The sequence below is a fragment of the Sycon ciliatum genome, chromosome 6 (genome assembly GCF_964019385.1).
Source record: "Sycon ciliatum chromosome 6, ocSycCili1.1, whole genome shotgun sequence".
Taxonomy (NCBI): domain Eukaryota; kingdom Metazoa; phylum Porifera; class Calcarea; order Leucosolenida; family Sycettidae; genus Sycon; species Sycon ciliatum.
The window spans coordinates 4000913-4073001 of NC_088648.1; the positions used below are offsets into that span (position 1 = coordinate 4000913).

General features: G+C 47.0%; 3 protein-coding genes across 3 annotated transcripts; 2 read left to right on the top strand and 1 right to left on the bottom strand.

The window, feature by feature from the left end:
- The first annotated feature begins 26980 nt into the window (after positions 1-26980).
- Positions 26981-29239, top strand: LOC135819075 (uncharacterized). The gene has a single exon (XM_065332227.1). The coding sequence runs from the start codon at positions 26981-26983 to the stop codon at positions 29237-29239; it is 2259 nt and encodes a 752-aa protein (XP_065188299.1).
- A 470-nt stretch (positions 29240-29709) lies between these two features.
- Positions 29710-30639, top strand: LOC135819076 (uncharacterized). Its single transcript, XM_065332228.1, has one exon. It carries the CDS (start codon positions 29710-29712, stop codon positions 30637-30639), a length of 930 nt encoding a protein of 309 aa, XP_065188300.1.
- A 12517-nt stretch (positions 30640-43156) lies between these two features.
- Positions 43157-43678, bottom strand: LOC135819077 (uncharacterized). Its single transcript, XM_065332229.1, has one exon. It carries the CDS (start codon positions 43676-43678, stop codon positions 43157-43159), a length of 522 nt encoding a protein of 173 aa, XP_065188301.1.
- Positions 43679-72089: the final 28411 nt, after the last annotated feature.

Genomic DNA, 72089 nt, shown 5'->3' on the forward strand with positions numbered 1-72089 from the left:
CTAGGATGGGCATTAGCTATTTTGCCCATCTTAGAATGGGTAAAATCCTTGGACGGGACGGAACACATCCAATAGGGAAGCACCTTTGCAAACGATAATGGGGAGAATGTGAGATGGAGATAGGAGGTAACAATAGTAAAAGCAGTGCACCATGGAAATAGGGGGATGGAGAGAACTGATCATAACTAAAGGTGCGATGACTGGGAGAGACAAGGTCTAAAGTTGAGCGAAGGGGATCAGAGAGGGGTAGAAGGGAGGTGGAACGCAGTCAGTCTATTAGGCTGGCGTGTTGGCTGCGATGGAGACGTCATGACCTGTCTGTGGTACGCACGGGCTGATTATGCCGGCATAATTATTGGCATAATTTGGTGGTTGAAAATTTGGAACATAATTTGGCATGCTTCCGGAGGTAGGAGCATAAGTACATGATTGTCACCACAGTTCTAGTATTTAGAAAAGCGATCCTGTCAGCTTTTCTATTATTGTGTTCACATGGCAGAAAAAACGACATCGCTATGCTACGTAAGTTTCTACGTAAGGTACTCGGTATTTCACTTAGGCTACGTAAGATTCTACGTCAGGTGCTCGGTATTAGATCTACCAACGCGTGGTAGCCGCGTGCTGTGCACGTGCACGGCAGACATTGTGTTGCAGTGCAGTCCGTTTTCGGATGTGCATGCGCGAGGCCCTACCTTCTTTGGAACTGTTTCTTGCATGAGCTGTTTCGGATATTTCGTGTCCTGGCTTATTTCGCTTCGGCTCCGCTGAGACCTCCTTTCACGGAATATTACTCAACGACAGGTGAGTTCACCAGTTCCCTTTGATTCATTTGCTTGTTTTAACTCTTTCATCCAGCCGTGCTGCGACCCACAGTTAATTGGGAACTCGTGGCCTGGCACGAGGAAAACATGGATGCAGTGAATGGGATTTTCGGTCTTTGACCACTTGCTGGTGAGCTGATCTACTCACCTCCCACCGCTTTAGGAGCTGCATCTGCGCCTTGATCCTTGAAGGGTGGTGGCGTTCCTACGGATGCGGAAAACCCGGCTTCCAGCCGAGTCTCACGCGAACCGTGAAATTAATAATTAATTTACGAAAAGTGTGCTGATTTTAGGTGGAATACAATAAATAATGGAAAAGCTGACAGGATCTCTTTTCTAAATTTAGCTTTTCTGCTGTCGAGGTCTCCTTTTACGGAATACTCAATGACAGGTGATCTCTGAGTTGACCAGTTTCCTTCGATTCATTTGCTTATGCTCACCCTTTCATTTACGGAAACGTGTGCTGATTTTATTCGGATTTAGATCCATTCGTATCTCTTTGCCCTTGCCAACAGTGCGAAGAACGCGAGTTCACCTTCTTGGCGGTAAGGCTTATGTTGCTGCTGAGGCTTAGATGTGTTGTCGAAATACTCATGTTCATTGTACATTGGTGCGTTACAAGTAAGGCACTGGTCATGACTGCTTCCGGCATTCCGTGCTCCGATAATAGGGTAGAATCTGAATTTTGCAGTGGCATAGCATCGTTGGCAGTTCCCAATCTGGAGGGAAAGGTTCAAGGACGCATTGGCCGAGTATGCAAAATAAATTCGCATATCCGGGAAAATCTCCATTATGGTCCGGTTCATGCATTCAGTGACTTGTTTGCTTCATACGAAACAAGCCAATGGGTACAGTCTCGTCTCGTGAAAATCTCGTACGATTGGATTTGTTTACTCGAGTCTGGGCTGTTTGATTTATGAGTAGCGCCGAGGTTGCACTGCCCTAAATAAAGTTGCGTGCCGGCAGAGCAAGAATTACGATCTGCGATCTGTTTGTAGTACCTGCAAGAATGTGCTGTACATGTATCGTATTTTCTCTGTTGTTGTTTCAGTTGCCGTCATGTTGCTAAAGAAAGGTTCAGTGACTCATTTGTTTCATACAAGACGAGTCAATGGTTTGGTCTGGCTTAGAATCTTTCGCTGTAGAAGAAGTCTATTCGTGTCTCTATTGGAGAAATAATTGTATTCACTCGTTATAAAATAGAGTTAATTAAGACAAACTCACAGAACAAATACCATCGGTCCCTTGATGTTCGTCCTAAAGAGGTTTGACTGGATATCATTCATACTCCCCCAAAGTCGTGTAACATTATATTATTATGGAGTGCCTTGTTTATCTCTCAGTACCTCAAACCATTATATCCTTGCACCTTACATGTATATACTCAGGATCAGTGTAGTTGTTGGAACGAGGTGTCGGACTCAACAATGTATTTGTTTACATTTTAATACATGAAAAGGCGACGAGGAGACAATAACTTTATCAATGCGATTAATAGTATTAGTGAAGCGGACATTACAAAATGATGAATGAGAATACATGTATTCTCATTCATCATTTTGTAATGTCCGCTTCACTAATACTATTAATGGCATTGATTTTAATACATGTTTATTGTTCCTACTTTGCTGTGTTGTTTTAGACAATCGTGGACTTGTAACACTTTGAAGTCATTGAACTACTTCCAAAAGTTGTATCGACATCAACAGGATTACGATTTCAGTACAATATGATGCCGGATGACCTTATCACGACAACCCATGACTACAATTATAAACACAGAATCAACAAAAACATCTGCGGCACGCACCTGGTTATAATTCTCAAGTAAATGTGATTTAGGGTGTGGACATCTGAATTTTCTGAAAGACCATGACAATTATTATTTTTATGACATGAAATTCTGCAACAGCAACATCCACAGAATGACCTGCGTATAAAAAAGTATCACCGCCACTGCACTACCCATATGATTCCCCTGCAGAAGAACATGAATATGCAGGACTAGTGCCATTTTCTGCAAGAAAAGGCTTGCACATAAATGCGTATAATACGGTATTGAATTTGATATGATGCACGTGTAGAGGCGCTACATGTAGGCCATCGTTTAGGGCATTCCATTGGTGACACAATTATTATTATATGTAATAATATCCTTTAGCTAAAAAACAAAAGAAATTATAGCAATAAAAACTGCTTTATGGCAGTTTTCTAAAAAAAGTTATTGTGTTCTAGTCCATGGACCCCGTCTAAAAGTAAGAAATTAACGAAATAGGATAGCCGAAAATTAAAATTTCACACAAAACCTCACAATAATCACAACACTTGAGGATCTTAGTTAAAAAAATACTGCTTTCAACACTTGTTTAGTCTGACCAAGAGTCCATCTTGGTCTGACACTTCAAGGGTGACTTGTACGAGTACTGCGCCAACATGCATGAATAGGAAAGAGGACCACGAGGGGAAAAGGTCTTCTCGCTTTTCATCCTGTGTGTGATTATTGTGAGGTTTTGTGTGAAATTTTAATTTTCGGCTATCCCATTTCGTTAATTAATTTCTTACTTTTTAGACGGGGTCCATGGACTAGAACACAATAACTTTTTTTAGAAAACTGCCATAAAGCAGTTTTTATTGCTATAATGTACTATGTAGGCTACACAATTGCGTACAATGCACCTGATCAGTGCTGCAGTGCTGGTGGTCTGCATTGCAAAGGGTTCGGAGGTCATGCAGATACCGGTATGTACAATGCAGTGGTTTCAATAAAAAGCAGCAGGGTAGAAATCGTGGAAACACATTATAGTATGCTTGAACTCATCTTCTTCAAAGTTCTTTCTCACACTGATACAGTACGTCATGTAGCAGAAGATGCGAGTGAATCAGCCTTTACCAAGTATTCCGGGGCGGACGAGATAGTAGGGACCATTAGCATGCCGTGAAACGTCAACGGGAACGAGTTCATGGGAACGCACGTGAAACACGGCGTGATTTAGAATTAGCTTCTTGCGTTCACAACCGGTCAATGCGAGTCGGCTGCTTTGCAGTTTCAAACAGTTTTCTTCTATTTTTACTGGCAATGATTTTTGCGAGCTTTTCCTTGAGAACAATTCTCAGCCTGACTGACTTTTACCCGAATGAAAGTGAAAGAAACCCCATGATAGCCACATCGCCGATGGATGGGTGCAGCAAAGGGTTGTGTTTACGAGGTCCATGCCAAAACATTCTCCGAAAGACTTTACAATGGAGCCCGGGCAGTCAGTTGAGAATATTTGAAGAAAAAAACGTTTCGGAGCAGTAGACAAAAAATAAGCGAGCAAGCTGAAGCCTTGAACAAGCCTAATTTTTGGCACTTTGGTTACCCTCGATCCTGTTCTGTATCATGTTAGTAACTGTTATGCCAAAATCAATGGTCCTGCTGATTGTTTGGTGCGTTTCTCCATCATGTTTAGTCCAACAAGAATGGGTGAAACATTTCGAAATTAGAGAAAAATCGCAAACACTAAAGGAGGCGCGATTTATGGTGCTATTCTCCATAATCATGGTTGAAATCGCACGTACTTGACTAAACCCACTCGTTGTGGTCATGAAGAGTAGACCACTCCGAACTCGTTAATTAGACACGAGTACATGTATGTTTTTTTTTGTTTTTTTTTGTAACCACAGTTCTAGTGTGTGTATATTTAGCAATGGATATGTCTACTTCAATATCGCTACATCTTGTGGAGACCGGCGCTATCGTCAGCGCCTGAGGCACAACGAGAAAACTCCTCTTCGTCTGTTTCCGCCATGATCCATGGCTCTCCTTGATTTCTAACAAAAACATATGCTCCATGTAAATTATCGATTCGGATTTGTGGAGCAGCTTTGTTTGACCCACGAGTCAAAATTCAGACCAAAAAAATGCCACGTTTCCAATTCAAATTCCAAAAATCCATACATCTTGCACCGTCCAAAACCCATCCGAGCGCCGAATTGGGTGCTCCCTTTGGCATACTAGTATAATAATTATACTAGTATGGGTCGGATTTCTTTGGCTACGACTGTACATGTAACTGCAATTTTTACTGCATTGCTACATACAGCGGACAAAGTGCTAAAAGTGTTACGTGTCCACAAAGTCATGTACCCGTACAATGCAATGCGTTCCACTTCCAAGCTGCACACTTTTCAGACCAGATGAGGGTCGGATCTCATGAGCCATGTCTTCATGTAGCCGATTGTTGCGAAAAATCGGGGATTTCCCAATATTATCCACTATGCAACTCGTAATGCCACTCAAACCTCACATAGTGCTCGTTTTGTTCCAATCTAATGCTCCATAATGCTCGGATAGTGTAACAGGTTAAATCGAACTTGAAAAGTAAGAGGCCTGGTTGAGCGTGCCTCAACCAGTTATATGCAAAAGGTGATACTTATTAATATTATTAGTATACATGTCGACAATGAAGGTGCTAATGGACAGGCGTAAGATGCATGAGGTGCGAGGGAGTGTAAAGTTATAACGAACAGGGGAAAACTGTTACATCATCCCCCTCCTATGGAGAGGAAGGAGCTTATAACCCAAATGCTCAAGTGGAATAGAGTACAATAAGCACAAACACGTGCGAGACGAAAAAAGGCTTCGCACTGAAGTACCACAATAAGACGACTGAAACTCCATGCAAATAAAAGTGTAATAAGCTCAAAAAATGTGTAAGGTGAAAACTAGAAGTTCAACTGCAAAACTCAGTGGGCAGAAACCAAGATTTTGTACTTCTGAAGTGGAACAATGTCATTACCAGATTCATCCAACAAATAATGTTCAGGCTCCCAAGTAGCATCAGAGTAGCCTTGCCACTTTTTTTTATTTATTTTTTTTATTTCACCTTCCGGTGGCCAGAGAATATAGGCCAATATGGAGGGAAGGGGGGCGGTAGCCAGCCATGGCAGTAAACAAAAACAAAGCAAAAATAAATAGATATTACCCATTACTGGAGGCAAAGAGAAACAAATGTGGATGAAGAACTAGCAGTTATTAGAACACGAGCTTCGTGTTGGCCTTGAAATCCTTTAGCGTACAAGACGATTTTACTGATAGAGGCAGGGCCAGCCAGAGAGAATAGGCAGCAAAAAACGGAGATCTGGTATAAGCTGAGGTTCGGGCTTTAGGTAAAGTGCAGGGATTGCGCGTAGGACGAGTGGGAAGAAACCAGTTATATTTACGCAAGCGTGGCGGGGCTTTGTCAAGACGAATAGAATGAACAACAATACACAGTTTTCGATCCGCTTGACTAGAGATAGGGAAGCACTTGACTAGGTACTGAAGCTGATTCTGCCGGCGGCGGTGACTGAGAATGTTCTCCACCACGTAGCGGGTATGACCATCAAGGTCCGTGATAGGCGGAGGCGTAGGCTGTCTCCTATTAGGAATAGCGTATTTCTCGTAGGCACGGAATGCGGACACATTAAATACCGGGTGACAGCGGCTGGTATGAGGCAACTTGAGCTTGTAGGCATTCGGGCCGACCACCTGGGTTATAGGAAAGGGGCCAAACCACTTGGGGCGTAATTTATGGGATAGTCGATCCCGAGCTTCAGGAGTCAGGAGGAAATCCCGGTAGACCATTACCAAATCTCCAACCTTCAGCTTTCCCTCAACCCTTGTCCGATCTGCATAGAAGGCCTGACGAGCTTGAGCTGCCACTAGCGCATCTTGTGAGATCTTGACCGCGTCTTGTCTTGCTTGCAACCAATCAGCTGAATCTCTGCCTCCCTGAATAGGGTTGAGGAAGTCGGGTGGCGCTCTGGGATTTAGACCATAATTTTAAGAAGAACGGTGTGTTTCCTGTAGATGATTGAGTAGCGCTGTTGATAGAAAACTCACAGAGAGGTAGGAGCATATCCCAGTTATCTTGCTTATGATTTACAAAAGCCCTCAGCACATCCTCTACTATTCTGTTTACTCGTTCAGTTAGGCCATCTGTCTGAGGGTGATTGGCAGTACTAAATGCTAGTTTCGTTCATAAGCAATCAAACAGTTCCTGAAAAAATGCTGCAGTAAATCTTAGATCACGATCACATACAATACTAGAACTCAAACCATGCAGTCGAAATACATGTTGAATATACAGATCAGCACTTCCTTTAGCGTCAATAGTAGAGGAAGAAGGTGCTAAATGTACACATTTTGTCAAGCGGTCTACAAATACATATATAGCATCATGACCTGTATCAGTCCTGGGCAAACCCATGATAAAATCCATCGAGATATCCGCCCACGGCTGACTGGGCACTGGTAAATTCTGCAAGACACCAGTTTTTAGCTGGCCGCCTTTTACTCGTTGGCAGACATCGCATGACTTGACAAACGCCTTTACATCCAGTCCCATTCTGGGCCAATAGAAATATCTAGCGAGTCTGAAATAGGTGCGATCTCGACCGGGATACCCCGCAGTCACACAGTCATGGTAGGTATTCTTGAAGCAGGGCGAGTCGGAGTTTGCTACTCTTTGGAATGCATAACCGGTTCTGTGGTGAAGGTCAACGTATGTAAGGATCTAATCCGAAAGAGATGGCTGTGGTCCACACAGTACCTGTGACGATGATATTGAGATTTGAGACCCATTTAGTATTTACCTCTCTACTACTACTTGCTTGTTATGATTATTGTTCTCTCTCTTCATTTTCCCTTCTGGTTTAGTCATTACACGTATTTATATTATTTGGTGCAATACTAGCGCCCCTTTCTCGCACCAAATTATTATTTTTGCTACCTGAACATGCAACCCCCCCCTTTTTTTCGATGCCAGGTTGCAACGCTAACGCCGAGACCCCTGGTCGGTCGAGTTGCTCCCTGTACATCGGCACGTCGTCCCTACATCCCCTGTGTCCTGTCTTGTGTTTGTCTCCACATGTCTCTTTGTAGGGCTGTGTTCCCAATAAAAAATAAATAAAAAAAATCTGAGATAAAGATAACCGGATGTTTCATTTAGAAGGTAATGGTCGTGCAGATTGTCATGACTTGAATTTTTCAGTCTCCTGATAATGGGAGCAAGATCCTTGTTGCACTTGTAACCGCTGACAATTAACTGCGCTATGTCTGGATTAATCTCTAGGGTATGCTCTATGGCATTCAACTGAATGTTAGGAGGATAGGATGACCCGCCTATTTCAGAATCACTGGACAGATCTGGACGGCGTGAAAGCGGATCGGCAATGTTTTTCTTTCCTGGTTTGTGAAAGACCGTAAAGTCATAGTCAGCTAAAAACCCTACCCATCCTGCCTCACGCTTGGTGAGAGTCGGTTTGGTTCGTAAATAGACAACACCCATATTATCAGTCATCAGATCAAAGTCACTTGCGTCAGTTTCTACCGTGAAGCTTTTCTCAACATCGGCCAGTTGCAACACTGGCGCCTCGAGTAATGCTGATTTTAGAGACTCGAATGCCTTCTCTCTAGCAGCGCTCCATTCAAAGTGTGAATTTTGCCGGTGACTTCTTCTAATGGACGAGAGATGGTCGAGTGTCCATCTATGAACCTTCGGAAATAGTTTGCAAAGCCAAGAAACTTCCTCACATCAGTTACTGACGATGGAGTTGGCCATGTTTCCACAGCACTTATCTTCTAGGGATCGGGGGAAATTGATGTGCCGTTGATTTTATGCCCCAAGAAGAGAACTTCTCTCACGCCGAATTTGCCTTTAGACTGTTTGCAATACAGCTCACTATTTCTAAGTGTTTCTAGAACTGTTTGAAGATGATGCTGATGATCTTCCCAGGTCTTGCTGAAAACTAGAATGTCATCCAAGATTACTACAACAAATTTTCGGAGATGCGGTTGCAGAATAGAGTTCATGAGTGACTGAAAGGTGGCCGGGGCATTAGTCAGCCCGAATCCCATGACTCTGAATTGGAAGTGGCCGAATGGCGTATTAATGGCCGTCTTAGAAACATCCGAGTCTTGATTTCTGATTTGATTGTACCCCGACCGCAAGTCCAACTTGGAGAAATATGCACTGCCCTGGATCGTGTCGAATAAGTCATCAATATTAGGAAGACAAGCTTTGTTTTTGATCATAATTCTATTCAATTCTCGCCAATCGCACACCATTCTCAGAGTACCATCCGACTTCTTCACAAAAAACACAGGTGCACCGTATGGCGACTTACTTGGCTCAATGAATGCCTTCTCAAGTATTCTGACAGCTGTGACTGGAGCTCGTCCATCTCTGGTTTCGGCAAGCAGTAGGCGGGTCGAGACGGTGGTCTGGCTCCATCTTCTATCTGGATTTCATGGTCGACTGGTCTCTTCGGTGGAAGCTCATTCGGCAGCTCGTCTGGAAACGAGAGAGCTTGGAAGCTCAGGGCCCTACGCTATGCTTTTTTGCCTTGATGACCTAGAGAAAAAAAGCATAGGGATGTTAAAAATTCTTTAAAAAAATCCTTTTTTTTAAGACATAACCTGGGATTCGAACCCGCACTATCGCGCGACCTGCATGCATCCCCCGATACACTTCGCATACATACTAATTCTTCCAAGTTGTTTCACATTGTGATCTTGCATTCGAAAGCCCTATTTGAATATGCATTGTGGCCAGCCGTCTTTGATGGCACGGTACGGTAGGGGATAGGTACGGGACAGGTACGATCGAGGGTAATACGACACCGTCTCCCTACCGTACCGTACCATCAAACACAGCTGGCCACATACAGCTGCCCGCAATAATTCAAATAGGGCTTTCAAACGCAAGATAATAACGTGAAGCAACTTGAAAGAATGGGTATGAATGCGAAGTGTATGGGGGAATGCATGTAGGGCGATAGTGCGGGTTCGAATCCCAGGATATGCCTGAAAAGATATGGGAGAATTGAAAAATTTATAACATCCTATGCTTTTTTGCCGTGAGATACGGATAGCGCCAGGCGTGACACAAACAAACAAACACACAAACAAACACCAAATTAAAGCTGTGTGGACCCTGGCTAGCGCCAGACGTTACTGAAGTAACGTCTTCTGCATAGCTACGGGAATAAATCCTGGTACCTCTCGAGCAGGTTCTGGATGTCCTGTTGCTCTGATTCCTGGAGTTGTGGCCCGGAACGATTCTCCTCGTTTGCAGCAGTGACCCATGCAAGAAACCCCTCTGCTCCACTCCTCAGGGCATGACGAGCTTGTCGGCCACTGATAAACATGCTTTCCACAGTTGGCCGGTCGGCTGTTGGCGGGTTAGCTGAAGGCAATTTGGCAACAAAGGGCTCACCGTCCAACTGAACTTCGTTCGTACGGAAGTTGATGCTGGGGTTGTTCCTTGTAAGCCACGGCTTGCCAAGATAAGCGTCGTAGCGAGGCAGGGGATACACAGTAAAGTGCTGTTCCTCACTGAAGCCCCCGACTGTCACCTTTAGCGTGCGTGTGGAAATCTGCGGGACCTCGCTGGTCGAGCCGTCCGCCAATGTTACGCTCAGCATTTCCGAGCTTGCATCCGTGTCAAGATGATGCTTTCGAACAAAACCGTCTGCAATGAAGTCATGCGTCGAACCGGAGTCTATCAGCATCACTGCACGGCGACCGCCGATCTTTCCCTGTACGCGCAGTAGGTCGTGTTCAGGTTCATTACCGACGCTGATGTTGCTGACATGACACCTTTCTGCAACGGGACAATTTCCTACAGCTATGGGTGTCTCCGGCTCAGTAGGTTCCTGGACAGCAACGTCTTCAACCTCCAGAGCTCCGAACCGGTTAGCGACTGGTAACGGCGTGGGTGCTTGGGTCGTCGCCAGTAAGCGCACCCCCTTTCTTACTGGCGACCAGCGTTTGGGTAGCGCTGTCCACCCTCAGTACAGTCTTTAGCGAGGTGGCCTGGCTTCCTGCAAGCAAAGCAGTGTCCCATTGCTCGCAGTCGGACACGCTCTTGGTCCGTCAGCTTGCGGAGGCCCTGGCCACGGAAGCTGGGCACGGAACGCGACTCTCTACTGGCTGGTGGCCCCGACGCCGGTGGCCCTGACGACTGCTCCACGGTGTTTGCTGCCATGACAGCTTGCTCCAGGGTACGTGGATGCTCACGCATGACCTGTCGCTGGATGTGCGGCACTAGACCCCTGACGAATAGCTGCGCTCTGGTGTGGTGGTCGATTTCCGGCACTTGCAGGATGAGGCGAGTGAAAGCAGCAATGTACGCGTCCAGCGACCCGTGCTGCGCTGCGGAAATTCGTCCCATACGCGATGTTTCCTGGTTGTGCCGTGGTCCGTACACATCGCCAAGTGCCGCTTTCAGAGCAGGCCAGTCGGAAAACACTTGGTTAGCTTCCAATGCCGCTATCAACCAAAGACGAGCGTTTCCAGTCAAAATCCTACCGCGTAGTCGACCCTCTGTGCCGCATTTGGGAGTGCCAACGACCGTAGGGCCATGTCCATTGCAAACGTCCATTCTTTGAATGATTCCATCCCGCGACAGCGCGTCCACTACAGCGCGAGGCATTTCAGCGCGACCACTTCAGCGCAAGGCATTTCAGCGTGAGGTAGTGTCAGCGCGAGGCACTTCAGCGCGAGGTAATGTCAGCGCAAGGCACTTCAGCGCGCGGTACTGTCAGCGTGAAGTACCTATACCGTCAGTGCCAGGCACTTCAGCGCATAATTATAATGTCAGCGCGAAGCACTTTCGCGCGTACTATAGTACGCAGTATCGTGCGCATTATCGTAGATCTACGCACGGAATTAGTGGTCTCGTCTGCACTCTCGCTAGCGGGATTTGGTGATTTGGTGATTCTTTGACAAACTTGTTTTCACATAGTTTATTGAAATTATTTAGTAGGCATGTAGCGATATGACAAGAGAATCCGTAGATTAGAAATGAAGAAGTCGACCAACATTCGAAAGAAATTCAAATTATTAGTGATTTCCCCATTTGCACGTCTGACTTCCAGGACGCGAACTCGATCGTTAAGCCGAGTGTATGAAGCTTTCCCGACTGGGATGCGCTGGCCAGCTTGCATCTGGCATCTGGCGGCAAGAAGCTCCGTAGACATGGGTGCTCGAATGAGAGACAGGGTACCAAAACAGAAACAGCCTGAAATTGTACCTAAACTTATTCCGATTTCGTTTAGTTTTCACATCATACATACGGCCCGCTAACGGTATGCCAAATTTCAGCTCTACCCGGTAAACGGTTTTTGAAATACTCGCGACCCACTTTTTGTTGGGTCCTTGATTCGAGGATGTGGGTCCACGGCTAACATGGACGCGCTGTCGCGGGAGGTTACCCTTTGAATGTAGCGGAATCTCCTCCAAACACAGGCGGCTCTTTCATAAGGCGGGGTGTTTGCTCCCACGGTTCCGAGTTCGGATGTATCGTTCGGTTTCCTTGGCTAACGCACTGAGCGGTCTTGATATCGTTTTTCATCCGAACGACGAGTACGAGGAGCGTAAGCAGAGCGACCAAAACACCTGCCAATAGCAGAGTAGTAACCATTCTCTGATGCATGAGGTGCGAGGGAGTGTAAAGTTATAGCGAACAGGGGAAAACTGTGTCAGATAGTCTCATAATGCCGAATATAATGCCGGCATTATCCGCTGAACCCTAATCCGGGTCACAAGTGACCCGATGTTCGCTTTCCAAGCGGGTCCAAGTAACTACCAACCCGGCTCGTGAGTCTGGAGCAGACACTGACGGATCTACATTGTACATGATTAGCCCTCCGCTGAAGTCCGTTCACACAGCTGGAGCTCGTGGTTGAGCTGCAGCTTCAGCTTGAGTTGCAACAAAGCATTACCCCATACTTGTACTACCTACTAGCATCCACATGACGATCCTACAGACTACAGGTGAGTACAACGATTGTGGTTGATACACATCTACTCTGGATTTGCTCTCCTCGCGATCTGGTAAGCCATTTCGACGTCCAGAAACGAGTTACGTATGAGGGTACTGCGTGGGGGTACGGGGTGGCTCGCCCTCCATGCACTAGCTTCATTGAGAAGAGGTCAAGTACATGTACAGTACTTGCAAGCACCTACTGAACTAACACTACTTGAAGTAAAAAGACAAAGAAAGAAAAGCACATGACTGCACAGTCGCGGCGAAAGAAATCCGACCCGTGAGCCGAAAGGAGCGACAACTAACTACTTCGGACAAGGTTCATGCGGTCTCTGTGACTCTCGGATAGGTTTTGCATCGTGTACGAAAATTAATGGAACGGCGGCGCTACTTTGGACTCGTTGGTTGGATTTCTTTGGCCACGACAGTAGCAGGACTTGTCCGTAGCAGCTTTCCACGAGGTGAAAGACAGCGAGCCACGTCGGTCAGTAAACGCTTCCGGCGCAGTAATGTCACGAGTCATGATCAGACAGAGTTGTTTGTGTGACGGCCGCATATCTCAACCTAGTGGAAGATGGCGCAACACCCGAGGTGAGCGTAGGACCTAGGGCCAGGTCACCCTGCTCGCTACCACAGCACCAGTCTACCCGTGCTGTACTACGTGCACGATCGACTAAAGCACTTCCATGACTCTCGCTCAGTTTTTTTCTATCTCTCTCCCTCTGATGATTTTTCTTCTTGTCTCAGAGACTACGATAAAGGACCAATGGCGGCAATCATGGCAGACGACCAGGTCCAGTTTAGTCAACGATTTCATAAGGCTAAGCCATTTGTCTGGGGCTTCATACTGGGAATAGTCGGAATACTGACCGTTTACTTACTGATCGTCTGGATTGTCTTCAGTGATTTGCTCAGCTTCTATCTCTGTATTGCCGTTGGCACTGGTTTCATTGTACCGTACGTGGTGTTGATTTTCAAATGGAGGAATCCGCCTTGGCTGGAGCAACTCCAAGGCAAGCAAGGTGATGTCGAACGTCGACTTGAAGTGCACGTCAACGACAGCGATGCCGATGAGATACCACTGGCACTGAAGACCTTGCCACGCTCCTCCATGTACATGTATATCGGAGGTGTGAGCGACAGCAACACTGCAAGTATACCCGAATACTACCTAGGGGATCACGCTATTCCGCTATGACGTCAGACACTGTGACACTGTTCCGCTGTGACGTCATGTAATGCACATTATAATACAGTACATTCTCCACACTCTGCATATTCTTGATAATTTAAAATGATCATGTCAGTTGAGCATGATTCATGATACAATGATACAATTTCCTTCGTAGTGTTTGTCCTTTTCATCAGGAAACTAGACAATCATGTGTAATGTGTTGAAAGGAATTAAAAACACAAATTCTAAATGACAGAAAAGGAGTTATTAGAATAAAAATTCAATCAGTGTTTGCATTCTATATGCTATAGTAGTAGTAAGCATGTCTTTGAAAGACAGTTCAAGAGTGCGGATGATGACGACAGCCATGTATCCACACATTCCTATTAGATAAGGTATAAAGCATCATACTGTTAAAAAAAGTAAAAAGGACCAAGGAATTACAAGTTACATTATAACGTCCACTAACACCATCAGTTACTAAACAATCAGCATCGCACGGCACTGACCGACGGTACTGACATTCTACAACTAACTGGGTAACAGTAATAAATAGTCCTTGGCTCTCCATCCGAGTTCAACCTGCTGTAAATCAATAATTATGTATGGTAGGCTGCTAACGTGCTGCAACGCACTGTAATACACTGCACTGCACTACGCCGTGCATGCACATGTAAGCTAGGTTGCTAGTGTACGATGCTGCACTGCACTGAACATGTATGACGGACTGTTATTGTGTGATGCTGTTATGTGTCTTTAGAAAGAGAACTAGGGCTATTGTAGGTGTAAGAAAGTGGAATGGACAACAATGGGTACAACTTATTAGCCTGTTTGACCTTTTTTGGGTGTAGTCCTGTCACTCGAGTTGAACTCGAGTTGAACTTTGGTGTGAAAGTTGTCGCCTGCTAGCGTGGTGACCAGGTGATTTGGGCACCCAGGAGCACGTGACCACTTGTTCAACCATGTTCGATTGGGAATAAAGGAGGAACGCTGCATCGCAGCCTTTTCGGATCAAAACCAGTCGACTCAGCGTCCAAAAGACTACAACATATGGGCCAATCGCGGTCATCCGTGCTTTTATTCCCAATCGAACATGGTTGAACAAGTGGTCACGTGCTCCTGGGTGCCCAAATCACCTGGTCACCACGCCAGCAGGCGACAACTTTCACACCAAGGTTCAACTCGAGTTCAACTCGAGTGACAGGACTGCACCCAAAAAAGGTCAAACAGGCTAGTAACTTGTACCCTGCAGGCACGGTGACCAGCTGACTGGTGTACGCAGGAGCACGTGACCACTTGTTCAAGCATGTTCGATTGGGAATAAAGGAGGAACGCTGCATCGCAGCCTTTTCGGACCAAAACCAATCGACTCAGCGTCCAAAAGACTACAACATATGGGCCAATCGCGGTCATCCGTGCTTTATTAATAAGAACGAAATGGCGCTTTTAGTGACATTTTGCATACAAATCCCCATCTAGTAGGGCGCAGTCACCCAGTTTCGGTGGAAGTGCGCGAGTTCGATTGGGATTCAAGTAGGAAGGGAGCGTCTCAGCTTCCTCGGACCAAGACCAATCGACTCAGCACCCCGAAGACTACAACTGGTGAAATTTTAATTTTTGCCTTAACTTCCCCTTTAACTTGCCCTTTAAAACTAAAAAAATAAGCAATGGAATAAATAATATTAACTGGTTTTGAGGAAAAGAGACAAACGGGAAAAGTCTGAAGAAAAAATTGACTGTCACCACCAGGACTCGAACCAGGGACCCTCGCTTGTAGCCAGCGATGCTCTAACCACTGAGCTATGGTGTAGTCGTCATCCAAGCAGAGACCGTTCAACGTTTTCTTCAGACTTCGTAACTCACACTTCCTGTGAATCCACACAGGTGGGTGGGACGCAGCCCTCACTGTACCCACACACTTCACGTACAACCTAGCACGCGGGGAGCCCCAAGTCATAAAATATTAACTGGTTTTGAGGGAAAGAGACAAACGGGAAAAGTCTGAAGAAAAAATTGACTGTCGCCACCAGGACTCGAACCAGGGGCCCTCGCTTGTAGCCAGCGATGCTCTAACCACTGAGCTATGGTGTAGTCGTCATCCCAGCAGAGACCGTTCAACGTTTTCTTCAGACTTCGTAACTCACACTTCCTGTGAATCCACACAGGCGGCAAGGGACGCAGCCCTCACTGTACCCACACACTTCACGTACAAACTAGCACGCGGGGAGCCCCAAGTTCTAAAATATTAACTGGTTTTGAGGGAAAGAGACAAACGGGAAAAGTCTGAAGAAAAAATTGACTGTCGCCACCAGGACTCGAACCAGGGACCCTCGCTTGTAGCCAGCGATGCTCTAACCACTGAGCTATGGTGTAGTCGTCATCCAAGCAGAGACCGTTCAACGTTTTCTTCAGATTTCGTAACTCACACTTCCTGTGAATCCACACAGGCGGGTGGGACGCAGCCCTCACTGTACCCACACACTTCACGTACAAACTAGCACGCGGGGAGCCCCAAGTCATAAAATATTAACTGAGACTAACTATATCTTGACTGCAGGGTTGGCGTCTAACGCTATAATCCGAGCAGCAGATCACATCCTTCCTCAGACAATGGCAGGTTTCCTGGTCCAGGAGAAGTCATAATTATTTGTTGCCATCTTCCAAAAGTCCGTCAAATAGTAGTAATATGTTTTTCATTTGACCCGACGAGACCATGCGACGCTTGCAGACACCAGCACGAACAGTTCACCAGCCACACTCCACGAAAGCAAGTAGTATTACTCCTGACAAATCTTGTTTCGTTCCATAAAGATGACGGGGAACTCATCAGAGGAGAAGCAGTAGTTGAATGATGGAGTTCAGCTGAATAAAGTTATTTCATAGAGAAGATACCAGCGCAAGGTGTAAACACTCAGTCAAGATCTAGATGGATACGTCGCCTCAGCAGCACAGTTCTATGTCACACCCAGCAGGCTTCCTTTCACCTACCGTTGGCTGAATTTCAATCATCGAGGTTCGTGAAGTATTTGTCTTGTGCAGTTAGCAATCTTCAGATGTGACGTTTGACGTCCGTGATGATTTTTTGGCTTTCACTTGGCGTCTACTTTCCACTTTTCACCTATCTTTGTCACCACCTCAGTACTCTTTGTGACGTGTAAATTAGCGCAACCTATGCCTGTGTACCTCTCCTTCTCATTGTGATCGATTGAGCACTTGTGATAGTTATGTCTGGTGGGGTTCATAACACCTCCATTCTGCACTATTCCTTTTTGTGTTGATTTGTCACATATGTGAGATAGTTGAGTGTTTACACCTTGCGCTGGTATCTATTCCATAAAAAAAACATTATTCAGCTTAACTCCATCATTCAACAACTGCTTCTCCTCTGATGAGTTCACCATCATCTTTATGGAACGAAACAAGACTTGTCAGGAGAAATACTACTTGCTTTCGTGGAGTGTGGCTGGTGAACTGTTCGTGCTGTTTTCTGCAAGCGTCGTGTGGTCTCGTCGGTTCAAATGAAAAACATACTATTTGACGGACCTATGGAAGATGACAACAAATAATTAGATTACACTGTCTTGTCATCTGCGAACATCAGTAATTTTTAACCCCTTGTCTCCGCAAGCCGGGGAAGGTCCCTCAGGTAGACAATAAAATGGGTAGGGCCTAAAATACTTCCCTGAGGAACTCCTCGAGACACTGCAAGACTTGAGGACTGGCTGGCTAGCGTGACGACACGCTGAGATCTCCCGGCGAGGTACGACGCAAACCAACGCAGGCGCTTGCATGAACACCCATGCCATGGAGCGCAACGAGTAACTGTTGATGCTGGACGCGATCAAACGCCTTGCTGAGGTCCACAAAGGCTACACTGGTAGTCTCTCCGCGGTCCTGGGCCAGTTTCCAATCATTTACAGCAAGTGTGAGCAGTTGTGTCGTGGAACGAGCTGGTCGGAACCCAAATTGGTGATTGTGGAGGTGATTTTCGATGGTCAAACTGTCACATAACTGATTTAGAACCAGGCGCTCCTTCCCCTCTCTCACTCTTTCCCCCTCTTTCCCTCGCCGTACCCTGTTCCCCTTTCCTTTTCATGATACCTCTCTCTCTCTCTCTCTCTTTCTCTTTCTCGCTCTCTTCCTCACATAACTTCAAGAAAACGAGTCCTCCAGCGTATGTTTTAAAATTGTTTTTACAAGATAGCCACAAACCATCATGGGGCAAACGCCGTACGCTATATTTCACGAACAATCATTAATTTTTTAAATTTTTTTTATGAAAACAGATTCACCGATTAGCTGGAAAGAAGTATGGTAGAACAAATACGGCGAATTGACAGAACAGCGAAAATGCATCCAGCTAGATTAGCGCGACAAAGGTCTGGAACTTTCATTATAGAGCAAAGCTGAGCAAAGCGACGAAAGGAAAAGTTGAAAGTGAGAAACGGCACATGGCGACAAAATGTATGTGAGTAAATTAGGAAAGCACTATGCCAGTGCAGGATATCACCAACATGAACATACACTGTATAACAATATGCATAGTAAATCTAGACACAGCTACTCTAAATCACGGAATGAAACCATAAATTAGCAAGCCTGCACACACTACTTGGGATAAATATTCACCTGACGAAGTTTAGAATCGCTTTAAACACTAAAAACAGGTCGTTGGTGGATCTGTGCTACGTTCGCTTGGTCTGGTCCTGATGTGCCTACTGTGTCAATTGAAATATTTAATGCTTTAGATCGCTAAATTCCAGGAGAGAGAGAGCGGTATGATGCAGCACTAACCGACATAATACAAAGTCATCAGCAATTTGAGGCGAAAGTTGCAGACATCTTGTCACAAACCAAAATTCAAAGTATAACTGGTTTAAAAACCCACCTCCTCAAATCCCTTATGTGCACAGTCTCGATAATCTTTAGTCAAACTACGTTTCACACGCAACCTGCTGTTAGGACGAATTTCACTCAGGCGTTGGATTAGCTCCTCTAGTCCTATCGCCGTCCCAACGCAGACGATGTGGACGAAATTAAGCGGAGATGAACTGGACTCAAAGAAATGGATAAGCGTGAGATTGGAGATGGTTTTTTCCGTTCGGAAGCTGAAATGCTCCAACTGAGTAAGTTTCCCACAACATTCAAAAAAGCTATGTTGCTCAACATAGGGGTGGTCAATAGTCAGCGTCTTCAGGTTTGGGAGCTTTCCGATGACAGCGTCAAAGTCTAAGATTTTCGGGCAATGTTCATTGTTGATGGCACTGAGATGCAAGCACTCCAGTTGTGGACAAAGTGATGCAAGTGAATCGAGGTCTGTGGCGGACTTCAACGACATACCACGTAGTGACAGCGATTGCAGCTTTGAAAGCTTTCCCAGCGTGGCCAACTCACCAAAGTTCTCAGGAAGCACAATCCAGCCACTCTGGGAGTCCGTACACGAAAGGTCAGCAGTTAGGCCTGGTACACCAATGGCACCACCAATAGTTAGGCTTGACAAATTGGGACAGGCAGAAACCAGCATCTGAGCACTATGCTCATTCCCATCTCTGACATATCCTGCGTCAAGGAGTGCTTGCTGAGTCCGAAACCGGTAGGAGAATTGTCGCAGCGACTTGAAGCTTGCTGCCATTTTCACTAACACATCGCATGGTGCTGCTGTTTGCCAGCCAGATATGTCCAGATCCGTGAACTTGTTCTTGAGTCGAGAGAACTTCTCAATGAACTCCGCATTGTACATATCGTCTGGTGACCTCATTTTGTCTAATTCTACACAAACAATCAGCTGCGTGATCTGTGGATTGTTTTTCAGGATTTCTAGAAATCGCTCTGCTTTGACATAGAGATCTTTCAGGACTAAGCGTTGAAGATATGGTAAACTGGCTGACATTAGTTCGCACTCTATTGAAGATTTCAATGGAAAACGTGAACAGTGGTCCGCCATCACGCCTGCGTTAGCTAGAGTTGTACTGCACAGCGCTGTGGCGAAGACAACAGGACGCCTGGCAATCTTCAGGCTTTTCAAATTTACCGACCTGGCTTGAAGTCGGTGCAGTATCTCGTTTAAACCAGTATCTCTCCAATACCATCCGACGATTGTCAGATGCAGGGACATCTTGGCTCCTAATGCCTCCAGTGTATTCATGCCCGCCTCAGTAAAATGAGATGAGTAATCGTGCTCATAATGTATATTCCTCGCGGCAACAGTGACTCGAACATCTCGCAAATTCTCAAATTTAAGAACTGCGTCCAGGATTGTAAGATCGCTTCCCATGACACACATGCTTAAGTCAAGCACCGCAAGGTTAGGCATGAATTTCAAACCTTTAACTACAGCCTTTGTTGAGATTCTTGGCCTTGATGTCGTGAAGTTCTCTCCCATCAGTACCAACTCTTTCACGTGATTTCCATATTTGCGAGCCATATCCATGAATCTCTTTTTCATGATTTTCCTAGATCCATAGCGGAAATCGAAAGACGTTGTTTCACATATCCTACCTTTCCAGTCAGCAGCGACCCTCGCGAATTGCTGACAGACGGTTGCTAGGCGATGACTGTGATACCATCCATCCGGTAACTCCCTGAATATCAGTGCCCATATTTCATCCGGTAACTTGGGCAGCGCTGGCGGGGATACCAACAGTTGCAATCCGTCTCCTCCATTGTCGGGCTGTGGACGTTCTCTATATGCTTTCTTCCTCCTGCCTGCACAACTTGCCGAGTCCTCGCGAGCGTTCTCAATGGGACCAGTCGCCGACATTCTGCAAACCTAACCGACTGCACTATCGCTGTGAACACATTAATCTGAAACACAACCTACTCTTGTTCTTGTTGGGCTCCTATTTCAAACGCAATGGAACTTGGGTAAACTCACACCTTGCCCCTACCATGTATTCTCTCGAATGACTGAGAAATGTTCGACTGTTAGTAGTATAGACGCTACGAACACGTAGATCAAGCTACAACCCGCTGGCTGTACATACAGACCTTCATGCACAATTTTCCAGTGACATAATTATGCTGCCGATAAAAAGTAATCGCCTGCTGAGTTCCGATTGGCAATAAAAATGGCTAGCGAAGACCGCTCCCTTGTTCAATCATCACACAGAGAAGAACGTAGGTCATAGCACTGTATCAAAGACCAGAATGATTACAAGTACGGTACAAGTACTAACTAGCTACTTCTACCATGTCTACGCAGATCGAAAGCAGCCAGAAGTGCCTTCTCTAATCGATTGCGGGGGCACGAAACGTCACCACACTGTTAATAAAGTAGTCAAAATATTATTACTTCACACCAGCGGCCGGGGTCCCCTCCCTGGCCAATCATAGACTTCAATGTACAGTACAGTAAGCTATGTACGTATATTGTTAGATTGACAGCATGAAACAAGGTGGAGGACACTGTGTTCGGAAACAAGAAGAGGTTGGTGCGACTTCGGCGATAGAAGGGGAAGAGTGTGTTGCTCCCTGCATGGTAGTTCGGGGTTTTCCTGCCAGCAAAACCGCGAGCTCCCATGTAGGGAGCAACACACTCTTCCATTAACGTGATTTGGCAATAACAATGGACATGAGCGTAGTCTGTTCCCTACTTTTGCTGCTCCTTTTCCTTTGGCACATTATAACTGTCTTCAGAGTATTTGAACGAATTCCAAAGAGAATTGGCTGAGAATGATGTTTGCTTTTTACGGTGGACTATCCGCGCCGCGGAGGTAGAGTGCCGCTTAATGCTGACGTCATCGGTAATAGCTACGTCATAAGGGACCATGGTTACCCTTGAAAACGTCTGTCTTCGCATTGCAGTGCAGTGTCGACCAAGACGCCCTGGAAAGTAGTATTTTGCTAGCAAGAGGAAGAACATGATGCCCAGTGGTAGCCCTTTCACAAAGATGCTCGCCACTTTTTCCCAACTTCTGCTTGTTTTGGAAGAAATCGCAACCGCTTTCTCACCAACTACTTCGCTTTTCCGCAACCGTGAGAAGAAAAGCGCCTTGGAGGAGACCATTGAAGTGTCCGTGATGCTCCGCTTCAACAAGAAGCCCTGAAACATGGCATCAAATCATCATGACAAGTGTACTTCTTGAACAACATCTACATGCCATTGTACATGTTATGTGGCAGCACTTCGCAATGCTGCTTATTATAATGAACGAATGGTGCAGTTTGGGAGGCGCCAATAAAACTCATTCTAAGTCTGTTTATTTTCCATAGCTAACATGTTTTACTCTCAGTCTATGAACTTTATTATTTCTTTAAGCTGACAACAGTCAACAGTCGCTGCCACCACCATGACACTGTCGTGAGAAGTTGTTCTCTGTAGACGAGGTTGGTGATGTCCCGACGCGGCCATGGGTAGGCAGGCCTTCAACACGTGGGAAACCCCGGCTGGACGTTGGTTACCTCCACTAGTACCGCTGGGAACTAACTTGTTTTTTTGTTGATGTTGTCACGTAAACTAGTACTGGTCAAAAAACTTGAATTTCATCTACAAACCTGAACAACTACCAAACCGTGGATGTTTCAGATGGACCTGAGCTTTTGAATTGTGAAAATCTGTTGAATTTGGGCAAGAAGCCGAACAAGAATGTGAAATTGAGTTGTTGTGCCCTTCCGAGGCACGGTGGAGTAGTTCGGAGAGGACCTGGATGTGGCCCTGATGTGTCTATGGAGCTGAGAGCTGCCAGGATGGATTCGCTTGGTCCTGATCTTTCCAACGAGCCCAGGACGATGAAAATCCATCAAGGTTGAGTAAAATCAGAATAAATTTCGTTCGGAGCTGTGAGTGCATACTCCACCAAGAGAGTCAGTGCGCTGGACGGCCAGTGGATTGGAGAAAAGGGGCTCAGCATGCAAAGGGTTAAGGATTTCCCAAAGGCTTTGGGCCTGTCGAGGGGATCTCCTGCAAGAAGAATGAAATGACAACTTTATGTAGAGGGGGCAGTTAATCGAGGATAGGCTAAGGAAATAGATCGAGGTTCCGGGGTACGATTTTCCGTGCCAAAATCCGTATGGGCGCTACGGATTTTTTCCAGGCGTGCTCCATACGATTTTTCGGCACGGAGAATCCGTGTGGACTGGCTTTCATACGAACCATGTTTCGTATGGAGATTTTGCGTCATCGGGTGCAAAAAGATTTTTCGCGTACAAATTTGGTACGAGAAACATCGATTTTTCGCGGGAAGTTTTGATTTCGGTACAAATTTTCAAAATAAAAAGACATAGCGCGGGAATGTGACATGTTTGCGATCGTAACCTAGGCAATGACGGCAAACACATAAGTATTAGTTCCGTACCCCGGAACTTTTCACTGCTCGAAAACGACGTATAAAAAATCCGTAGAGCCTCCACGGATTTTGGCACGAGAAATCGTACTCCGGAACCTCCCTATTATCGGCTTTGCAAAGTTCGTGGGTGCTGAATACCATGGTATGACCAACTCTCTCACTCTCTCCCCCTGTCTAACTCGCCGTCCCTGTTCCCCTTTCCTTCTCAATATACCTCTCTCTCTTTCTCGCTCTCTCGCTCACATAACTTCAAGAAATCGGGTCCTCCTTCGTATTTTTTATTTTTTTACAAGATAGCCACAAACCATCATGGGGCAAACGCCGTATACGCGTACGCTATAATTATTAACCCTTTGAGGTGCCACTGAACGCGTGAAAATGCGCAATTGCAGTTCACTCCACCATTTCCATCATAACTTACGTTCTGTTTGCTTGATTTTGACAGTCTAGGGCTCTTTGAAACGCTCTTTCCGCTGCCAAGAGAATGACGCCACGCTCAACTCCGTGGGTGCCACAAAGCCTGCTCCAGAGCGCAGGGAATCGCCATAGGTCGGGCCTCGTGTTGAAAGAAATACTTCTAAATTTCATCCCAATGCCATTTCGCTGTCGTTTCTTGCACAGCTCTGGATTTTTTTGCATCTCAATCAGTAGTTTCGACGTCATTACACCCGCACGTCATCAGCTGGCTGCACACCACGTGATCCACGGGAAATCCCCGAAGCACGAGGCAAAAAAATGATTTTATTAATTTTCAAGAACAATTTTGATCAGTAAGACTAGTGCGACTTCATGAATAATAGCAGTCTAGGCTTGTTGGTTTGGCACGAAGGTAGTAAAGTAGTAGTTCCATACATCCGCACATTTGCATGTTGTGTTTTGCGGAACTGTACGCTATGCCTTAGGTAATCACTAGTGTAGGGTTTCATTTTATCACCTACATTTCCCGCTTGTTAGGTTTCTCACGCTCGGTGCACCTCACACTTGCTTTACTTGCGAAACCTTTCAGTTGTTGTAGAATAAGAGTGTGTGTAGCAGTGAGTTTTCCGCTCTCGCTGTAGCATTTTAGATTCGTGGCGAAGAAGTGAAGATTTGTGTTTACTATTACTACAAGACTTGTTGCGTGTTGTGCGTGCGGGTAGAGACCACCGAGGGTTCTCACCATTTGCTGGTAGCAGAGGATGGTTTTGAGTCTAGTAGTGGTAGTGCAGTACTAGTATCAGAGCACAACAATGAGTGTGTCTGATCATGAGAGATCTCGTAGTAGCGGCGACTTGCCGGAGCATCCCGCGCATGCGGCGGGAGCGACGACCACGGTGGAAACCAGCTGCAGCGGATCGACGTCCGAGCCACTGGAGACGAGAGTACACTCCGGGTCGGGTGAAGACGTTGATAGCGCAGACCACCATTCCGCCGAGGAAGAAGATGTGGAGATCGAAGACGACATCCAGGATGTCACAGTTCTGAAAGCCATGAAGATAGGGCAGAAGAGTGAATTTACCAAGCTTCGCAGACGAGCGCTAGTAGTACTGACGAAGGACATGGACAGTAGGGAGCTTGAGGAGGAGACAAGTCGGCTTAGCGAATCGTACGACCGGGCAATGAGCACCATGGGCGACTTGCTCGGATATTACAGTAGTCGTAATGACACTAAGAACCGTTAGAAGACGGTTAGCGAATGGAGGTGTTGGAAGAACAATTCTCTAACGCGATGGCCCAGCTGATTGAAGTCACACGAGACGCGGTGCATCGGGAAGGTGGCGCTGCTGCAGAGCGGGACAGGCGCTATGGAAGTGCGTTTGAGGCGTATGAAGACGAATTATTTGGTTCAGCAACTCTACAGCAAGCGGCGAGCGCTGATCCAGAAGGCGAGCAGCAAGTGTTACAACGAGACACCCACAGCCCGGACGCTTGGCAAGGATCAACAATGAACCGTTTTGGCGGAGCGTTCCCTAGTTCGGCAGTGCGTGCAGACAGGGACTGCAACAATTCTCCTGTACCTGTGGCGGTGGAAACAAGCGTGACTATGACATCTGAAGCGCCCTTGTTCAGCAGTCAGAGTGTGACGACTGCCAATGCCATGCAGAGATCAGGTGTCATTTCAAGTGCTGCTATGACTGGGTCTAGAGCACCACCAGTGCAGGCAGGGCTGTCACATCACGCTGAGCCTTTCCCTTGGCCCTCACAGAGTACAGCGCCACCTGCACCCCACAGTCAACCAGCACCCACTACTGTCATGCAAGGACAAGGGCTATCACAGTTGACTCATCGTGCACCTGCGCTTGCTTCCACAGCCAGCAGGGGATCCAGGAGTGGAATACCAACTCACACTAGTAGTAGTAGACCTGCACAGACGGCACAGACAACCAGAGTGGGCACTGCTGGAGTTAGGCCATCTACTCCCAGGTATCAACCTTCATCATTACCAACGTATCCTGTTTCCAGTAGCAACACGACTTACCGCAATACTGGACAGTTGGCATCCGCTTATCCAACTGGTAATCCTCATCCTCAGTTCCGAGCACAGCACCACCAGTCAACAGGACAGGCCAGTGTGAGTCTGCCACCATTTTACCCAGCGACCGGCAGTGCTGTCAATGCACCTACATCGGCTGGACCGTGGACGCATCTCCAAAAGATCAGCATCCCAGTGTTCGATGGGAAGAAGCACAAATACGAGGCCTGGAACGCCGCGTTTGCTGCATGCGTGGATGCCGCATCGCTAGCACCGGAGACCAAAATGCTCCAACTCCGCCAGTACCTAGGCGGCGAGGCGTTGGAGGCAATCGAGCGTTTCGGCTATTCCGCAGCAGCGTACAGTGGAGCGAAGGCCATGCTCGAGAGAAAGTATGGAGGCGAACGGCGCCGCATTGCTCTTCATGTCGAAGAACTGGATCACACTCAGTCGGTGAGAGCGAATCGCCCAAAAGAGCTGGAGAAGTTTGTCGATCTACTCTCGGTAGCAGTGATCAACCTCAAGGATGCTGGGCGGAGTGCAGAACTACAGCCTGGCACTTTCTACAGCAAGCTCTTGAAGAAGTTCGACCAGTAGCTCCTCATCCAATTCCACCGATGGCGATACGACCGAGCCAAGCCAGACTCCGTAGAGGTCCTTCTTGAATGGTGCAGTCTGGAGGCTGAATTCCAGACCACGGCAGCAGAAACCATTGAAGGCCTCAACGCGAGGAGTCAGGCAAGTGCAAGTAGCACTGTTTCCGCATCACGACGGTCGACACCATTCGCTGGTCCGAAGAAGAGCACATTCGTCAGCACACCAGACAAGAAGCCACGGTCGTGTTCCCTTTGTAAAGGCCCGCATTCCATCACGCAATGCATGCCCTTCAAGGCAGCAACACCGGCGAAGCGATGGAAGGTCGCGAAGGAGACAGGCCTGTGCTTCCGTTGCCTGAACTCTGGCCACTCAGGGCGTGAGTGTTTGAGGGCACAGACATGTGGCATAGACGGTTGCCAGAAAAGCCATCATCGTCTGCTTCACGAAAACCGGCAGATTGGATTGCATAAGCAGCCAACGGAGAAGGCGGGAGACAGCAAAGCAGCAGTGTCGAGCAACGAGGCTACCGGTGTGATCGAGCGAACACAGTTGGCAGTGCTACCTCCCACGGAGGGGAGCTCATCAGCGGCTCAAACCACCAACCTCGGCGTGCGCGGCAAGATAGCGCTCCGAACCGTCTCCGTTGTGGCACGGAGCGGGGACCGCCGGATTGCGCTCAATGCGCTACTGGATGACGGCAGCACTCAGAGCTATGTGAATGCCTCGGTTGCAGCTCAGCTTGGAGCAGAAGGGCAGACGCAGCGGGTGTCTGTCAGCGTGCTGAATGGTGAGATCGAGTTGTTTGAGACAATGCCGGTAGACTTCCAGTTGGAGAGTAGCGACGAAAGTTTATCGCCCCAATGACCGCCATAACCACGACGAATGTGACCGGCAGCTTGAGGCCGATCGATTGGAACGATGCAGCCGCCAGATACACCCATCTGCAAGACATCAAGTTCCCCAAGCCTGCTGACCCGAGGGTGGTCGACATTCTCATTGGTCTCGATCATGCGGAGTTCCATACAGCCCTGGAAGAAGTGCAAGGAGAACAACGTGAACCCATAGCTCGCCGAACAGCTCTCGGAAGGACCTGTGTCGGGATCGTCGACAAGTCGGCCAGGGCCACGCTGTTCTGCCATCACAGTGACGTGTTCGTGGCGGAAACCAGCCATGACAGTCTAGAGGGCTTGGTCCGACAGATGTGGGAGATGGATAGCCCCCGAGAGGCGATGCAGTCCACGGAGGATTGCGAAATCATCTGTAGTGCACGGGCGACCTTGTCTGGAGTCGGCACCGGAAGGTATACCGCGGGACTTTCATGGAAAAGGAAGCCAGCGATGCGTAACAGCAGCTATGACATGGCGCTGAAGCGATTGCGCTCAACAGAACGGAGGCTCAGGAAGGAACCAGACGTTGCTAAGGAGTACCAGCGGGTGTTGCAGCGGCACCTCGAGTGTGGCTATGTCAGCGAGGTCGAAAACATCGACGGGAGACCTGAAGGGTGGATTCTGCCGCACCATCCGATCACCCGGCCCGACGCGACGACAACAAAGGTCAGAGTAGTGTTCGACGCCTCGGCAACAGCAGGAGAACTATGCCTTAATGATTGCCTTCATGCCGGCCCAAAGCTCCAGCGAAGCCTTCAGCAGATTCTGCTGCGATTCCGTCGCAAGGCTGTCGCCCTCGTCGCCGATGTCGCTGAGATGTACTTGCAGATCGAGCTGCGGCCGGAAGATAAACCATACCATCGGTTTCTGTGGCGAGACTTGGACACCGACAAGGAGCCCAGCGTGTACCAGTACAATCGTGTGGTATTTGGAGTGAATGCGTCTCCTTTCCTGGCGCAGTTCGTCTCGCAGGAGCACGCCCGTCAACATGCTGTCGAGTACCCGATGGCGGCCGAGACGATTCTCGAATCCACCTACATGGACGACTCCATGGACTCGGTAGAAGATGAAGATCAAGCGGTGGAGCTGTACCACCAACTGTCCAAGTTGTGGAAACTCGCTGGAATGCACGCGCGTAAGTGGGTCTCCAACAGCAGCAAGCTACTAGCCGTGATTCCTGCCGAGGATCGAGCGAAGCAAGTCGACCTGTCCAGTGGGACCCTGCCGACGACCAAGACCCTAGGCGTCCTGTGGCGAGCAGACGACGATGCCTTCACGTTCAAGTGTAAACCTCCGCCGTCGGCAGCCTGTGTCACGAAGCGGCAGTTCCTGCGCAACATGGCTACGCTATTCGACCCACTTGGATTCGTCACCCCATTCATCATGTCGGCAAGGGTGCTGTTCCAGGACGTGTGGATCGCCGGAACTGACTGGGATGAGCATCTGGCAGAAGACGTCCAGCTAAGGGCTCAGCAATGGTACAGCGGTCTGGCAGCCCTAGAAGCGGTGGAGGTGCCTCAGTGTCTTGTGCTGCAGAAGGCAGAGGCTGTCACCAGCACGGAGCTCCATGTTTTTGGCGATGCATCTCAAGTGGCGTACGGAGCGGTGGCCTACCTGCGGGTTACTTATCAATGTGGAGAAGTGTCCAGCCGTCTGGTATGGTCTAAAGGCAAAGTGGCCCCACTTGGCAGTGTGAGTATTCCGCGACTGGAGTTATCTGCAGGTGCTATGGCGTGTCGACTCGGAATGTCGATTGCTAAGGTTCTCTCTATTCCTCGCGAGAAGGTGGTACTGTGGACGGACAGTATGAATGTGCTGTGCTGGGTTCGCAACCGCAGCCGCTTGTTCAAGCCATACGTCGCTAATCGAGTGAGTGAGATCCAGCAGCAAACCGAGCCGTCCCAGTGGCGCTATGTGCCGACTGCCGTTAATCCAGCCGACCTGATATCGCGAGGAACGTCTGCGGAGTCCTTAGTGTCTAGCGTCCTGTGGTGGGACGGACCAGAGTTTCTGAGCAAATCGTCAGAAGAGTGGCCTAGTCAACCTACGTCCGTCAAGTCGGCAGCTGCTACTATGGAGATTCGGTCAGCAGCCCGTCAGCTCACCGGCGGCGACTCACTCGGTGGCGTCGACTCGTTCTTCATATTCCATAAAAAGACCGCGATTGGAGACTCAATCCGACGCGTTTCTCGTCCTGGCAACGCCTTATCCGCATCACAGCGTTGGTGGTGAGGTTCGTCAACAACTGCCAGATTCGTGCGGAGGAACGCCAGCTGGGTGCAACGACTCCAGAGGAGCTTGAGGCAGCTCGACAATGTGTCATTCGTTCAGCCCAGCGACAGTCATTCACTGAGTACGTACGGTTGGAACGGAGCAAACCTCTTCCGAGTTCAAGTAAGCTGTCGAGTCTGCTGCCAATAATCGACAGCCAAGGTTTGATTTGTGTGCAAGGGCGAGTTCAACATGCGGCGCTTTTATCGCTCGACGCTAGGTACCCAGTCATTCTGCCACGGCACAACTGGGTAACGCAGCTCATCATCCGCCAAGAGCACGAGGACACACATCACGAAGCTGGTACGAGTCACCTGCTGACCAGGTTGATGCAGCGGTACTGGATTCAATCCGGGAGAGAAGCTATTCGCGAGGTTCAACGCAACTGTTCGGAATGTCGCCGACGAAAGGCGAAGCCCGCGACGCAGGTGATGGCACCGTTGCGGAAGATCCGGTTGAAGCCACCCCATCGAGCGTTCGGTCGTGTTGCTGTTGACTACGCCGGTCCTTTACAGACCATACAAGGCAGGGGTCACAGGCGTGCCAAGAGATACCTGTGCCTCTTTACTTGTCTGACGTGTCGCGCGGTACACTTGGAGATGTCATACAGTCTCGACACCAACAGCTTCATCAACGCGTTTGAACGGATGGCCAATCGACGTGGGCTACCCGAGGAAGTTCTATCGGATAATGGAACAAACTTCGTTGGTGGCCAGAGAGAGATTCAAGAGATCTTTACTGGAGATGACCAGGAAAGAATTGGTCAACACTTCGACAAGGTGAAGTGGAATTTCATTCCACCCGGGGCACCTCACTTTGGAGGCGTTCATGAAACGATGATCAAGTCCGCAAAGCGGGCCATCTTTGCCATTCTGTCCTCGGCTGATATCACGGATGAGGAGCTTCAGACGGCATTATGTGGCGCAGAGAACCTGCTGAATTCGCGCCCACTGACTACGCCATCAGCTGACTTGAAAGATGACTTACCGATCACCCCGAACCATTTCCTGGTGGGCCGAGTGGAAGAGTTCGCCGTCGACGGTACCGACCAACCAAGCAGCCCGCAGCAGAGGTGGCGACGTGTACAGGAACTTGTGACGCATATCTGGCGCCGCTGGATGACAGAGTGGTTACCGGCTCTCAACCGACGATCGAAGTGGACCACCGAAGAGCGGAACATGGCAGTTGGTGATGTGGTGTTAGTCATTACACCGCACGCTCCACGCGGCAAGTGCCCACTCGGACGCGTACAGCAAGTGATGCCTGGCACAGATGGGCATGTGCGTGTCGTGAAGGTTCTAGTAGGCGGTAAGCTTGTCACACGCCCTATCGTCAAGCTTTGTCCCATCCTCCAGGGATGAAGATGTTCCCAAGATTAACGGGTCATATCATACGCATCAAATCCTACCTAAGATGACATGTTTTGGCTCTGTTGTGTGAGGAGTTCCGTTATACTCTTGTAGCTGAGTGCTATGAACTTTATACTATTTTAGAAGGTGGTTTATAGGATTGCTCATTCTATCGGCAATAATAGACGGAGATGTACTTCAAGTATATTGATATTTGCTCTTGTGTTTAACGTGAGCATATCAAGGAGGGGAGTATGATCAGTAGCACTAGTGCGACTTCATGAATAATAGCAGTCTAGGCTTGTTGGTTTGGCACGAAGGTAGTAAAGTAGTAGTTCCATACATCCGCACATTTGCATGTTGTGTTTTGCGGAACTGTACGCTATGCCTTAGGTAATCACTAGTGTAGGGTTTCATTTTATCACCTACATTTCCCGCTTGTTAGGTTTCTCACGCTCGGTGCACCTTGCGAAACCTTTCAGTTGTTGTAGAATAAGAGTGTGTGTAGCAGTGAGTTTTCCGCTCTCGCTGTAGCATTTTAGATTCGTGGCGAAGAAGTGAAGATTTGTGTTTACTACTACTACAAGACTTGTTGCGTGTTGTGCGTGCGGGTAGAGACCACCGAGGGTTCTCACCAAATTTAATTTTGTGTGAAAAACTCATCACCGATTAACATGGAAAGAACAATGTAGAACGAATACGACGAATTGACAGAACAGTGAAAATGCATACAGCTAGATTAGCGCGACAATGGTTTGGAGCTTTCATTATAGAGCAAAGCAGGGCAAAGCGACGAAAGGAAAAGGCGAAAGGGAGAAACACTGCACATGGCGACATTGTGTATGTGAGTAAATTAGGAAAGCACTATGCCAGTGCAGGATATCACCAACATGAACATACACTGTATAACAATATGCATAGTAAATCTACACACAGCTACTCTAAATCACGGAATGAAACCCTAAATTAGCAAGCCAGTATCACTGCACACACTTCTCGGGATAAATGTTCACCTAATCATTGGCAGAATTTGGAGGTTGAAAATTTGGAGCATAATTTGGGATCCTTTCGGATGTAGGAGCATAACTACATGGTTGTACCACAATTCCAGTATGTAAGCTACACAATTGTGTACAATGCACCTGATCAGTGCTGGTGGTCCGCATGGTAAAGGGTTCGGAGTAGCCCTTTTCCAAAGATGCTGGCCACTTTTTTCGCAACTTAGGCTGTGTTTACATGAGAAATTTCAACCCGGGTCGAGTTCAGCCCGGGTTGAAAGTCTGTACGATAGACAAAAGAGGTGAGCGTTTACATGAAGACAGTTGACACGGGTCAAATACTGATATGCTGCCAAAAGTCCACTTCTACAGTCCTGTATGGTCACGTGAATCCGTTCGCGCGAAATTTGCAGCTGCAGTGCCGTTCAAACCTGGCGCGAGATACGCACAGAAGTACGTTTGTACGATTTTCTTGACCCGGGTTGATTTCAACCCTCCAATTGGGGAGGGTTGAAATCAACCCGGGGCGAAATTTCAACCCGGGTCAAGCGCAATGCGTTATGACAAACGCGCCATTTATTTTGTGCACATGGCGGGTTGAAATCTGACCCGGGTCGAACTCAACCCGGGTTGAAACGCTTCATGTAAACACAGCCTAACTTTCCGTTGTTTTGCAAGAAAATGCGACTTTCTTCATTTTCACGAACTACTTCCCAACTTTTCCGAAAAGGTATGCAGAGAAACGCGCTGGATCGAGACCATCGACTGTGCAAGCTATGGTTATTGTTCTAATATAAATTAAAAAAATGAGAGGTCTAGTTGATGTTCGGTCATGGTGGAAGCAGAGGTGGACCTACAGGAGAGATGAGCTGATTTGTCGCCGGGTGAGGCCCAGGGTGACATCGGTTGGACGAGTATGACGATTACGAAGACAGTTGAACATGATAATTTTCAAAGGTAACTCAAACTAATTTGGCAATGAAAAAATCGTTTTACAAAAGAAATCAACTACTGTAAATATACAAAATTTCGGCGCTGCAAAATTTCGGTAATGAATAGAAGGAGTCATGTTTTCTCTTTCCATGTTGATCTCTAGCATGCATGGTCATCTTGGTATGGGGATATTCATGTATTTTGTTGTACTAATGGCCACTTGCAAATACGAAAAAGCACAATTTTCCGAACTTTGGGGCTCCATAAGTACAACAAAGTGAGTATGTATCCCTGCGGGCCAAAGCATAATATGAGGATTTCGCGAGCATAATGCGAGAATCCACGAAAGCATAATTCCATGATTTTGCGAGCATAATCCGCCGGAGCCTACTTCCTGGTGCATCTACTTGTACTTGTAGAACATGTACAACTGTATGGAATTTGATGCGAACAGGCGGATTATTCCAATTTTATGCGATTTGTATGCATTTTGCCTCGAATTATGCGATGATTCGATTTTGGTTGGAATTATGCGAAAAATTATGCTAGCATAATCTGTCAAGGCCTACCCCGCAGTATTCTCTACAACCCATGCTATCAGCAAGTGCACATCAGCTCCAGGTACTTGAAGTATAATATAGAAAAGAATTGCAGCGCTGCTAGTCAGCGGGAAAACCTTGTTCACGCTACCCTGTGTTATAATCATGCACTTGCTAGGGAGACAGGCATAGACACGGAATGCCAACAACCCAGCTGTTATTGTCGTCTACAAGTGTCAAGTACAAAGTGCGAAACCTGAGAAGTCGATCGCATTCGCTCGGCTCACTGTGAGCGCACCCACAGCTGCGGTGCTGCTTTCTAAGGGTTTCTGGCGGGGTCGAGCATACTGTCGTCGCTGGGTGTTTCATGCTCCAGAATCCAAGGCCACCCAAACTCCTGTCAGCAAGGACAAGGGCAGGACGACGACTGACGATGCGTCCACAGACACTGAACTCAGTTCCCAATGATAGCGGCGGTAAATCGTTCACCACAAGTCATGAGCCAGGCTATGCTTGCCGTATCCTTTCTCAATATATGTAGTCTACAGAGAAAAGTCGGCGAAGTGCAACAGTACCTTGCTGTGCGTGGAATCCATGTCCTCGGCCTGGCTGAAACTTGGCTGAAGCCATGCATTAGCGACGGCGAGATTTCGATTCCGAATTACAAGCTGTTCCGAAAGGACCGTTATCGTCAACATGGAGGAGGCGTCGCTGTGTACTGTCATGATTCTGTCCATGCCAGAAGGCGCACAGACCTGGAGTGTCCAGAGCTAGAGATGATGTGGATCGAAATTACAAGTAATGGGCGAACCACTGTTCTCGGGTGTACATATCGCCCACCAAACAAACCTGTATCGTACTGGGATGGTTTTGAGAATAATATTGAGCAAGCTTGTCAAGGACGGCAACATTCCACAGTACTCGTTGGTGACTTTAACGTGGATTTCAGCATGCCTGGTAATGCTGCCCACCCTCTTCAGCATATTCTGACGAGATTTGATCTGAAGAATTACGTATCCTCTGCAACACGAGTGACAGCACATTCCCAGACCATTCTCGACCTTTTCCTCTCGACAACAGCTATAAGTGGAACATGTGAAATAATTTACCTCGATATAAGTGATCACTATGCCATACTCGCTCATCTACCGATTCCGTCTAAACCTGCTCGTAAGGGAACATCAACTGTCACGGGTCGTCGTCTCCATCAGATTGACTGGGGCTGCTTTCAAACTGACTTACATGGCATACTGTCTGTCGGCTTCGATGATCAAGATGTTGACTCCATGACAACTTCCTTTAACAATGCTAATCTCTCCACCCTTGACCAACATGCACCCATCACCACCCGCCGCCGTGCAGACCGGCGTCCATGTCCCTGGCTGACTCGCGAGCTGGTTCAGCGTGTCCGGAACCGAAACAGACTGCACCGCCGTCTAATGCAAGATAGAGCAAACGAGGCACTCCAGCAGGAGCACCGAGCTGCACGTGCCAAGGCCAGAAAGCTAGATAGACAGTTGAAGAATGCTTACTTTATGGATCAATGCTATACGTCTGATCAGAGGAAACTTTGGTCCGTGATGAACACTGTCACCGGACGAAAGAAGACCCGCCGAGTACCCCAGGTATCAGCTGACCAGCTGGGCGACTTCTTTGCAGATGTTGTTCATGACCCCAGTCGACCTACGCACCTACAGATGCCAGTTGGCCCTACGAAATCTGATGCCCTTACAGCCTTCCAACCTGTGTCGTTGTATGATGTCGCTAAGCGTTTGCAATGTGTGGATCCACATAAAGCTACCGGAAGTGATGGAATCCCAGGTATTGTGTTGAAACGTTGGTCGGACACCCTCTCCCCATACCTGATGAAGATCGTCAACTTATCTCTTGCGTCTGGTATAGTGCCATCAACTTTCAAACATTCTCTTATCAGACCATTGTATAAGAATGGCGACCCACTGTCAGCTCGTAACTATCGGCCCGTCTCGCTACTGCCTATTGTTTCTCGCATACTGGAACACTTTGTCAAGAAACAGCTGACAACTTTCCTAGATGATCACTCCTTGTTACCTTCAAGTCAATTTGCATACCGAAGAAATCACTCAACAGAAGATGCTCTTATCCTTGCCTCCAACCGCTGGAAATTGGCCAAATCGGAACGAAAACACACCGGGGTAGTAATGGTAGATCTATCGAAGGCATTTGATAGAGTCCAGCATGCCAGGCTTGTGCAAGTGCTGTTTGACCTTGGCATTTGTGACACACCACTGGAATGGTTCCTCAGTTATCTCTCGGAGCGGCAGCAGTGTGTACGGGTGGAACACTCAGTTTCGCAATATGTTGGATGCTCCGGAGGAGTGCCTCAAGGCAGCGTTCTGGGCCCTCTTCTTTTTGTACTGTACACCAGTGATATGTCGTCAGTTCTACCAGGTAGTGTATGCCACCAGGAATTCGCTGATGATGTGGCTCTGGACTACTCCGACTATCAGCCTGATTTAGTGTGCTCTGTTCTCTCTAACGCTGTAACACGACTCGCTGAGTACTTGGACAACATTGGTCTGCTATTAAATGCCAGTAAAACCCAAGTTATGTTTGTGAGACCCCGTGGTTGTCTGGACGGACCATCTGAAGTGAAGTGTGGTACCACAGTGCTTGATGTTACTCCAGTCACGAAGTATCTCGGTGTTATGCTTGATGACCAACTGTCCTGGAAGCCCCAAGTGGACTTTATTGCCAGCAAGACTGCTACTACAATCGGGCAGCTCTGGCGCCATGGACGGTGCCTTTCACTCAATGCCCGCCGGGCCTGGTACATGAGCATGATCCAGTCTGTGCTCTGCTATGCCTCAAACTGTTTCTTTCCCGGTCTATCCAAACTGCTGCTGCATCGACTGCTACGCATTGCTAAGTCTGGCATACGAGCCATCTTCCAACTCCCCAGAAGGACCCCCACTGCTCCCCTATTTGCCAGACTATCAATGCCTCAGCTCCACCAGCTGTACGTGCAACGTCTGCTTCTCTTCGTCTTCCGCTGCCTTCATGGCAGAGCCAGCTCACTGTTCCAATCCTACTACTCCCTCATTGCCACGGATGTGGACAGAAGTTGTGTCACGCGTGGTCAGGTCAGCCAGCTGCTCAGAGTGCCGTTCCTACCTGGTCCCTCAGGCCGTAGCTCTATCGCCTTTGTTGGCAGTACCACATGGAACTCTCTCCCTGCTGATATTCGCGCTTGCGACGTACGCCACACGTTTCAAGCATTGCTGTCTGGCCATGATCTTATCTCCCTCCTAAACTAGCTCTCCGATGTTGTGCCTACTATGTCTTCTTCACAGATTCTGCCTGAACAAATGCTCATCAATTATTTTCTTGTCCTCTATCCTAGTCCAAATTCTGCCTTGCCCATGCATGACTCTCATGAAATGCCCGTACTAAATAGTCTATAGAACAAGAATATTGGATATCATACTTCTCTCATCAACTATGATAATACCCCTTCATAAAATTAATACCTACTGTTTTCTTTCCTTTCATTTCATCTTCTTTTCCGTTCCTTTCTTCTTCATACAAATTTTAAACATTTTCATCATATTGTGAGAGCCGTGGGCCAATAGCCCCGGTGAGAAGGCAGTCTTGCCTGTTCATATGGTGAAGTAAAATAAAGAAACAACAACAACAACAAGTGGTGGGAGGGTGTGAGACTAGGATTGAGAGACAGACGGTACCAGGTAACCTTTCATGTCCTGTTTGGAAAGGGAGCAGATTTTTACCAGGGTAAATAGGTACCTCGTGGCCAGGCACGAGGGAAACATGAATGCAGCGAATGTGATATTAATTATTAGATCTTTGACCACTTTGTGAGTATAAAATACACCTCTCTGGCTTTCTCTCCCCTCGTCTTCCCCTTTCCCCTCTAAGTATCGCACACATACATATGTTTCTTCTCGCCCTCCCTCTCATTCCCATCTCTCCCCCTCTCTCCCTCACCGTCCCTGTTCCCCTGTCCTTCTCATTATACCTCTCTCTCTTTCTCGCTCTCTCCCTCACATAACTTCAAGAAAACGAGTCCTCCAGCGTATGTTTTAATTGTTTTTAAAAGAAAGCTACAAACCATCATAGGGAAAACGCCATATGCTATATCAGGAACAAAGATTTTTAGTGAAAACAGATTCACCGATTAGCTGGAAAGAGCTATGGTAGAACCAATGCGACGAACTGAAAGAACAGCGAAAATGCATCCGGCTAGATAAGTATGACAATGGTTTGGAACTTTAATTCTAGAGTAAAGCCAAGCAAAGCGACGAAAGGAAAAGGTGAAAGTGAGAAACAGCACATGGCGACATAGTGTATGTGAGTAAATTAGGAAAGCACTATGCCAGCGCAGGATATCACCAACATGAACATACACTGTATAACAATATGCATAGTAAATTTAGACACAGCTACTCTAAATCACGGAATGAAACCATGATTAGCAAGCCAGTATCACTGCACACACTACTCGGTATAAATGTTCACCTAACGAAGTTTAGAATCGCTTTAAACACTAATAACAAGTCGTTGGTGGACCTGTGCTACCCTTCGCTTGGTCTGGTCCTGATGTGCCTACTGTGTCAATTGAAATATTCAAAGCTTTAGATCGCTAAATTCCAGGAGAGAGAGAGAGCGGTATGATGCAGCACTAACATACATAAGACAAAGTCATGAGCAAGCTGAGGCGAAAGTTGCAGACATCGTGTCACAAACCAAAATTAAAAGGATAATTGGTTTAATGCCTGACCCTCTTAAATCCCTTATGTGCACAGTCTCTATCATCCTCAGTCAAACTACGTTTCACACACAACCTGCTGTTAGGACGAATTTCACTCAGGCGCTGGATTAGCTTCTCTAATCCTATCGCCGTCCCAACACAGACGATGTGGACGAAATTAAGCGGAGATGAACTGGATTCAAAGAAATGGATAAGCGTGAGATCGGAGATGGTCTCTTCCGTTCGGAAGCTGAAATGCTCCAACTGAGTAAGTTTCCCACAACTTTCAAGAAAGCTATGCTGCTCAACAAAGGGGTGGTCAATAGTCAGCGCTTTCAGGTTTGGGAGCTTTCCGATGACAGCGTCCAATTCTAAGATGTTCGGGCAATGTTCATTGTTGATGGCACTGAGATGCAAGCACTCCAGTTGTGGACAAAGTGATGCAAATGAATCGAGGTCTGCGGCGGACTTCAACGACATACCACGTAGTGACAGCGAGTGCAGCTTTGAAAGCTTTCCCAGCGTGGCCAACTCACCAAAGTTCTCAGGAAGCACAATGCAGCCACTCTGGGAGTCGGTACACGAAAGGTCACCAGTTAGGCCTGGCACACCAATGGCACCACCAATAGTTAGGCTTGACAAATTGGGACAGGCAGAAACCAGCATCTGAGCACTATGCTCATTCCCATCTCTGACATATCCTGCGTCAAGGAGTGCTTGCTGAGTCCGAAACTGGTAGGAGAATTGTCGCAGCGACTTGAAGCTTGCTGCCATTTTCACTAACACATCGCATGGTGCTGCTGTTTTCCAGCCAGATATGTCCAGATCCGTGAACTTGTTCTCGAGTCGAGAGAACTTCTCAATGAACTCAGAATTGTACATATCGTCTGGTGACCTCATTTTGTCTACTTTTACACAAACAATCAGCTGCGTGATCTGTGGATTGTTTTTCAGGATTTCTAGAAATCGCTCTGCTTTGACATAGAGATCTTTCAGGACTAAGCGTTGAAGATATGGTAAACTGGCTGACATTAGTTCGCACTCTAGTGAAGATCTCAATAGAAAAGGTGAACAGTGGTCCGCCCTCGAGCCTGCGTTAGCTGGAGTTGTACCACACACCGCTGTGGCGAAGACAACAGAGCGCCTGGCAATCTGCAGGCTTTTCAAATTTACTGACCTGGCTTGAAGTCGGTGCAGTATCTCGTTTAAACCAGTATCTATGCAATACCATCCGACGATTGTCAGATGCAGGGACATCTTGGCTCCTAATGCCTCCAGTGTATTCATGCCCGCCTCCGTAAAATGAGATGAGTAATCGTGCTCATAATGTATCTTCCTCGCGGCAACAGTGACTCGAACATCTCGTAAATTCTCAAATTCAAGTATTGCGCCCAGGATTGTGAGATCGCTTCCCATGAGACACATGCTGAAGTCAAGCACGGCCAGGTTAGGCATAAATTTCAAACCTTTAACTACAGCCTTTGTTGAGATTCTTGGCCTTGATGTCACGAAGTTCTCTCCCATCAGCACCAACTCTTTCACGTGATTTCCACATTTGCGAGCCATATCCATGAATCTCTTTTTCATGATTCTCCCAGATCCATGGCGGAAATCGAAAGACGTTGTCTCACATACCCTACCTTTCCAGTCAGCAGCGACCCTCGCGAATTGCTGACAGACGGTTGCTAGGCGATGACTGTGATACCATCCATCCGGTAACTCACTGAATATCAGTGCCCATACTTCATCCGGTAACTTGGGCAGCGCTGGCGGGGATACCAACAGTTGCAATCCGTCTTCTCCATTGTCGGGCTGTGGACGTTCTTCATATGCCTTCTTCCTTAAGCCTGCACAACTTGCCGAGTCCTCGCGAGCGTTCTCAATGGGACCAGTCGCCGACATTCTGCAAACCTAACCGACTGCACTATCGCTGTGAACACAACAATCTGAAACACAACCTACTCTTGTTCTTGTTGGGCTCCTATTTCAAACCCAAAGGAACTAATTACTTGGGTAAACTCACACCTTGCCCTACCATGTATTCTCTCGAATGACTGAGAAATGTTCGACTGTTAGTAGTATACACGCTACGAACACGTCCATCAAGCTACAACCCGCTGGCTGTACATGCAGACCTTAATGCACGATTTTCCAGTGACAGAATTATGCTGCCGATAAAAAGTAATCACCTGCTGACTCCGAGTGCCGAGTCCCGAGTGGCAATAAAAATGGCTAGCAGAGACCGCTCCCTTGTTCAATCATCACACAGAGAAGAACGTAGGTCATAGCACTGTATCAAAGACCAGAATGATTACAAGTACGGTACAAGAACTAACTAGCTACTTCTACCATGTTTACGCAGATCGAAAGCAGCCAGAAGTGCCTTCTCTAATCGATTGTGGGGGCACGAAACGTCACCACACTGTTAATAAAGTAGTCAATAAGGCCACACTGAAAAAGGTCTGTGGTTCGACTCACCCGACCGACTGTACATTTTTCAGCCCGACCGTAACTTTTTTTTTCGGCGGGCTGTCGTGTGACTGACGTACGTGGACTGAACAAGTACTACGTGCTGTGCAGCGTGAGTCTGCGGACGCAGGCTAGGCGGCTCCTTTTGGACTTGACTTGTACACACATGTAGTTGTACTGCAGTGCAGTGCAGTGAGTGGTACGACTGCTGCCTTGTGCTGGTAGTAGAGTCCACTCAATACGACCACCGGCAGACTGGCGAGACTTACAAGGCCGCGGTCACACCAAGCGCGATTCAGCCATTCAGCGGAAAAAAGCGCTTTTTGACGTCATCGTCGCTACGGAAACGGCTGAATTTTTGGCTTCAGCCTTTTTCAGCAGTCAGCCGTTTTCAAAGCGCTGAATGGGAGCGCTGAATGGATTCAGCCACTTTCAGCCATTCTGGCGCAGTGGCGGGAAAAATAAACTCGTTCAAAGCGCATCTTGGCATGATCTTGCAGCTTGCATCGTGTTCTGCGACCTTCCGGCTTTCGTTGTTGGTTTCGTTCTTGGTGAAACTTCTCTCCTTGCCTTTTTATCGGTCATCATGGAATCCTGGACAGTAGCATTGGAGCGGAGACTACTGGAGCTTTGGTTTGAAGCAAAAACCAAGTATGAGACCACCATGAAAAAAAATACCAGAAAGAGAGCGTGGATCTTGGACGAACTGAAGAAGTGTGCTGGAGAAGGCGGACGGGAAGTGCCGCAGTGGCTGGTGGAACTGACCGACAAGAAACTGAAGAACAAGATTGAGTATTTGAAGGTACGATTCACTTGTCTTTGTCAGGTGCAAATCATGGAATAATAGTTCGTGTTCGTTTTTCATGCGCCAGTCCTGTCTCGTACTCCCCAACACCAATAATGTTTTCAAATTGTTCCCAAACTCCACAGGCCACCGGGAAAAGATTACTCCTGAAGCATGTTCGACCTCTGCTGAAGCAGAAGAAGCCTCAGACTGGATCCGCTGCCGATTCCGATGACGATGACGCCAGTCCAGCAGAGCACATTGACTGGAATCATGTTCATGATGTGAGTATCTTTGTCAATTTGAATATTTGCAAAGCTGAGAATCTAAAGTACGTTATTTCTACAAATTCAATTTACAACAGTCTGATGTGCGGTGATTGAGCATTGTAAAAGGAAGATGACAGAAGAACAAAATCTTTCTGAATATACTGGAAGAATGTCTGGGTGCGCGTTCATAGAAATAGTGTGCAAATGTATCATACATTCTTTCTCACGGCAACTCTATTTGTTGTCTACTTCGATATTTTACAGGTTGCAAAGTGGCCCCATCTTCAGCTCTTCTATGAGCTGTTTGCTGACCACCCGACTCTGGGATTCAGTTTTTCCGTAGACACTAGTCCGGAGTCGTCTGCAGTTGTCGTGGAGGTGGCAGCGACACAAGTGCCATTGGAATCTGCATTGGCAGCGACAGCAGTAACACCACCTGTAGTGGCTACTGCCACTGCCACAGCAGTCATCCAGCCAGGGGTTTCAGCCGCGAGTGCAGCATCTCTGGTTGACGACTGGATCTCGTCATCAGAGAGTGACAGTGACGACATCCAAGTAGGCGCCAAGCGCCCACCAACGCCAGCAACGCCAATTGGTCGTCCGGCAGCAAAACGGGCATTCAAGACACCAGACGAGGCTGCAGCAAGTAGCAGCCACAGTGCAGCTAGGGGTGCAAGTGCCAAGGCGAGGCAAGGGTCTGCTATGGACACGTTCCTGGACATCTATGCCAGTACGTCGAAAGCCAAGATGGAGGATGCTAACATGCGTGCCGAGAGGACAATCCAGCACGACAGGGAGATGGCAGAGCGCTCGGAGAAGCACTCCACCATGCTCCAAACGCAGCTTGTCGACACTACTGCCAAGTTGGAGGAGAACCAACAAACCTTCCTCACAAACAATTTGAAGGCCATCATGTCCTTCCAGGCGGAGCTGATCGAGGGTGTCCTTGAGAAGTAGATATTTCAGTACATTGTATATTATGTCTGAGACAGTCCGTCTTTCTGTTTGAAGCCTTCGCTTATCAGTTTGTACATATTATTAATTATTTTCTTTCCCTGTATACAGTAGCTGTTATTGGCACCTGCTACTAACGTGCCCTCTAGCCCATTGCAGCAAAGATCACCGGCGTAAATCCATGTCCATATTTTTTAGCACAAGTCAGGTCAGTCACGACCAGCAAAGGCTTGTTTGCAGAATAATTTTAATAACCATGTTGACAATATCGTAACACCACCGTGCTTCTCGCAAAGCCTTTCACACACACTGTCGGTATGAGTGTGTGCACGGTGTTCATCATAATGTACCTCGAAGTACAAATATGTTGTGTGAGTTCCTGTGATGCATGCAAGAGACAGAGGCAGTCTTCAAAACGTAACCTGAGCTGCAAAACATCTACAGTCCATACAGCTAGGAAACAAATTACAACTGAACAGTCACAATGCGAATGTGGAAAAAGAGACGATGATGCACAGTGCAGACTACAGCATACAGGAGAAACGTGATGCATGTATTGGCCCAGACTGCGTATGTAGGCGAGATTTGCATGTAGCGCCATAGATCAAGGCAGAAATTGAGACTGCAAAACATTTTAATTGAGTAAACCGACACGTCACTTGCACACAGCTAGATTTACGCAGCAAAAGTAATGGTAGCACTAGCAGAAGATTATAGCACACAGCAGTGCACGCTACAGTAGCTACACACTACGCCACGCTACACATCGTATATACAGCACTCCTCAAGTCAGATTGGCAAAAGACAAAACAGTTGTATTGAAACTCAGATTTCCTTCAGATAGGCCGACGGGTATGCACATGCCGTGCCAATTTCTCGCGTACAACAGAACCGGTGGCATTGGTTTCCAAAACAAACCGGTCATTTGGACCTGGTCCGTATTCTTGTGGGTCACAGCACCAGCTCTCACCTTCCGTTGACGCAAAGGTTTCACAGAAGTTGTGCAGTGCACAGCATACCAGAGCAACATCAGCAGCAAATATCGGGTCCCGGAGCTTTGACGAGTCCAAAATTGCGAAGCGGCCTTTCAGACGCCCAAACGCTTGCTCCACTACTCTCCTCGTTCTTATCAGCCGATAATTGAAGGTGCGCTGGTAGGGCTCAAGCGCCTGGTTGTCAGAGAAACACTTCATCATTGTCGGAGCCAATGGAAATGCAGCATCGCCGACAAGGTACGGGCGTATGTACGTACCATTCAGGACATTCCTATTCTCTTCACGCTCAAGGATTGTGAGCCATGTCTTGTCATTGATTTTCTGCTCCAATCCACTAGCGTGGAAAGTTGCGGCATCTCCCATCGAGCCCGCTCGTCCTGCATCAATGTAAGTAAATTGTCCGCTCGCATCAACCACCGCCAATATCAAAATAGAAGAATACTTCTGGTAGCAATAATACGCATCACCATACTTCACTGGTTTTCTTTTTAGTCCATCGGCCAAGTCTCAAAATCGAAAGTGGTGATGCACTGAGCTTCCAACTAAACGCGACCATACCCAGCACGTAGAGAATATATCAGAGAACACTATTCCGTTTGTTGGACGTGCCGAATTCAGTCCAGGGCGTCGATACGAAGCGTTCTTCGTCGCCGAGTTTTTTACTGTGCGCTCCATTTGAGAGTGCGCAGAGTTCTGATCGAGAGTTTTTTGAGCAGATTTTCAAATTTTTGAGGCTGTCAGCTGACAACTGTCAACCCTAAATGGCACTTAGTATGTGACAGGCAATAGGTTTTGGTGCCTCCGTATGCCTTCTAATAAGTTCTATCTTCCTTCGTTTCACTTCGCTGCTTCGCCCACCACCTCAGGAGATGACAGCGTACCTGCACTAGTCAGCTCTCGCTAACCCTGTCTCTCTTTCTCCGTCTTAGCGCTCGTCATTCGTGTCCTTCTGCTGGGGCGAGCTTGATACTGTTGTGTCGTAGTTTTTAGGCAATAGTGGCTGTTGTTCGCGTGACGATCAGGATTTATGGAGAAAGACGACGACTCGCCAAGTTCCCATGCAGCCACAGACGGCGTAGCAATTCTTACCGCCAACCCTTCGAGCAACGGAACCGGCCTGAGTTGGAAATCGTGTCTGTGTAATTGTGCCACGATACGGATGAAACACACAGGCTCACATGTGACGAGATGAAGATAATCTCAACAGGCTGATGGAAATCCAACAGGCTCACGGGAACGCTGCAGTTATGGTCGGAGACGCGGAGTTATTTAGTCACTGGTAAATGTTGCATCGAGTGCTGTGTGCTCTAACACAATTGTAAAAATCATGAAAAAGCGAAAATAATGCAATGGTGGGGCTGAGTGGTGTTCTGTGGAGGAGACGTCGCTGTCTCAGTATTCAACGCTGGACCCTGTATTTCAAGTCTGTGGTCATGCTCGATCATAAGTTCCTGTATGGCTCCAGTGCCTTCTCAGCATTGTTGGCGGGTAAGCACCTGGATCGTCTCCAAGTACTGCGGCTCTGGTGGCTTGAGGGATGTACGGGTGCTCGCCGTGCACCCCTGCCGGCAATCTGCTAGTGAAGCTTGGTACCTACTGTGTCCGGGAGATTTTTATCCAGAAGCTGATCTTCCTAGGCTGGAGCTGCTGCTACTCCTGTGCTAGCCCTCAACCACTGGCGCTCCTACTCGGCTCCAGTGTGGGCCATTAACCACCCTGCCCGATTTCGCACTGTTGCTATTCCACACCGTCAGCATTCAACTCTGAGGTCAGACCTTGATCCCTCCCACCATATGCTATCTGTCTGTCTGCCTCTCTCTCACACACAGATGTGCACGCATACACACAAACACACATGCACACACACACACACACATGCACACACAGTGACACAAACATACACATACCCAACTTCTCTGTGTTTGGTGATCATCATCTGTTTTCTGATGTGCCAGCTCACCTCTGATGCCGATTACTTCCTTGCTTAGACCCGGTCTGCTATTAGACCAGTCTGCTCTCCCTTCACTCGCTTGTAAATCCTACTTGGAGCAGTAAGGTTGTGTCACTGCTCCTACTGATGTCATTGTTGTGAAAGCAATATCATCGCCATTGGTGGTAATTTTCCACCGTGCATGAATCATTAACAATCATCATCTATGTGTCACGGCCTAACCATCCTCGTAACTCCCCTCATCGTGACTAGTGCTGTTCCGTTGAAACCTACTTTGCTTCAGTGTATATTCGCCCCGGGCAAAGCTCTTGTTTTGTTGCGTAGTGATCTGACGCAGTGTGCTATAGCCTGTCGGGTAATATGGATAAGATTAGTACAGTCGGCATCGCCTATCGAGTGACCAGGTACATGTATAAGGATACTAGTACATGTATACCGGCTTAACGATATCGGAACACAAATATCACTATGTGTGCAATATTCCTTTCTAAGCTCACGCTGTGCGGTGCAGATAGGTCATGTGTCGTTGCCAACTTGCCGCATGTGCATGTGCAGCAGGAAGGCACCACATGTCGACTACTACTTATACTGTACAGCATTGTGTGCTTACATGCATCTACGGCCTTGTGGATGCAATTGAGTCTCACATACATGTACATGAAATATTGCGTGTAGTGCGGCATCAGGTGTTAACATACAGTGGCTAAATATTTTTCTCGCAATAATGACCGTATTCACCACAAGTGTGTTTATGTCCAGAGCCAACTCAAGTCCTGTATTATTTATGACCATGACAATAAGACTTCCGGGCTGAAATTCTTCTATGACAGGCATGAACACTTGCCTTACAATCATGAATTATTCGTGATTGTACGAAGTACATATTCGCTGTTGCATCAATTTTGCACCATTTACATTGTAGTGCCACTAGTGGTATCACCTGCATGCGTATTGAGTCAAACAAGGTTACCTCTGTATAATTATGCTTATCGTGGCTATCAAGAGCTTCGATGCAAATTCCCAGCTGACGAATGGTGTCCAGCTTGTGTTCAGCTCAGCTGGCACTCACAACTCATAATAATTGCGTTCTAGACGCCAGATGAGATGTTTCAGCTACAATGTAGACACAACGTCCGTGTTCAAGAAAGCCGTCACTTCATCTTCTGTCCATCCTCAATAGCACGTTCAAGCAAATACGTCTGAAACACAGTAGCGACAATCCGACAGCGGCGACACGCCGTCTTCTCCGAATGAGCTTCTACCGTTCTAATTCAGATTCCCCCAAAAATGTCAAAATAAATAATAGATTTCCACCAAGCTCGCTAGAATCTTGCGAACCGTCAACATGCAGGCATTTCAAGTGTTCGAGCGTGCGTTGGTTTTGCTCAGCGGCTCAAGAACATTCGCCAAGCGAAAAAAAAGTCGATGAGAAAGATGTAATGGTGGACGAAATTACGAAAATCGGAAGAAGGTATTCGACCCAGTTCGACTATCCTGGACTGGATTGGCAACGTCCAACAATCGGATTCGTATTCCATGGGGTCTCATGAGCTAGTGTGCCAAAGGGCGTTTAGTTGGAGCTTCAGTGCATCACCTTCGCCGAAAGAGGCCCTTTCTGAGATTTGGCCGATGGACTATTTGAAGTGACCGTCCGGTTGAGAGTGATTGCCTCGTTCCAGATTAAGGACGGCCTTCTGTTTTGGAATGAAGGACAGACGAGATTGCACTTTCCTCGTGTGGGAACGATATTTCACCAATACCTGTAAGTTGCTGCTCCATGTGTGCAAGCACAGGAAGCGTCGATGAAAAAAGCCCATGTATTCGTGCACGCCGACACCAAACTAGCAATACATGTACCGGTACATTGTACAATTTGTACTTCGAAGTAGTTCCCGAACTTACTTTTTATTTCTTCCACACAATGTTTCAAAGTATTAGCCAGTGATCCCTTTATACAACATGTATGGCATAACACTGCGTAATAATGCCGATGTACTGGGTGTCTGGCAGTACACTACAGTGTATTTACATGTACTAAAAATATATATTAAAAAAAAAATCCGCCCGCCCGCCCGTAAAAAAAATGTCCATGTTATAGTCGAACCACACACCTTCCTCAGTTTGGCCTAATATTATTATTTCACACCCCCGAGCGGGGCCCCCTCCCTGGCCAATCATAGACTACAATCATGTACAGTATATACATAAGTGTAGGTATGTACATGACTGTAGTAGTGTTTGAAACGAGTACACTCCACAGTTCACACGCACTATCAAGAGACGAGTAGATCTACACAGTTCACACGCACTATCAAGAGACGAGTACACTCCACAGTTCACACGCACTATCAAGAGACGAGTACACTCCACAGTCCACACGTTACACGCAGTATCAAGAGACGAGTACACTCCACAGTCCACACGTCACACGCAGTATCAAGAGACGAGTACACTCCACAGTCCACACGCAGTATCAAGAGACGAGTACACTCCACAGTTCACACGCAGTATCAAGAGACGAGTACACTCCACAGTTCACACGCAGTATCAAGAGACGAGTACAATCCACAGTTCACACGCAGTATCAAGAAACGAGTACACTCCACAGTTCACACGCAGTATCAAGAGACGAGTACAATCCACAGTTCACACGCAGTATCAAGAAACGAGTACACTCCACAGTTCACACGCAGTATCAAGAGACGAGTACAATCCACAGTTCACACGCAGTATCAAGAGACGAGTAGATATCTAGATCTACACTCCACAGTCCACACGCAGTATCAAGAGACGAGTACACTCCACAGTTCACACGCAGTATCAAGAGACGAGTACACTCCACAGTTCTGACATGTCACAAGACTGTAGGCACGGAGATGACCAATCGCATTGCACCTAGCAGGGCCTAGATGAGGCGATCAAAGCATGCTACAAGAAGTAGAACTCCATATTAGTGGAGCGGGCTTTGATTTTCCCATCAAAGCCCGCCCGGGCTTTGATTTTCCCATCAAAGCCCGCTCCACTACTGGCACTAGGGCTTTGATCAAGCTCGCTTTTTTTTTACTCGACTCGGGCTCGAGAAGGCTGAGAGTCGTGCTTTAAAGCGCGATAGGAAGATCGAAGTGCGCGTTCTTGTCACAAATCCAATCAAAACAGTCGTGTTCATGTTCTATCAGCCAATCACAGCCCTTCGCGAAGTATTTACAAGTTCGATGTATGGAATCGAGCATGAGTACGAGGACGAAAGTGCGGAATCGGAGCCCGACGCGCGCTAGCGCGGAGGGCTCCGATTCTAGCACTTGAGTCCGAGTACGAATGCTTTGATACCATTTCTGACATGCATTGCACGAACTACTTCGTACTACTAGTACTAGTAGGGAGTTCAGTCACGTGACAAATCAGCTGAAAACAGCCTTCACGCGGGTCACGTACATTAGCATGGTAGCGGTGGCACCATGGACTTCGCTGCAGTTTTTGTCGAATTGCTTTGTCCTGCTTTCTTTTTCAAAGTTGAAAGTTGGTGCGTTTGATAGCTGAGGTCTTCCTGCTCGTTTTGGTGCCGCACTTGCTTGGGCAACTGTAGTTTGAGCTTTTTGTTGTGAGGAGTGTAGTTTTCAATTGGATTTTTCATCCGTTTGGAGGGAGTACACGGCCAGGAAACACCCACCATCGTGTTCAGCGACCTCGAATTATGTAGAATAGTGCTTTCTTCTCGAGCTGGGGGATCGCTCTTCATCGCGCTTTCAAGACTTTCACCTCCTGGTCGCCCAAAAGGAATGAATTTCTGGACCCAATATGTTCAAGCGCTAGGAGTGTTTCAGATGATTTGTTGGCCCTAGTGAAAGATTGCACCTGACGGAGACTTTCGCTATTGCGACAAAGTGAGCTATGATTTTGTATTCGACTCGTCGCCTTGAAACCAGAAAGAAATTGCTATGGAGTGGTGCTCTGACGTGACACATGACATGGATCGCATCAGTGATTGGATTGTACGCATATTTCACTATTGTGCATTTTACATGTAAAATGTACATGTACATGATTGATCAACTGTGTGACAGGCGCAGTAAAGTTGGGCATCTGAAGACCAAACTGCTGTATTTATTATTTGTACATGTATAATACAACCATAGCCGTCAGTGCTCACTTCAATTTCATAGTAATGGGACTCGTGTTCAATGGATTTAGCATTCGTTGCTATGGTGGTTGCTACGGGCGCCGCGCTCGTTCTCATTGGTCATCGCTTGCCGAAATATTATATTTTGGTCAATATTAGGACTAACCAACCTGTATTGCACCTATATTACACCTATATTGCACCTACAACTAGTACAAGCCAGATTTCATAGCATTCTGACAATATTGTAATGTTGCTAAGCATTTGCTAGGCTTTCCGGAAAACCCTGTTGGTGCCACAGCAGTATGGCATTCCGCATACATCATGATGAAGGTTGGCGTATGACTTTGACGCCTCATATCTATGGTATCCTTCAAGATTTTTCATCCAAATTTTCTGTGCTATCTCCTGTACTATAGTTCTTCCCGAAAACAAACAGTTTTCTTGGTTTACTACGAAAGAAAAAAATACGGTGATATCCCTACTACTAGTACTACTACATGTAGTACTTCACACATACCTAGTACCTACTCAAGGCACGCACACTAGACCAGACAAGGAACACAACTAGTCGCCAGTTTAGTACTTCAGACATGTTACATAATGACTAATGTACACAGTCACAACACAGAGATAAAACAAGGGCGGTCTAGTCAGCTAAAAACCAGGTCAGTTCAGCTTCTCTTCTTCGCAGTGACTACAGCCTACAAAAAAAAAAAAAAAAAAAAAAAAAGCGGCCTCTGATGGCTGAATCGGAGCACGCCTAGGCGTGCTCCGATTCAATCGGAGCACGCCTGGGCGTGCTCCGATTGGAAAATCGGAGACCTGCAAGCGCTCACAGGTCTTCAGTGGCTGATTCAAAGCACGGCAAGTCGCGCTAGGATTCGCTGTTGCCATGTCGATTGTCATGTGACATGTCAGAAGTATGGAATCAAGCAAGAGTACGAGTGTGAGATCGCCTAATCACAGCCCGCCGCGCGAAGCGCGAAGGGCTGTGATGCAGGCTGATCGAGCACGAGTGCGAGTGTTTTGATTGCATTTCTGACATGCACCCACGCTTGAAACTCATTTCTGACATGTCACATGACAATCGACATGGCAACAGCGAATCCTAGCTAGTACTCTTGCTTGATTCCATACTTCACACGCAGTATCAAAAGACGAGTACACTCCACAGTTCACACGCAGTATCAAGAGACGAGTACACTCCACAGTTCACACGCAGTATCAAGAGACGAGTACGAGTAGACTCCACAGTTCACACGCAGTATCAAGAGACGAGTACAATAATATGCAGTAAGTAAAGTTAGTTGCAGGGCAACTGGGTAGCCCTTTCCCAAAGATGCCAATTTTTTTTCACAACATTTGCTTTTCGCAACCATACCAAAATAATTAGTGGAAGTTGCTGAAATCGCATCCATATTTTCAGAAAAAGCTCAAATGTTGCTGAAACCGCAAATCAAAATGAGCCACTTCGTGTGCAATATAATGATGCCAAAACTTGTGACAAGCAGAAAAGCAGCGGAAATAGGCAACACTGTGGCAACACTGCAGTATACTGTTGCTTAGCATACATGTACATGTAGGTCCATGTACAGTGTATATGCTATTAGATAATGCAATACTAGTATAGTACTAGTATTAGTATTAGATAAACCTTGTTATAGTTCACACATGTTGTTGGTTTGACAGCATGAAACAAGGTGGAGGACACGGCGCTCGGAAACAGGGACCTTACTACAGCCATCCACGGTTGGTAGAGAGCCCCGGTCCGTTAGGTCTATCTGAACCATCCCCGGTTTGGTAGTTGTTCAGGTTTGTAGATGAAATTCAAGTTTTTTGACCAGTACTAGTTTACGTTACAACATCAACAACAAACAAGTAAGGGCCTGTCCACACTAGGTAATAAAAACGGCGTGCCGTTTCAGAGTACGTGACGTACGCGCGGTTCGCTGTCCACACTTCGCTCTGTCACCTGTACCACTCCGTGTACCTGTTCATTTTTGTCCGTGGATGCACTACTGCCACTGGCAGACACACAAGTGACTTGTAGTTGTAGCGTGTACACCAGGGCAAGCACTCCCTGGCTTGGTCTAGACCTACCCAGCTAGCTACAAAAACGAGTGGCGGCCCAGCGATGGCAGTACTGACGCCGAGCGCAAGGAACATCACCCTGAACTCTGTTCCAGGTACGGAAATTTGGCCACACTCTCGCGGCAGCGCAGCATCACGGTCGAGGCCCGCTATAGCATCGCTTGATGAACTAATGGTTGTGGCCGCCGTGTATTTCCAGTAAAAGTCCCTGGCTTTGGCCTTCAGGTCGTCAATTTCGTTCATCACAACTGAACAGGGTTCTACTTCCTATCCAAACAGTTTCAAATACTCGCTCGTCAGTGAATTATCTCTCTCTCTCTCTACTACACCTTCCTCTTCACCAGACCCCGGGATTTCTCTGCATGTCCAGCCACGACTGTATCAATGTCGCCTCAGAGTCGTAGCTGAAACGGACGTGTGGCATTATGAAAACGGCCAAGCAAAAACAAGCTGCAGCAGCTGGAAACAGCAAGAAAAAATGCGATCCGAAAACTCCACCGATCGACTCTCACACAACAAACACTGCGAAAACGGCACGTAGATGAGAAACGTGCTTTGTACAGGGGTCCTCGACTCACGTTCCGCGTGAATCCCACGTTCCCCGTTATCGGCCATTTTTCGTCACTCACCTTGGCAACAAGCATGTTTACGGCGTGTTTACGTGGTTTTCTACCTAGTCTGGACAGGCCCTTAGTTCCCAGCGGTATTACAAGTACTAAGTAGTGGAGGTAACCAACATGTAGCCGGGGTTTTCCCACGTGTTGAAGGCCTGCCTACCCATGGCCACGTTGGGACATCACCAACCTCGTCTACAGAGAGCACCTTCTCACGACAGTGTCATGGTGGTGGCAGCGACTGTTGACTGTTGTCAGCTTAAAGAAATAATAAAGTTCATAGACTGAGAGTAAAACATGTTAGCTATGGAAAATAAACAGTCTTAGAATGAGTTTATTGGCGCTTCCCAAACTGCACCATTCGTTCATTATAATAAGCAGCATTGCGAAGTGCTGCCACATAACATGTACAATGGCATGTATAATGTTCTTCAAGAAGTACACTTGTCATGATGATTTGATACCATGTTTCAGGGATTCTTGTTGAAGCGGAGCATCACGGACACTTCAATGGTCTCCTCCAAGGCGCTTCTCTTCTCATAGTTGCGGCAAAGTTGCGAAGTAGTTCATGAGAATGTAGTTGCGATTTCTTCCAAAAGACCAAAACAAGCAAAAGTTGGGGAAAAGTGGCGAGCATCTTTTGGAAAGGGCTACCACTGGGCATCATGTATTTCCTCTTGCTAGCAGAATACTACTTCCCAGGGCGTCTTGGTCGACACTGCACTGCAATGCGAAGACAGGCGTTTTCTAGGGTAACCATGGTCACTTATGACGTAGCTATTAACGATGACGTACAACATAAGGCGGCACTTTACCTCCGCGGATAGTCCACCGTGAAATACAAACATCATTCTCAGCCAATTCTCTTTGGAATTCCTTCCAATTTTCTGGAGACAGTTATTATGTACCAAAGGACAAGGAGCAGCAAAAGTAGGGAACAGACTACTCTCATGTCCATTGTTATTGCCTAATCACGTTCATGGAAGAGTGTGTTGCTCCTTACATGGGAGCTCGCGGTTTTCCTGGCAACACTCATCCCCTACTATCGCCGAAGTCGCACCAACCTATTCTTCACATGATCGATTAAGTTCGTGAAACTCTGAGTTAGGAAACCGCAACTGCTCGTTCTTCTGTCTGTGTATTCCGCTCTTTGCCTTCGTTAAATTGAGCCCTCTACGGACGGTGGATGAACCGCACATGGCACCTAGCATTAAATGTTAGGAACGCTGTAGCAATTGATTAGTTTCTACCTGATGGATGCATATTTCAATTTTGCGGTTAAGAGGTGCGGGTACGGCCACTTGATCGATAATCAGACGACAATTGGCACAGTTGAACATTCTCATACCGCCGCCCCATACCTTGGACTATGGAGCAGCCAAGACTGATTAACTTCAACTACTCGTTGAATAACATTCTCCTGCCTACTGCTAACTCTTATGTATATATCAGTACTCGCAGGGCAGGGTCAGTACCAATTTTTGTCTGATGATCGATCCAGCCGACCATGGTAATATAAAACACGGCAAGCCTGACGGAGAACACCCAATCTCTGGCAGCCACGTGCCGCAATCGAGTGCAAGTGATCCCGGATCAGACAGCTTGGCGTCAAATGTTACTCCAAGAAGCTTGATGGTGTTGGCTTCCGGAACCGCGATGCCTCCAAACTTGATGTCAGGGACAGCAGGGTGTGTTCGTAGTCATCTTGAACGATGTACAAGATTTTGCACACCATGATTATGACATGTTCACATCTAATTCGTGTTTCGTCAACAACAGCATCAGGTTCACTGTCAGCCGAAGAGTACATGAAAACCGGATTTCATGTACTCTTAGGCTGACAGCAGGGACAAGTAATGACTAAGCTTACATGACGTCAGTAACTTTTTGCTCCCAAAATAACGTGGGGACAGTCTGTTCATGGCTTTGTATTGGACTCGCTCACTGCACTGGAGACAATAATATTTGTGTATAACAGACCGAAACCTGCTGCTTGCCCATGAGTACAAGTACGTGGAAATTCTAATGCTTTAGAGGTGTTCACGCCCAATAACAATAAAGCTCATTTTCTCAACTAGTGAACACAGTGCAGTTGATACTTTACACACCCCCCCCCCTTCCTCCACCGGGTACTAGTTTGTGCGTTAAGTGTTTGCATACAGTGAGGGCTGCGTTTCACCAGCCTGCGTAGTTTCAGACACCGGGAAGTGTGAGTTCAGAAGTCTGAAGAAAATGTTTAACGGTCTCTGCTGGGATGACAGCTACGCCATACGCCATAGCTCAGTAGTAAATGCATGGATGGTCTCAAGCGAGGGTCCTTGGTTCGAGCCCTGGCTCAGTGGCTGACATTCATTTTGTTCTTCAGAAATTCCATTTTTCATTCCCTCAACCAGTGAATAAGTTGCATGTTCATGTTAGAGTCGATCCACACGTTGGCTTATGCTGAAAACGACAAGAGACTGCATCCAGTGGTATCAAACAGAGTTATCTCACACGTTTGGTTATTGTAGTCTTTTGGTTGCAAAGGATGTCTGATTGTGCATACCCAAGTACGCAGTATTAGCCAAAGGTCATATTCAGTCCGTAACCCGTGGGCAATGCACCCTGCATGCATAGTCATGGTCAAAGAAATACAGCCATAGACACACAGTATGGTAGGGCGTGCGGGAGGGGGAGGGTCACTACGTTGCCCTAGCAACACAAACACACATCTGCGCATATTATGAGCTGCACTGCTTTATTCATGGTGTCGGATTATCTCATACATAATCCCGGTCAAAGAAATCCGCCCCCGTCGACCTAGCACCACAGACACACATCTGCGCAAATAAGGAGCGCTGCACTAGTTAATTCATGAAGTCGGACTACATTGTATCTGACCAGAACTTTACAGTCAACTTCGCTAATAACGACTGCGGATATAACGACCATTCGCGAATAACGACAGAATTTCCGATTTACATTGTATATGGCTGACCAGAACTGTACATCAGTTTGATTGTACATGTATATGTGCATGCATACGAGTAGGAAACGGGTTTCAACAATTTTGCTCTCTTAAGTCGCTCACAACAGGGCTTGCGTTATGTGGTGCACACTTCGTTTATCCCCGCAGTATTCTCTACAACCCGCGCTATCAGCAAGTGCACATCAGCTCCATGTACTTGAAGTATAATATAGAAAAGAATTGTAGCGCTGCTAGTCAGCGGGAAAACCTTGTTCACGCTACCCTGTGTTATAATCATGCACTTGCTAGAGAGGCAGGCATAGTGGCGGTAGGGTGTGAGACTAGGATTGAGAGACAGACGGTACCAGGTAACCTTTCATGTCCTGTTTGGAATGGGAGCAGATTTTTACCAGAGTAAATAGGTACCTCGTGGCCAGGCACGAGGGAAGCATGAATGCAGCGAATGGGATATTAGGTCTTGGACCACGTTGTGAGTATAAAATATACCTCTCTGTCATTCTCTCCTCTCATCTTCCCTTTTCCCCTCTAAGTATCGCACACATACATCTGCTTTTTCTCCCCCTCCCTCTCATTCTCCTCTCTGATTGATTGATTGATTGATTTTATTTGGATTCGCGAGACCAAACGAGCAGGAGTGCTCAATAACAGAGTAGCGAATGGTTGCGTTGTGCCATGTGACAATGTAGTGTGTGCGTGGGGTGCACCGGTGGTGGTGGTGGGGGGGGGGGGGGGAGGGCACTGCGCAGGCACATTACAATGTAAGGGGATAGGAGGAGAGAAGGCCAGCGGAGAGTCAAATTCAGAAGAGGGAGGAGAGAATAGCTGAAGTACACGGTTACTGTGCGAATTCAAATATACCAAACAAACAGCAAAACAAGTGCACAGCTCACGAGAATAAAGAGGACTGGAGTACAGAATTGAACTGCTAAAGTATACAGCTAACGAGAATGAAGACAGGAGCACAGAAATCAACGGGGGGCAGTCTACGAAGTGGTGGTACCATCAGTGCATTCACCACGGTACACTATCATAGTATCGGCTTTGCAAAGTTCGTGGGTGCTGGATACCATGGTATGACCAACTCTCTCACTCTCTCCCCCTGTCTAACTCGCCGTCCTTGTTTTTACAAGATAGCCACAAACCATCATGGGGCAAACGCCGTACGCTATTATTAATTTTCAAGAACAATTTAATTTTTTTGTGAAAAACTCATCACCGAATAACATGGAAAGAACAATGTAGAACAAATATGACGAATTGACAGAACAGAGAAAATGCATACAGCTAGATTAGCGCGACAATGGTTTGGAACTTTCATTGTAGAGCAAATCAGGGCAAAGCGACGAAAGGAAAAGTTTTTGAACGCTAGATTCCAGGAGAGAGAGCGGTATGATGCAGCATTAACCGACATAAAACAAAGTCCTGAGCAAGCTGAGGCGAACGTTGCAGACATCGTGTCACAAGCCACAACTAAGGAACTATGTGAAACATATTTGTATAACTGACCCTCTCAAATCCCTTATGTGCACAGTCTCCATTATCCTTAGTTAAACTACGTTTCACACGTAACCTGCTGTTAGGACGGATTTCACTCAGGCGTTCGATTAGCTCCTCTAGTCCTATCGCCGTCCCAACGCAGACGATGTGGACGAAATTAAGCGGAGATGAACTGGATTCAAAGAAATGGATAAGCGTGAGATCGGAGATGGTTTCTTCCGTTCGGAAGCAGAAATGCTCCAACTGAGTAAGTTTCCCACAACTTTCAAAAAAGCTATGCTGCTCAACATTGGGGTGGTCAATAGTCAGCTCCTTCAGGTTTGGGAGCTTTCTGATGACAGCGTCCAATTCTAAGATGTTCGGGCAATGTTCATTGTTGATGGCACTGAGATGCAAGCACTCCAATTGTGGACAAAGTGATGCAAGTGAATCGAGGTCTGCGGCGGACTTCAACGACATACCACGTAGTGACAGCGATTGCAGCTTTGAAAGCTTTCCTAGCGTGGCCAACTCACCAAAGTTCTCAGGAAGCACAATCCAGCCTCTCTGGGAGTCGGTACACGAAAGGTTACCAGTTAGGCCTGGTACACCAATGGGACCACCAATAGTTAGGCTTGACAAATTGGGACAGGCAGAAACCAGCATCAGAGCACTATGCTCATTCCCATCTCTGACATATCCTGAGCTACGGCGTGCTTGCTGAGTCCGAAACCGGTAGGAGAATTGTCGCAGCGATTTGAAGCTTGCTGCCATTTTCACTAACACATCGCATGGTGCTGCTGTTTGCCAGCCAGATATGTCCAGATCCGTGAACTTGTTCTCGAGTCGAGAGAACTTCTCAATGAACTCAGCATTGTACATATCTTCAGCAAAATCCATTTCGTCTATTTTCACACAAACGCTCAGCTGCGTGATCTGTGGATTGTTTTTCAGGATTTCTAGAAATCGCTCTCCTTTGACATAGAGATCTTTCAGGACTAAGCGTTGAAGATATGGTAAACTAGCTGAAATCAGTTCGCACTCTATTGAAGATTTTAATGGATAACGTGAACGGTGTTTCGCCATCTCGCCCGCGTTAGCTGGAGTTGTACCGCACAGCGCTGTGGCGTAGACAACAGGACGTCGGGCAATCTGCAGGCTTTTCAAATTTACCGACCTGGCTTGAAGTGGTTGCAGCATCTCGTTTAAACCATCATCTAACCAATACCATCCGACGATTGTCAGATGCAGGGACATCTTGGCTCCTAATGCCTCCAGTGTATTCATGCCCGCCTCAGTAAAATGAGATAAGTAATCTTGCTCATAATTTATCTCCCTCTCGGCAACAGTGACTCGAACATCTCGTAAATTCTCAAATTTAAGTACTGCGTCCAGGATTGTGAGATCGCTTCCTATGATACACATGCTTAAGTCAAGCACCGCGAGGTTAGGCATGAATTTCAAACCTTTAACTACAGCCTTTGTTGAGATTCTTGGCCTTGATGTCGTGAAGTTCTCTCCCATCAGTACGAACTCTTTCACGTGATTTCCACATTTGCGAGCCATATCCATGAATCTCTTTTTCATGATTCTCCTAGATCCATGGCGGAAATCGAAAGACGTTGTCTCACATATCCTACCTTTCCAGTCAGCAGCGACCCTCGCGAATTGCTGACAGACGGTTGCTAGGCGATGACTGTGATACCATCCATCCGGTAACTCACTGAATATCAGTGCCCATACTTCATCCGGTAACTTGGGCAGCGCTTTTGAGGATACCAACAGTTGCAATCGGTCTTCTCCATTGTCGGGCTGTGGACGTTCTCCATATGCCTTCTTCCTCCTGCCTGCACAACTTGCCGAGTCCTCGCGAGCGTTCTCAATGGGACCAGTCGCCGACATTCTGCAAACCTAACCGACTTCACTATCGCTGTGAACACAACAATCTGAAACACAACCTACTCTTGTTCTTGTTGGGCTCCTATTTCAAACGCAATGGAACTAATTACTTGGGTAAACTCACACCTTGCCCCTACCATGTATTCTCTCGAATGACTGAGAAATGTTCGACTGTTAGTAGTATACACGCTACGAACACGTCCATCAACCTACAACCCGCTGGCTGTACATGCACACCTTAATGGACATGGGTGGCCGATAAAATCACCTACTGAGTCTGCGCTAGTGGCAATACAACAGTGGCGCGGTAAGATGTTCTGGTTTGTAGAGATGCTAACAGTTTATTATCCAGCAGAGACCGCATACACTGCAATGATCAGCAGAATAGTCGGCGTGGACAGTTGTCATGGTTACATCATCCCACAGTCATTCACAGGTCACTAAGGACTGGCGTCTAGTACGTGATCATTGAGTGATGACGTAGGCACGGCTGCATGCCCTCTTACATCGTACGCGGGGTCGAGAGCTTTCTGTTCATTGCCGCTACTTTATGGTTTCAGGCGATCGGCTTTAGTAGGCGCCACGTACTTACCCACCAAGCAGTTTATTTTGTTGTTTTTGTTGTTGTTGTTGTTGTTGTTGTTGTTGTTGCTGTTGTTGTTGTTTCTTCACAAGTATACTTTCAAGCCTTCTCATCAGGTGAAATACAGGCAAGGGAAAAGGAACAGGAACAGTGGATTAAATACAGTAAGAAGGTAGTAAAACAGCGCAAAAAAAAGAAAGAAAGAAGATAGCTAAAGTAAACAGCGAAAATTGCAATATTGACACAAAGGTGCAAAAACTTTCAAGATGTTTGTAATGAGCCTGAAGTGTGTCCTTCTTATGAGTATAACCAAGTTTAGAATCGCTTTAAACACTAATAACAAGTCGTTGGTGGACCTGTGCTACCCTTCGCTTGGTCTGGTCCTGATGTGGTCCTGATGTGTCAATTGAAAGGTTTAAAGCTTTAGATGGCTAAATTCCAGGAGAGAGAGAGAGCGGTATGATGCAGCACTAACCGACATAATACAAAGTCATCAGCAATCTGAGGCGAAAGTTGCAGACATCTTGTCACAAGCCAAAACTAAAAGTATAACTGGTTTAAAAACACACCTCCTTAAATCCCTTATGTGCACAGTCTCGATTATCTTTAGTCAAACTACGTTTCACACGCAACCTGCTGTTAGGACGAATTTCACTCAGGCGTTGGATTAGCTCCTCTAGTCCTATCGCCGTTCCAACGCAGACAATGTGGACGAAATTAAGCGGAGATGAACTGGATTCAAAAAAATGGATAAGCGTGAGATCGGAGATGGTTTCTTCCGTTCGGAAGCAGAAATGCTCCAACTGAGTAAGTTTCCCACAACTTTCAAAAAAGCTATGTTGCTCAACATAGGGGTGGTCAATAGTCAGCGCCTTCAGGTTTGGGAGCTTTCCAATGACAGCGTCAAATTCTAAGATTTTAAGGCAATGTTCATTGTTGATGGCACTGAGATGCAAGCCCTCCAGTTGTGGACAAAGTGATGCAAATGAATCGAGGTCTGCGGCGGACTTCAACGACATACCACGTAGTGACAGCGATTGCAGCTTTGAAAGCTTTCCCAGCGTGGCCAACTCACCAAAGTTCTCAGGAAGCACAATCCAGCCACTCTGGGAGTCGGTACACGAAAGGTTACCAGTTAGGCCTGGTACACCAATGGCACCACCAATAGTTATGCTTGACAAATTGGGACAGGCAGAAACCAGCATCTGAGCACTATGCTCATTCCCATCTCTGACATATCCTGCGTCAAGGAGTGCTTGCTGAGTCCGAAACTGGTAGGAGAATTGTCGCAGCGACTTGAAGCTTGCTGCCATTTTCACTAACACATCGCATGGTGCTGCTGTTTTCCAGCCAGATATGTCCAGATCCGTGAACTTGTTCTCGAGTCGAGAGAACTTCTCAATGAACTCAGCATTGTACATATCGTCTGGTGACCTCATTTTGTCTACTTCTACACAAACAATCAACTGCGTGATCTGTGGATTGTTTTTCAGGATTTCTAGAAATCGCTCTGCTTTGACACAGAGATCTTTCAGGACTAAGCGTTGAAGATATGGTAAACTGGCTGACATTAGTTCGCACTCTATTGAAGATTTCAATGGAAAACGTGAACAGTGGTCCGCCATCACGCCTGCGTTAGCTGGAGTTGTACCGCACAGCGCTGTGGCGAAGACAACAGGACGCCTGGCAATCTGCAGGCTTTTCAAATTTACCGACCTGGCTTGAAGTCGGTGCAGTATCTCGTTTAAACCAGTATCTATCCAATACCATCCGACGATTGTCAGATGCAGGGACATCTTGGCTCCTAATGCTTCCAGTGTATTCATGCCCGCCTCGGTAAAATGAGATGAGTAATCGTGCTCATAATGTATCTTCCTCGCGGCAACAGTGACTCGAACATCTCGTAAATTCTCAAATTCAAGTATTGCGCCCAGGATTGTGAGATCGCTTCCCATGAGACACATGCTGAAGTCAAGCACGGCGAGGTTAGGCATAAATTTCAAACCTTTAACTACAGCCTTTGTTGAGATTCTTGGCCTTGATGTCACGAAGTTCTCTCCCATCAGTACGAACTCTTTCACGTGATTTCCACATTTACGAGCCATATCCATGAATCTCTTTTTCATGATTCTCCCAGATCCATGGCGGAAATCGAAAGACGTTGTCTCACATACCCTGCCTTTCCAGTCAGCAGCGACCCTCGCGAATTGCTGACAGACGGTTGCTAGGCGATGACTGTGATACCATCCCTCCGGTAACTCACTGAATATCAGTGCCCATACTTCATCCGGTAACTTGGGCAGCGCTGGCGAGGATACCAACAGTTGCAATTCGTCTTCTCCATTGTCGGGCTGTGGACGTTCTCCATTTGGCTTCTTCCTCCTGCCTGCACAACTTGCCGAGTCCTCGCGAGTGTTCTCAATGAGACCAGTCGCCGACATTCTGCAATCCTAACCGACTGCACTATCGCTGTGAACACAACAACCTGAAACACAACGTACTCTTGTTCTTGTTGGGCTCCTATTTCAAACGCAATGGAACTTGGGTAAACTCACACCTTGCCTCTACCATGTATTCTCTCGAATGACTGAGAAATGTTCGACTGTTAGTAGTATACACGCTACGAACACGTCCATCAAGCTACAACCCGCTGGCTGTACATGCAGACCTTCATGCACGATTTTCCAGTGACATAATTATGCTGCCGATAAAAAGTAATCACCTGCTGACTCCGAGTGCTGAGTCCCGAGTGGCAATAAAAATGGCTAGCCGAGACCGCTCCCTTGTTCAATCATCATACAGAGAAGAACGTAGGTCATAGCACTGTATCAAAGACCAGATTGATTACAAGTACGGTACAAGAACTAACTAGCTACTTCTACCATGTCTACGCAGATCGAAAGCAACCAGAACTTAATAGCTACGTCATAAGTGACCATGGTTACCCTAGAAAACGCCTGTCTTCGCATCGTAGTGCAGTGTCGACCAAGAGGCCCTGGGAAGTAGTATTCTGCTAGCAAGAGGAAATACATGATGCCCAGTGGTAGCCCTTTCAGAAAGATGCTCGCCACTTTTTTCCCCGACTTTTGCTTGTTTTGGAAGAAATCGCAACTTCCTTCTAACGAACTACTTCGCAACTTCGCCGCAACCGTGAGAAGAGAAGCGCCTTGGAGGAGACCATTGAAATGTCCGTGATGCTCCGCTTCAACAAAAAGCCCTGAAACATGGCATCAAATCATCATGACAAGTGTACTTCTTGAACAACATCTACATGCCATTGTACATGTTATCTGGCAGCACTTAGCAATGCTGCGTATTATAATGAACCAATGGTAAAGTTTGGGAAGCGCCAATGAAACTCATTCTCAGTCTGTTCATTTTCCACAGCTGACGTGTTTTCCTCTCAGTCTGTGAACGTTATTATTCATTCAGCTGACAACAGTCAGCAGTCACTGTCGCCACCATGACACTCTTGTGAGAAGGTGCTCTCTGTAGACGAGGTTGGTGATGTCCCAACGCGGCCATGGGTAGGCAGGCCTTCAACACATGGGAAAACCCCGGCTACACGTTGGTTACCTCCACTACTTAGTACTTGTAATACCGCTGGGAACTAACTTGTTTGTTGTTGATGTTGTCAAGTAAACTGGTACTGGTCAAAAAACTGGAATTTCTTCTACAAACCTGAACACTTACCAAACCGGGGATGGTTCAGATAGACCTAACGGACCGGGGCTCTACCAACCGTGGATGGCTGTAGTAAGGTCCCTGTTTCCGAGCGCCGTGTCCTCCACCTTGTTTCATGCTGTCAAACCAACAACATGTGTGAACTATAACAAGGTTTATCTAATACTAATACTAGTACTGTACTAGTGTTAGTATTATCTAATAGCATATACACTGTACATGGACCTACATGTATATGCTAAGCAACAGTATACTGCAGTGTTGCCACAGTGTTGCCTATTTCCGCTGCTTTTCTGCTTGTCACAAGTTTTGGCATCATTTTAATTATGCACACGAACTGGCTCATTTTGAGTTGCGGTATCAGCAACATTTGAGCTTTTTCTGAAAATATGGATGCGATTTCTGCAACTTCCAATAATTATTTTGATATGGTTGCGAAAAGCAAAAGTTGCGAAAAAAATAATTTTGGCATCTTTGGGAAAGGGCTACCCAGTTGCCCTGCAACTAACTAACTTTACGTACTGCATAGTGTACTCGTTTCTTGATACTGCGTGTGAACTGTGGAGTGTACTCGTCTCTTGATACTGCGTGTGAACTGTGGTCCAGTGTGGAGTGTACTGGTTTCATACACTACTACATGTACATAGCTCTATCAGTACCTACAATAATGTACATACTGTACATTGTAGTCCATGATTGGCCAGGGTCAGGGAGGGGGCCCCAGCCGCTCGGGGGTGTGAAGTAATAATTGACTACTTTAACAGTGTGGTGACGTTTCGTGCCCCGCAATCGATTAGAGAAGGCACTTAATCCTCAACTTCTTTTCTTCCAACTTCTGCCCATGGCCACGTCGGGACACCACCAACCCCGTCTATAGAGACCACGTTCTCGCGACAGTGACATGGTGGTGGCAGTAACTGTTGACAGCTGACGAGCTGAGAGAAGGACGCCATGGGCAGAAGTTGGAAGAAAAGAAGTTGAGGTTTAAGTAGCTACATGACTACCAGGACGACATCCAGGAGCGATCAAAGAATACACGACGGACGTAAGGAGTAGTCTCCAACCTCCCTAGCAAAATGAGGGTCAGAACCGGGTTCAACACCCATAATTATGGTTCAAATGGTCCGCAGGGACCGGGGCTCAGCCAACCGCGGAAGGTTGTAGTAAGGTCACTGTTTCCGAACAAAGTTTCCTCCACCTTGTTTCATGCTGTCAATCTAACAATATGTACATAGCTCTATCAGTACCTACAATAGTGTACATACTGTGCAATGTAGTCTATGATTGGCCAGGGAGGGGGACCCCAGCCGCTGGTGTGAAGTAATAATATTATTGCCGACTTTATTAACAGTGTGGTGACGTTTCGTGCACACGCAATCGATTAAAGAAGGCACTTCTGCCTGCTTTGGATCTGCGTAGACATGGTAGAAGTAGGTATTAATTAAGTACTTGTACCGTACTTGTAATCAGAATGGTGATTGATACAGTGCTATGACCTCCGTTCTTCTCTGTGTGATGTTTGAACAAGGGAGCGGTCTTCGCTAGCCATTTTTATTGCCTCTCGGGACCCAGCAGGTGGTTAATATTTATCGGCAGCATAATTACGTCAGGGGAAAATCGTGCATTAAGGTCTGCAAGTACAGCCAGCGGGTTGTAGGTTGATGGACGTGTTCGTAGCGTGTATACTACTAACAGTCGAACATTTCTCAGTCATTCGAGAGAATGCATGGTAGGGGCAAGGTGTGAGTTTACCCAAGTAATTAGTTCCATTGCGTTTGAAATAGGAGCCCAACCAGAACAAGAGTAGGTTGTGTTTCAGATTGTTGTGTTCACAGCGATAGTGAAGTCGGTTAGGTTTGCAGAATGTCGGCGACTGGTCCCATTGAGAACGCTCGCGAGGACTCGGCAAGTTGTGCAGGCAGGAGGAAGAAGCCATATGGAGAACGTCCACAGCCCGACAATGGAGAAGACGAATTGCACCTGTTGGTATCCTCGCCAGCGCTGCCCAAGTTACCGGATGAAGTATGGGGACTGATATTCAGGAAGTTACCGGATGGATGGTATCACAGTCATCGCCTAGCAACCGTCTGTCAGCAATTCGCGAGGGTCGCTGCTGACTGGAAAGGTAGGGTATGTGAGACAACGTCTTTCGATTTCCGCCATGGATCTAGGAGAATCATGAAAAAGAGATTCATTGATATGGCTCGCAAATGTGGAAATCACGTGAAAGAGTTGGTACTGATGGGAGAGAACTTTGTGACATCAAGGCCAAGAATCTCAGCAAATGCTGTAGTTAAAGGTTTGGAATTTATGCCTAACCTCGCCGTGCTTGACTTCAGCATGTGTCTCATGGGAAGCGATCTCACAATCCTGGGCGCAATACTTGAATTTGAGAATTTACGAGATGTTCGAGTCACTGTTACCGCGATGAAGATACATTATGTGCACGATTACTCATCTCATTTTACTGAGGCGGGCATGAATACACTGGAGGTATTAGGAGCCAAGATGTCCCTGCATCTGACAATCGTCGGATGGCATGGCATAGATACTGGTATAAACGAGATACTGCACCGACTTCAAGCTAGGTCAGTAAATTTGAAAAGCCTGCAGATTGTCCGGCGTGCTGTTGTCTTCGCCACAGCGCTGTGCGGTACAACTCCAGCTAACGCATGCGTGAAGGCGGACCACTGTTCACGTTTTCCATTGAACTCTTCAATAGAGTGCGAACTAATGTCAGCCAGTTTACCATATCTTCAACGCTTAGTCCTGAAAAATCTCTATGTCAAAGCAGAGTGATTTCTAGAAATCCTGAAAAACAATCCACAGATCACGCAGCTGATTGTTTGTGTAGAAGTAGACAAACTGAGGTCACCAGACGATATGTACAATGCTGAGTTCATTGAGAAGTTCTCTCGACTCGAGAACAAGTTCACGGATCTGGACATATCTGGCTGGAAAACAGCAGCACCATGCGATGTGTTAGTGAAAATGGCAGCAAGCTTCAAGTCGCTGCGACAATTCTCCTACCAGTTTCGGACTCAGCAAGCACTCCTTGACGCAGGATATGTCAGAGATGGGAATGAGCATAGTGCTCAGATGCTGGTTTCTGCCTGTCCCAATTTGTCAAGCCTAACTATTGGTGGTGCCATTGGTGTACCAGGCCTAACTGGTGACCTTTCGTGTACCGACTCCCAGAGTGGCTGGATTGTGCTTCCTGAGAACTTTGGTGAGTTGGCCACGCTGGGAAAGCTTTCAAAGCTGCAATCGCTGTCACTACGTGGTATGTCGTTGAAGTCCGCCGCAGACCTCGATTCACTTGCATCACTTTGTCCACAACTGGAGTGCTTGCATCTCAGTGCCATCAACAATGAACATTGCCCGAACATCTTAGAATTGGACGCTGTCATCGGAAAGCTCCCAAACCTGAAAGCGCTGACTATTGACCACCCCTTTGTTGACCAGCATAGCTTTCTTGAAAGTTGTGGGAAACTTACTCAGTTGGAGCATTTCAGCTTCCGAACGGAAGAGACCATCTCCGATCTCACGCTTATCCATTTCTTTGAATCCAGTTCATCTCCGTTTAATTTCGTCCACATCGTCTGCGTTGGGACGGCGATAGGACTAGAGAAGCTAATCCAACGCCTGAGTGCAATTCGTCCTAACAGCAGGTTGTGTGTGAAACGTAGTTTGACTGAGGATAATAGAGACTGTGCACATATCGGATTTAAGAGGGTCAGGCATTAAGCCAATTATCCTTTTAATTTTGGTTTGTGACACGATGTCTGCAACTTTCGCCTCAGCTTGCTCATGACTTTGTCTTATGTCCGTTAGTGCTGCATCATACCGCTCTCTCTCTCTCTCTCTCTCTCTCTCTCTCTCGTGGAATTTTGCGATCTAAAGCTTTAAATATTTCAATTGACACAGTAGCCACATCAGGACCAGGCCAAGCGAAGGGTAGCACAGGTCCACCAGCGACCTGTTCTTAGTATTTAAAGCGATCCTAAACTTGGTTAGGTGAACATTTATCTCGAGTAGTGTGTGCAGTGATACTGGCTTGCTAATTTATGGTTTCATTCCGTGATTTAGAGTAGCTGTGTCTAGATTTACTATGCATATTGTTATACAGTGTATGTTCATGTTGGTGATATCCTGCACTGGCATAGTGCTTTCCTAATTTACTCACATACACTATGTCGCCATGTGCAGTGTTTCTCACTTTCACCTTTTCCTTTCGTCGCTTTGCTCCGCTTTGCTCTATAATTAAAGTTCCAAACCATTGTCGTACTAATCTAGCCGGATGCATTTTCGCTGTTCTTTCAGTTCGTCGCATTGGTTCTACCATAGTTCTTTCCAGCTAATCGGTGAATCTGTTTTCACTAAAAATCATTGTTCCTGTAATATAGCATATGGCGTTTTCCCTATGATGGTTTGTAGCTTTCTTGTAAAACAATTAAAATATACGCTGGAGGACTCGTTTTCTTGAAGTTATGTGAGGGTGAGAGCGAGAAAGAGAGAGAGGTATAATGAGAAGGACAAGGGAACAGGGACGGTGAGGGAGAGAGGGGGAGAGATGGGAATGAGAGGGAGGGCGAGAAGAAACAGATGTATGTGTGAGATACTTAGAGGGGAAAGGGGAAGACGAGGGGAGAGAAAGCCAGAGACGTATATTTTATACTCACAAAGTGGTCAAAGATCTAATAATTAATATCACATTCGCTGCATTCATGTTTCCCTCGTGCCTGGCCACGAGGTACCTATTTACTCTGGTAAAAATCTGCTCCCTTTCCAAACAGGACATGAAAGGTTACCTGGTACCGTCTGTCTCTCAATCCTAGTCTCACAGCCTACCGCCACTATGCCTGTCTCTCTAGCAAGTGCATGATTATAACACAGGGTAGCGTGAACAAGGTTTCCCTCTGACTAGCAGCGCTGCAATTCTTTTCTATATTATACTTCAAGTACATGGAGCTGATGTGCACTTGCTGATAGCATGGGTTGTAGAGAATACTGCGGGGATAAACGAAGTGTGCACCACATGACGCAAGCCCTGTTGTGAGTGACTTGAGAGAGCAAAATTGTTGAAAACCGTTTCCTGCTCGTATGCATGCACATGTACATGTACAATCAAACTGATGTACAGTTCTGCTCAGATATACAATGTAAATCGGAAATTCTGTCGTTATTCGCGAATTTTTGTTATATCCGCAGTCGTTATTCGCGAATTTTTGTTACTTGTATATCCGCAGTCGTTATTCGCGAATTTTTGTTACTTGTATATCCCCAGTCGTTATTCGCGAAGTTGACTGTACAGTACTGGTCAGATATAATGTAGTCCGACTTCATGAATTAAAGGGGAAGTTAAGGCAAAAATTAAAATTTCACCAGTTGTAGTCTTCGGGGTGCTGAGTCGAATGGTCTTGGTCCGAGGAAGCTGAGACGCTCCCTTCCTACTTGAATCCCAATCGAACTCGCGCACTTCCACCGAAACTGGGTGACTGCGCCCTACTAGATGGGGATTTGTATGCAAAATGTCACTAAAAGCGCCATTTCGTTCTTATAAAAGCACGGATGACCGCGATTGGCCCATATGTTGTAGTCTTTTGGACGCTGAGTCGACTGGTTTTGGTCCGAAAAGGCTGCGATGCAGCGTTCCTCCTTTATTCCCAATCGAACATGGTTGAACAAGCGGTCACGTGCTCCTGCGTACATCAGTCACCTGGTCACCGTGCCTGCAGGGTACAACTTACTACTACTAGCCTGTTTGACCTTTTTTGGGTGCACTCCTGTCACTCGAGTTGAACCTTGGTGTGAAAGTTGTCGCCTGCTGGCGTGGTGACCAGGTGATTTGGGCACCCAGGTACCCGGTGGAGGAAGGGGGGGGGGGGGGGGGTGTGTAAAGTATCAACTGCACTGTGTTCACTAGTTGAGAAAATGAGCTTTATTGTTATTGGGCGTGAACACCTCTAAAGCATTAGAATTTCCACGTACTTGTACTCTTGGGCAAGCAGCAGGTTTCGGTCTGTTATACACAAATATTATTGTCTCCAGTGCAGTGAGCGAGTCCAATACAAAGCCATGAACAGACTGTCCCCACGTTATTTTGGGAGCAAAAAGTTACTGACGTCATGTAAGCTTAGTCATTACTTGTCCCTGCTGTCAGCCTAAGAGTACATGAAATCCGGTTTTCATGTACTCTTCGGCTGACAGTGAACCTGATGCTGTTGTTGACGAAACACGAATTAGATGTGAACACGTCATAATCATGATGTGCAAAATCTTGTACATCGTTCAAGATGACTACGAAAGCCACAACACACCCTGCTGTTGCTGACATCAAGTAACTAGTTTGGAGGCATCGCGGTTCCGGAAGCCAACACAATCAAGCTTCTTGGAGTGACATTTGACACCAAGCTGTCTTTCCGGGATCACTTGCACTTGATTGCGACACGTGGCTGCCAGAGACTGGGTGTTCTTCGTCAGGCTTGTCGTGTTTAATATTATCATGGCCGGCTGAATCTATCATCAGACAAAAATTGGTTCTGACCCTGCCCTGCGAGTACTGCTATATACATAAGAGTTAGCAGTAGGCAGGAGAATGTTATTCAACGAGTAGTTGAAGTTAATCAGTCTTGGCTGCTCCATAGTCCAAGGTATGGGGCGGCGGTATGAGAATGCTCAACTGTGCCAATTGTCGTCTGATTATCGATCAAGTGGCCGTACCCGCACCTCTTAACCGCAAAATTGAAATATGCATCCATCAGGTAGAAACTAATCAATTGCTACAGCGTTCCTAACATTTAATTCTAGGTGCTATGTGCGGTTCATCCACCGTCCGTAGAGGGCTCAATTTACCGAAGGCAAAGAGCGGAATACACAGACAGAAGAACGAGCAGTTGCGGTTTCCTAACTCAGAGTTTCACGAACTTAATCGATCATGTGAAGAAGAGGTTGGTGCGACTTCGGCGATAGTAGGGGATGAGTGTTGCCAGGAAAACCGCGAGCTCCCATGTAAGGAGCAACACACTCTTCCATTAACGTGATTTGGCAATAACAATGGACATGAGCGTGGTCTGTTCCCTATTTTTGCTGCTCCTTGTCCTTTGGCACATAATAACTGTCTCCAGAAAATTGGAACGAATTCTAAAGAGAATTGGCTGAGAATGGTGTTTGTATTTTACGGTGGACTATCCGCGGAGGTAGAGTGCCGCCTTACGTTGTACGTCATCGTTAAAGGGGAAGTGCATCGATTTTTTCAAGTAGGGCTCAGATGAAAGACAATTGGATATCGGTTCCGATGGTATATCTCTCGCTTGCGTACGGCAAGGGAAACTTGCCATATCGCCGATTTCCCGATCCCGTTTCCATGGCGACTACAGGTGATGACGCACATTCTGCTTAGCTCCGTGAGAGAGAAGGTCGATCACTGCAGAATTGTGTCATTTTCAGTTGTCTTCTTGTATTCACGAAGTGAAAGAAGTACTGTGTTCAATGCTGTTAGTTCCGTGAACTGTTTATTAGTAGTCCTCTCCGTTGTGTACTGGGACGTGACACCGGCAGGGGAAAGCTGGAGTGCGGAGACGTTAGCTGGCAAGCGAAAATCGTGACGAACCAAGTACTGAAATCTTGGTTGGGACAAATCAAACGTTCAGCATTTACCTCAACCAAGGACCATGCCGTTTGCTCTTTCCACTTCCTGAAGATGGATGCGCTGCCTGCTGGAGACTCTCCTATCTCTCGTAACATCTTCTGAAGCCAGGTGAGACGACGAGTAGCGGAGATTAGCGAACGAAATAATGTCGTATGTTTTGAAATTTTTGCTGAACATTTCTCAGGAGAGATGGCGAATACCAAGCATCTTCTCCTAGTCTAGAGAAACCATTTCGTAGGCTACATTCCGCCTAGGGAAATGCAGGAGACGGCCTGGCTGGGGAGGACACACTTGGAGGAGAACGAAGTAAGTGATCTTGTTTATGTTGTTCTTTGGTATTGCAATCTTATGTTTGACGAACATACGACATGGTGCATAGTTGGTCGTTGAGTGCCTGCATGTATAAGTGTGTGCTGATAAACACTTCCTATGCAAGAATCTGACACTCATGCTCTCATTCTTTCTTGCAGTATGTGCGCACGTGTGTGTGTGTGTGTGTGTGTGTGTGTGTGTGTGTGTGTGTGTGTCCCATATGGTGCAGTGGTATGTGCAGCGATTTCCAATCGATAGATTGCGGGTTCGATTCCCGACGATTATGGTCACACACGTCTTTCTTCTCTTTCTCAGACTCTTCCTGACTTTTCTTTCATTCTCCTGGGTGGTTACCAACAGCCAGTGCATGCCGGAGTATGTGGTGTGATGTGTGTGCGGGGAAAAAAAAAAGAAAAAAAAGAAAAAGAAAAAAAAATGAAAAAGACCAAAAAAGGGATTCACTGGCCAGAAAATGTCACTCCAAATAGCTGTATGGTGTAGACCAGGCTGAATAGTGACGGTCAATTCTTCAGCCTTGCAAGCTGTTGAATGGTGTAATCCCAGCACAAGTTGCTATGGCTTCTGCCGTAGCATTGCTATCATCGCCTCCGGCGATGGGCGTCAAAGGTCAAAGGTCAAGGTGTGTGTGTGTGAGAGCGAGAGAGAGAGTGTGCAGGAGCAGCGTGGAGCATGCCAGTGTGATCGCTGTGGCCGTTGCTTTCTTAGCTATGGCGTTCTTGCCCGTCACAAGTGTGTGGCTCAGCCCCCAACGACAGTGGAGCCGTGTTGTGGTGAATACTGTGTGTCCTGCGACCGCTGCTTCCGTTCGGTCCAGGGCAGGAATAGACACCGCTGCTGAAGCTCTCCGCGGCCGTACGTCAGTCTCGTGGCAGATGACCCGAACTTTCATTTTGTGTGTGTGTGTGTGTGTGTGTGTGTGTGTGTGTGTGTGTGTGTGTATGTATGTATGTGTGTTGCTCCCTACATAGACAAACTCTTGTTTTTGTGTCCCGGGTGCCATGGGGCGGCGTTCTCCCATTCTCTCTCCACTGCCCCTCCGGGCCCACGTGGCAGTGACTCGACAGGGCAGGGCAAGTGTGTGTATGGTGTATGGTGCATGGTGTGTGCTGGCATGTCTGTATAAATATGTTGGACAGGAATTTGTTCACCCACAACGTTCACGGGAAACCATGCTAGGTGTTGCTGGAACGTATGGAGTCTGCGAGCACTTACAATAACTTACGTCATGTCACACCAAAGAACGGTGCAGTGTTCGACCCTCATGTAAACATGATGGTGATGGTACCTCACCTAAGCTACCCATGAAGCTAGAAAGAACATCAGGTCAACAGAATTGTACCAGAGGAAAGCATCTATTGCCCGAACTTCTTCATATGAAATGAACAATACCCTTCTCCATAGAGA

What these genes read in the sequence shown, in the direction of transcription:
- LOC135819075 (XM_065332227.1), top strand. Translation starts at nt 26,981, where the DNA reads ATGACCGCCATAACCACGACGAATGTGACCGGCAGCTTGAGGCCGATC.
- LOC135819076 (XM_065332228.1), top strand. Translation starts at nt 29,710, where the DNA reads ATGGCACCGTTGCGGAAGATCCGGTTGAAGCCACCCCATCGAGCGTTC.
- LOC135819077 (XM_065332229.1), bottom strand. Translation starts at nt 43,678, where the DNA reads ATGGGAGATGCCGCAACTTTCCACGCTAGTGGATTGGAGCAGAAAATC.